The 72,089-nt window shown below is 40.0% G+C and overlaps 3 protein-coding genes and 1 long non-coding RNA gene across 5 annotated transcripts in view; 3 read left to right on the forward strand and 1 right to left on the reverse strand.

The window, feature by feature from the left end:
- LOC123741798 (NLR family CARD domain-containing protein 3-like) overlaps nt 1–1,770 on the reverse strand; it is a 19,419-nt gene extending 17,649 nt beyond the window's left edge. The window contains exon 1 of one of the 2 annotated variants that reach the window (XM_045716005.1): nt 1,666–1,770. The gene's annotated coding sequence lies outside the window, so the exon portion shown is untranslated. The remainder of the gene's footprint in view (nt 1–1,665) is intronic. The other variant, XM_045716006.1, reaches the window with a different exon arrangement.
- A 16,617-nt stretch (nt 1,771–18,387) lies between these two features.
- On the forward strand, nt 18,388–27,889 carry LOC123741810 (uncharacterized). The gene is made up of 4 exons (XR_006769364.1): nt 18,388–18,447; nt 23,224–23,328; nt 24,759–24,899; nt 27,838–27,889. It is a non-coding gene; the product is annotated as an uncharacterized lncRNA (long non-coding RNA).
- Nucleotides 27,890–29,121: 1,232 nt separating this feature from the next.
- Nucleotides 29,122–30,956, forward strand: LOC123741804 (NLR family CARD domain-containing protein 3-like; the record flags this gene model as incomplete). Its single annotated transcript, XM_045716009.1, has 1 exon — nt 29,122–30,956. A coding segment is annotated over one exon (1,734 nt), but the record flags the coding sequence as incomplete, so codon positions are not given.
- A 12,412-nt stretch (nt 30,957–43,368) lies between these two features.
- LOC123741807 (stonustoxin subunit beta-like) lies at nt 43,369–48,091 on the forward strand. Its single transcript, XM_045716012.1, has 3 exons — nt 43,369–43,425; nt 43,654–43,700; nt 47,543–48,091. Exons 2-3 carry the CDS (start codon nt 43,679–43,681, stop codon nt 48,064–48,066), a joined length of 546 nt encoding a protein of 181 aa, XP_045571968.1. The 5' UTR covers nt 43,369–43,425; nt 43,654–43,678; the 3' UTR covers nt 48,067–48,091.
- The last annotated feature ends 23,998 nt before the right edge of the window (nt 48,092–72,089 follow it).

Genomic DNA, 72,089 nt, shown 5'->3' on the forward strand with positions numbered 1-72,089 from the left:
TAATAATAAGTCACTGTTTGTTAAGGTAGTTATACACAGAACAACAACAATAATAATAATAGTAATAATAATAATAATAATAATAATAATTCACTGTTTGTTAAGGTAGTTATAGACAGTACAGCAACAATAAATATAATAATAATAATAATAATAAGTCACTGTTTATTAAGGTAGTTATAGACAGTACAGCAACAATAATAATAATAATAATAATAATAATAATAAGTCACTGTTTGTTAAGGTAGTTATAGACAGAACAACAACAATAACAATAATAATAATAATAATAATAATAATAATAAGTCACTGTTTGTTAAGGTTGTTATAGACAGAACAATAACAATAACAATAATAATAATAATAATAAGTCACTGTTTGTTAAGGTAGTTATAGACAGTACAGCAACAACAACAATAATAATAATAATAATAATAATAATAAGTCACTGTTTGTTAAGGTAGTTATAGACAGTACAGCAACAATAATAATAATAATAATAATAATAATAATAATAAGTCTCTGTTTGTTAAGGTAGTTATAGACAGTACAGCAACAATAATAATAACAATAATAATAATAATAATAACAATAATAATAATAATAATAACAATAATAATAATAATAATAACAATAATAATAATAATAACAATAATAATAATAATGATAATAATAATTCACTGTTTGTTAAGGTAGTTATAGACAGAACAGCAACAATAATAATAATAATAATAATAATAATAATAATAATAATAATAATAAGTCACTGTTTGTTAAGGTAGTTATAGACAGAACAGCAACAATAATAATAACAATAATAATAATAATAATAATAATAATAATAATAATTCACTGTTTGTTAAGGTAGTTATAGACAGTACAGCAACACAAGGCCATGTCTCACACGTATTTGTATTCACTAACAGTAGGCTATTTATTGTCTTTCAATCTGTTGTTTTCTAAACGTATCTGAGAATGTAGACAGAAGGGCTAAAACAGACATGATTGATCCGAGGAGGAAATTGTTGATCCTTTCAGAAAGGTTTTTTGCATCAAGTGAGAGAGGTTATATTATGTAAAGTAGACTAGGTTATAATGCATAATAGCAGTTTGTTAGTGATATGCAGATCAAGGTCTATACCTCGGCTATAGCCTACATATCATAGATGACCAGTCTAAACCTGTTCAGATCAACATAATGTTATAGTCCTACCAGTAGCAGGACAGAGAATGTACTGTATATAACCTACATATCATAGATGACCAGTCTAAACCTGTTCAGATCAACATAATGTTATAGTCCTACCAGTAGCAGGACAGAGAATGTACTGTATATAACCTACATATCATAGATGACCAGTCTAAAACTGGTCAGATCAACATAATGTTATAGTCCTACCAGTAGCAGGACAGAGAATGTACTGTATATAACCTACATATCATAGATGACCAGCCTAAACCTGTTCAGATCAGTTCACAGAGACCATCAGGTTTGTCGGCATGATAAGTGATCATAGCCTTATAATAGTTTGTAGGTAGTCTAGACCAACAGTACGAGAGTCTGCCCGTCTTTCCTACATACCAACACATTTATTCAATGTTACCGAGAAATATGTGCCACAGTTTCAACAGCCATCTTTGTAACTGCGTAGACTACACACTTACTTTCACGTTCATATGAGGAAATCACAAAACTTCTGACAGTCACTGGTGCAGCCACCTGTTTTCTTGCAGATGAAGTAGCTTTCACAGGCAGCTCATTCAACCAGCCTAAACAACAGTAAATACAAGATGTCAAATGGTCAAAAGTGAATCTCAATAGAGCCATATACATTAGAGAGAGGTATATTGCTGCAGATGTTGGATCTTAATTTGAGCCAGTTTGCTACACCTGGAAAATAATCCTGCAGAAACAGGACATTTGAATTATTGTGTGGATTATAATTAATGAACAGTTTTAAAATGGAAAAATTGAATTTATCATCTTCAGAAACCTTTTCTAAAGTTTAATTACACTCAAATACACTACAAGTTTAGTTTTTCTGCAACAGCGTGATCAAATTAAGATCCTACATCTGTACAGAGTTTATGTCTTTATCTGAAAAGGGCAGTTTGAGTTATTAGCAATAACATTGCAACTGTCAGCTGATGTAAACCTCTGTGATTGGATGTTATAGACCCCCATACATATCCCCATGTACAATTATGTGTACAGATGTAGGATCTTATTTTGATCACCCCCCACTGCAGAAGAACATTCCAGCAATGCAGGAAATGTAAAACTTGTAGTGTATTTGAGGTTTAAAAAGGCTTTTGAAGTTTGTAATTTCCACTTAGAAATTTCAGACTTGAGTTTTCCTTACGAAAAATGTAGTAACCCCTACAAAAATTGACCACGTCCAGTCAGCTCCATTTTGTCTGATTAAACGGACACCAACCTGTCTCAATAGTAGTAGACTGTTAGGAGTGTTTTACTGTCATTCACTATACTAACATTACACCAACCTGTCTCAGTAGTAGTAGACTGTTAGGAGAGTTTTACTGTCATTCACTATACTAACATTATACCAACCTGTCTCAGTAGTAGTAGACTGTTAGGAGTGTTTTACTGTCATTCACTATACTAACATTACACTAACCTGTCTCAGTAGTAGTAGACTGTTAGGAGTGTTTTACTGTCATTCACTATACTAACATTACACCAACCTGTCTCAGTAGTAGTAGACTGTTAGGAGTGTTTTACTGTCATTCACTATACTAACATTACACCAACCGGTCTCAGTAGTAGTAGACTGTTAGGAGTGTTTTACTGTCATTCACTATACTAACATTACACCAACCTGTCTCAGTAGTAGTAGACTGTTAGGAGTGTTTTACTGTCATTCACTATACTAACATTACACCAACCTGTCTCAGTAGTAGTAGACTGTTAGGAGTGTTTTACTGTCATTCACTGTACTAACATTACATTTAATTTATCTACACACTTTACAATAATCCCTGGCAGGATTCTCACCTTGAAACTTCATTGTCATTTTTTTCTGTTCTGTTGTGTATATTCTGATGGGTGAGGCCTGAGCTGGAATGTGAAGCTAACTGAAGCTGGCTAGCTTTAGAAAACCAGTATATCAAGCCTGTATCATAGTATACCCCTCAGGCTACGTTCAGGTTTCAGCAAGAGGCAGGTATCAACATGCCGAGTCGTAGGCGACAACCTGGGTTGTATTCATTAGTTTACTCCACAGCCAGTTAAATAAAACATAAACCGCTTACTCTAAACGCTGTACAACGTGACCTAAACGGTTTCTGTTGCCAAACGTTTTGCTACGGTGGGCACTAATGAATACACACAAACTGTTTTGAGGAAGTGTAAGTTGTTGTTAGTCTCTCGAACAATATTTATTAGTCTCTCTTTCACACAACATACCTTCCTGAGTGAAAAGAGTTAACTGTAGATTATAAAGAGAACATGTTTGTTTGTTACTTGTTGTATTTTAAGCCTGTTTTGAGAAGACAAGTCTATAGACCTATGATACAGTACACTCTTAGAATAAAGGGTTCCAAACGGGTCCTCCGGCCGTCCCCATAGGAGAACGCTTTTGGGTTCCAGGTAGAACCCTTCTGGCTTCCATGTAGAACCCTCTGTGGAAAGGGTTCTTCACGGAACCCAGAAGTGTTCTACCTAGTACCAAAAAAAGGGTTCTACAAAGGGTTCTCCTATGGGGACAGCCAAAGAACCCTTTTAGATTGTAGATAGTGTAGGAGCGATCACCCTGGGGCACACAGATGGGCACAGAACGAATTCACCCCACACATCTAATTTATATCCAAAACATTTTAAGGAGAGTAGGACTATTATAACACTGTCCACCAAAAATATAATTAACTATATGAATACACATAACAATATCATCAACTATATGAATACACACAACAATATCATCAACTATATTAATACACATAACAATATCATCAACTATATTAATACACATAACAATATCATCAACTATATTAATACACATGACAATATCATCAACTATATTAATACACATAACAATATCATCAACTATATTAATACACACAACAATATCCTCAACTATATTAATACACACAACAATATCATCAACTATATTAATACACATAACAATATCATCAACTATATTAATACACACAACAATATCCTCAACTATATTAATACACAAAACAATATCATCAACTATATTAATACACACAACAATATCCTCAACTATATTAATACACATAACAATATCATCAACTATATGAATACACATAACAATATCATCAACTATATGAATACACAATAATCATCTTACCTTTTATCTCTCAATAGAAACAGAGTCTGAATGATCATTCGGTCGTTGAAAGTTACTTTCGTTTGCTCTGCTCATTTACATATCAGGTTCTGCCTGTTCTCTCTCCACTCCCTCTCTCTTTACAGCTCTTACAATGTGCAGCTCCTCTCTCTCCTCAGGGGTAGCAGCTCCTCTCTCCCCAGGGGTAGTAGCTCCTCTCTCCCCAGGGGTAGCAGCTCCTCTCTCCCCAGGGGTAGCAGCTCCTCTCTCCCCAGGGGTAGCAGCTCCTCTCTCCCCAGGGGTAGCAGCTCCTCTCTCCCCAGGGGTAGCAGCTCCTCTCTCTCCAGGGGTAGCAGCTCCTCTCTCCCCAGGGGTAGCAGCTCCTCTCTCCCCAGGGGTAGCAGCTCCTCTCTCTCCAGGGGTAGCAGCTCCTCTCTCCCCAGGGGTAGCAGCTCCTCTCTCCCCAGGGATTTGAAGACATTAGGAGCTACTTTTGAACACATACATCTACAGTGTATTGCCAACAGCTTCAAACATTGACTCTGACCTGTCCAAAAAGCCAATCTGATTAAATTACCCCTCAATCCCTTCTTTCTTTTTTCTCTCTCTCTAAAGTCACACTTTTTTGATAGTACTTTTAAAAGTGGCAATATTTCGAGAATAAAGTGGCAATATTTTGATAATATACTCAACATTATATTTTTAGAATGAAGTCTGTTATGAATGTAGGGGATGTGTTTAATAAGTGCATGTCTCCCTGACTACCTGTTGCTGTACCACTGTTGAAATGCCTCAGTTAGATGTCCTGGTGAGACTATAATAAAGTCTGTTATATTTCTAGATGAATGTAGGGGATGTGTTTAATAAGTGCATGTCTTCCTGACTACCTGTTGCTGTACCACTGTTGAAATGCCTCAGTTAGATGTCCTGGTGAAACTACCCTTTAGAATTGGATTTACTAAAGTTTGTATCATTCACAACTAAAGTTGCCAAATAACAGTTTAAAATTATCACTTTTATACTCAACATAGACACTTCATATGAACACTCACTCTGGAATGATACAAATATCCTTTTTATTTCATTCAAGCAAAATACAGTTATATTATTATTACTATAAAATCATATAATATAAAATAATGGCACATGACTTATATGTATAGACCCATCTAGTCTACTAAATGAACAAGCCTACATCCTATAACAAGGAGCATAGCCAGATAACATACAGTATCTAGTCTACTAAATGAACAAGCCTACAGTCTATATCATAGCCAGATAACATACAGTATCTAGTCTACTAAATGAACAAGTTTACATCCTATATCATAGCCAGATAACATACAGTATCTAGTCTACTAAATTAACACGTCTACAGTCTATATCATAGCCAGATAACATACAGTATCTAGTCTACTAAATGAACAAGCCTACAGTCTATATCATAGCCAGATAACATACAGTATCTAGTCTACTAAATGAACAAGCCTACAGTCTATATCATAGCCAGATAACATACAGTATCTAGTCTACTAAATGAACAAGTCTACAGCCTATATCATAGCCAGATAACATACAGTATCTAGTCTGCTAAATGAACAAGTCTACAGCCTATATCATAGCCAGATAACATACAGTATCTAGTCTACTAAATGAACAAGCCTACAGTCTATATCATAGCCAGATAACATACAGTATCTAGTCTACTAAATGAACAAGCCTACATCCTATGGCATGGAGCATAGCCAGATAACATTCAGTAGGCCAACTCATATTCCGTTCTTCTATAATACATGTTTATTTAGATCTGCCTAAAATAAATAATGGATTCATTGTGATGGTGTGTATTAAATTGATTCATCATTTTTTTATGTAGATGTTCCAAAGGTGCTCATCAGTGGTTTGTATGAGGCTGGTAGACAGTGGTTTGTATGAGGCTGGTAGACAGTGGTTTGTATGAGGCTTGTAGACAGTGGTTTGTATGAGGCTTGTAGACAGTGGTTTGTATGAGGCTGGTAGACAGTGGTTTGTATGAGGGTTGTAGACAGTGGTTTGTATGAGGCTTGTAGACAGTGGTTTGTATGAGGCTTGTAGACAGTGGTTTGTATGAGGGTTGTAGACAGTGGTTTGTATGAGGCTTGTAGACAGTGGTTTGTATGAGGCTTGTAGACAGTGGTTTGTATGAGGCTGGTAGACAGTGGTTTGTATGAGGCTTGTAGACAGTGGTTTGTATGAGGCTTGTAGACAGTAGTTTGTATGAGGCTGGTAGATAGTGGTTTGTATGAGGCTGGTAGACAGTGGTTTGTATGAGGCTTGTAGACAGTGGTTTGTATGACGCTTGTAGACAAGGGTTTGTATGAGGCTGGTAGACAGTGGTTTGTATGAGGCTTGTAGACAGGGGTTTGTATGAGGCTTGTAGACAGTGGTTTGTATGAGGCTTGTAGACAGTGGTTTGTATGAGGCTTGTAGACAGTGGTTTGTATGAGGCTGGTAGACAGTGGTTTGTATGAGGGTTGTAGACAGTGGTTTGTATGAGGCTTGTAGACAGTGGTTTGTATGAGGCTTGTAGACAGTGGTTTGTATGAGGGTTGTAGACAGTGGTTTGTATGAGGCTTGTAGACAGTGGTTTGTATGAGGCTTGTAGACAGTGGTTTGTATGAGGCTGGTAGACAGTGGTTTGTATGAGGCTTGTAGACAGTGGTTTGTATGAGGCTTGTAGACAGTAGTTTGTATGAGGCTGGTAGACAGTGGTTTGTATGAGGCTGGTAGACAGTGGTTTGTATGAGGCTTGTAGACAGTGGTTTGTATGACGCTTGTAGACAGGGGTTTGTATGAGGCTGGTAGACAGTGGTTTGTATGAGGCTTGTAGACAGGGGGTTTGTATGAGGCTTGTAGACAGTGGTTTGTATGAGGCTTGTAGACAGTGGTTTGTATGAGGCTTGTAGACAGGGGGTTTGTATGAGGCTTGTAGACAGTGGTTTGTATGAGGCTTGTAGACAGTGGTTTGTATGAGGCTTGTAGACAGTGGTTTGTATGAGGCTTGTAGACAGTGGTTTTTTATGAGGCTGGTAGACAGGGGTTTGTATGAGGCTTGTAGACAGTGGTTTGTATGAGGCTTGTAGACAGTGGTTTGTATGAGGCTTGTAGACAGTGGTTTGTATGAGGCTTGTAGACAGTGGTTTGTATGAGGCTTGTAGACAGGGGTTTGTATGAGGCTTGTAGACAGGGGTTTGTATGAGGCTTGTAGACAGTGGTTTGTATGAGGCTGGTAGACAGTGGTTTGTATGAGGCTTGTAGACAGTGGTTTGTATGAGGCTTGTAGACAGTGGTTTGTATGAGGCTTGTAGACAGTGGTTTGTATGAGGCTTGTAGACAGGGGTTTGTATGATGCTTGTAGACAGTGGTTTGTATGAGGCTTGTAGACAGGGGTTTGTATGAGGCTTGTAGACAGTGGTTTGTATGAGGCTTGTAGACAGTGGTTTATATGAGGCTTGTAGACAGTGGTTTGTATGAGGCTGGTAGACAGTGGTTTGTATGAGGCTTGTAGACAGTGGTTTGTATGAGGCTTGTAGACAGTGGTTTGTATGAGGCTTGTAGACAGTGGTTTGTATGAGGCTTGTAGACAGGGGTTTGTATGAGGCTTGTAGACAGTGGTTTGTATGAGGCTTGTAGACAGTGGTTTATATGAGGCTTGTAGACAGTGGTTTGTATGAGGCTGGTAGACAGTGGTTTGTATGAGGCTTGTAGACAATGGTTTGTATGAGGCTGGTAGACAGTGGTTTGTATGAGGCTTGTAGACAGTGGAGGCCTGTAGTTGCTATACGTGTCAATGTTAATTAACAGTAATTTACCTTCAGGTCAGCAGTCTTTTGCATGACAATAACCGTCAGACAAAAAAAATCAAGCTCTAGGTGTGTGTCTGGGTCTCCTACATCATGACAGCTCTAGGTCTGTGTCCAGGTCTCCTACATCATGACTCCACAGCTCTAGGTCTGTGTCTGGGTCTCCTACATCATGACTCCACAGCTCTAGGTCTGTGTCTGGGTCTCCTACATCATGACAGCTCTAGGACTGTGTCTGGGTCTCCTACATCATGACTCCACAGCTCTAGGTCTGTATCTGGGTCTCCTACATCATGACTCCACAGCTCTAGGTCTGTGTCTGGGTCTCCTACATCATGACTCCACAGCTCTAGGTCTGTGTCTGGGTCTCCTACATCATGACTCCACAGCTCTAGGTCTGTGTCTGGGTCTCCTACATCATGACTCCACAGCTCTAGGTCTGTGTCTGGGTCTCCTACATCATGACTCCACAGCTCTAGGTCTGTGTCTGGGTCTCCTACATCATGACTCCACAGCTCTAGGTCTGTATCTGGGTCTCCTACATCATGACTCCACAGCTCTAGGTCTGTGTCTGGGTCTCCTACATCATGACTCCACAGCTCTAGGTCTGTGTCTGGGTCTCCTACATCATGACTCCACAGCTCTAGGTCTGTGTCTGGGTCTCCTACATCATGACTCCACAGCTCTAGGTCTGTGTCTGGGTCTCCTACATCATGACTCCACAGCTCTAGGTCTGTGTCTGGGTCTCCTACATCATGACTCCACAGCTCTAGGTCTGTATCTGGGTCTCCTACATCATGACTCCACAGCTCTAGGTCTGTGTCTGGGTCTCCTACATCATGACTCCACAGCTCTAGGTCTGAATCTGGTTGTCCTACATCATGACAGCTCTAGGTCTGTGTCTGGGTCTCCTACATCATGACTCCACAGCTCTAGGACTGTATCTGGGTCTCCTACATCATGACTCCACAGCTCTAGGTCTGTGTCTGGGTCTCCTACATCATGACTCCACAGCTCTAGGTCTGTGTCTGGGTCTCCTACATCATGACTCCACAGCTCTAGGTCTGTATCTGGGTCTCCCTACATCATGACTCCACAGCTCTAGGACTGTATCTGGGTCTCCTACATCATGACTCCACAGCTCTAGGTCTGTGTCTGGGTCTCCTACATCATGACTCCACAGCTCTAGGTCTGTGTCTGGGTCTCCTACATCATGACTCCACAGCTCTAGGACTGTATCTGGGTCTCCTACATCATGACAGCTCTAGGTCTGTGTCCAGGTCTCCTACATCATGACTCCACAGCTCTAGGTCTGTGTCCAGGTCTCCTACATCATGACTCCACAGCTCTAGGTCTGTGTCTGGGTCTCCTACATCATGACTCCACAGCTCTAGGACTGTGTCCAGGTCTCCTACATCATGACTCCACAGCTCTAGGTCTGTGTCTGGGTCTCCTACATCATGACTCCACAGCTCTAGGTCTGTGTCTGGGTTTCCTACATCATCCTCTTCCCTCCATGTCCTCCTGGCTGCTGCTGTTCTAAGTGTTCCACTGACCTGCTGTTGTCATCTGTCCCCCTTTGCTCATCTGAGATGTTTAGATTACATCATATTTGAGGACACATACTTTAAGGGCCTATGTGTTTTTCATGTTTTGTTCTCCTACAATCTAACCACAAATCTGGCCATCTTTTCTCCTCCCTTCCTGACTGCCCTCCCCCTTCCCTTCTCAGTTCAAGTTTGTTTATTATATACACATGATATACACTGTGGCAGGGTGCCCCCAGTGATGCGTTGGACAGACCGCATCACCCTCTTGTTGTGTTTCGAGGGATGCATGGCTCTCGACATTCGCCTCTCCCGAGTCCGTATGGGAATGATGGGAGTGCAGTGATGGGACAAGACTGTAACTATCAGTTGGATATCACAAAATTGGGGGTAAAAAATAGGATGAACATAGATGTACACAGAATGTAATTTCACTTTATACTGAGTACCTTCACCTTGACAATGTGACACAAACAATGTACTGAACACCGTACCGGTTTCTCAACTCACAATAACTATGGATAGCAGCCGCCACCGATAAACCACACAGAAGAAGGGTCTGGGGCGACAACAGTAGCTAGTTAGCCGTACACCACACAGAAGAAGGGTCTGGGGCGACAACAGTAGCTAGTTAGCCGTACACCACACAGAAGAAGGGTCTGGGGCGACAACAGTAGCTAGTTAGCCGTACACCACACAGAAGAAGGGGCTGGGGCGACAACGGTAGCTAGTTAGCCGTACACCACACAGAAGAAGGGGCTGGGGCAACAACAGTAGCTAGTTAGCCGTACACCACACAGAGGAAGGGGCTGGGGCAACAACAGTAGCTAGTTAGCCGTACACCACACAGAAGAAGGGGCTGGGGCAACAACAGTAGCTAGCTAGCCGTAAACCACACAGAAGAAGGGACTGGGGCGACAACAGTAGCTAGTTAGCCGTACACCACACAGAAGAAGGGACTGGGGCAACAACAGTAGCTAGTTAGCCGTACACCACACAGAAGAAGGGGCTGGGGCAACAACAGTAGCTAGTTAGCTGTACACCACACAGAAGAAGGGGCTGGGGCAACAACAGTAGCTAGTTAGCCGTACACCGGTAAACAGTGTCCTTTGTGCCCACCTGTCGGGCATTGTTCTCCCACTTTTCTGTTAATGAAAGTGAGAGCAGGTAGGCGGGATCGAAGGACACTGTCTTTTAATTAAATCAAACCCGGTCAGGGGCTGGGAAGGTGGGGGGCCTGCACCCTTACAGCAGGTGGGGGGCCTGTCCCCATACAGCAGGTGAGGGTGCTGCGCCCATTTAGCAGGTGGAAGTCCTATCCCCATACAGCCAACAAAAAACTGAGTGCTGGTTTAAACTCTGGTTTGGGCTTGGAACCAATGGGTCATTGGTATGCAGGAACCAATGGGGTCAAAACGTTAGCTAGCTACAACATGTAAAAATTGACCAGAGGTAATTGACATTAGCTAGCTAAAATTAGCCAGCTAGCTAGCAAAATCTTCCTTGATGTTTTTCTCCCGAAAGAATGCAGAACAGGGAATACCACTTAGCAGGAGTTGTTGTGTAAATTTAGTTGTTTTCCAGTAAGTGTTGTTGTGTAGCTACCAGTCTGTCCTGGAATGGAATGTTGATGTGGGTGGTAGTAGTCATGCAGAAGCTATTGATAATAAGAGGGCGCAAGCATATTTTCACCTTCAGGTTCCTCCAAGAATCATTTATGATAAGAAAGGTGAAAATATGAAACCATTGATTAGGAAAGGTTAAAATATGAACCCATTGATTAGGAAAGGTTAAAATATGAACCCATTGATTAGGAAAGGTTAAAATATGAACTTATTGATTAGGAAAGGTTAAAATATGAACCCACTGATTAGGAAAGGTTAAAATATGAACCCATTGATTAGGAAAGGTTAAAATATGAACCCATTGATTAGGAAAGGTTAAAATATGAACCCATTGATTAGGAAAGGTTAAAATATGAACCCATTGATTAGGAAAGGTTAAAATATGAACCCATTGATTAGGAAAGGTTAAAATATGAACCCATTGATTAGGAAAGGTTAAAATATGAACCCATTGATTAGGAAAGGTTAAAATATGAACCCATTGATTAGGAAAGGTTCCCAGAGGAACTCTAAAGATGAAAAGGTTCTTGTAAGAATATTTTTTATATTTCAACTTTCCTAATTGAACCCCTAATTCTTTACATTTTTGTATTACATTTATTTAACCTTTTTTTTAACTAGGCAAGTCAGTTAAGAACAAGTTCTTATTTACAATGACGGCCTACCCCGCCCCAACCTGGACGACACTGGGACAATTGTGCACTGCCCTATGGGACTCCCAATCACGGCTGGATGTGATACAGCCTGGAATCTTAGTTTGGTCTTCCGAAATAGGCTAGATTTTCTTCATGTCATGTTTCTTTAGACCTGTCTAAAATAAATAATTAAGTTATTGTGAAGGCGTGGGCTATATTTCATGGATTTATTCTACTTTTTAAAAAGTAAAACAAAGGTCTGTATCAGTGGCTTGTAGGCTATGTGTGGAATCCAGTAGATGCTAAATGTGTTGATGTTAATTAAGGGTAAATTACCATGAGATTGTCAGTTATTTGCATGACAATCACCGGCTGACAAAATGTCATGACCGACACAGCCCTAGGTGACATCAATAAGGGATCAGAGCTTTCACCTGGATTCACCTGGTCAGTCTATGTCATGGAATAAACAGGTACTCCTAATGTTTTGTACACACAGTTTATATCATGTGTATATAATAAACAAACTTGATCTGAGTAGGGAAGGGGAGGGCAGTCAGGAAGGGAGGGAAAAGATTGAAGGTGAATAAAACATTAAAAAATACATAGACCCTTAAATTATGTGTCCTCAAATATGATGTAATCTAAACATCTCAGATGAGCAAAGGGGGACAGATGACAACAGCAGGTCAGTGGAACACTTAGAACAGCAGCAGCCAGGAGGACATGGAGGGAAGAGGATGATTTAGGAAACCCAGACACAGACCTAGAGCTGTGGAGTCATGATGTAGGAGACCCAGACACAGACCTAGAGCTGTGGAGTCATGATTTAGGAAACCCAGACACAGACCTAGAGCTGTGGAGTCATGATGTAGGAGACCTGGACACAGTCCTAGAGCTGTGGAGTCATGATGTAGGAGACCCAGACACAGACCTAGAGCTGTGGAGTCATGATGTAGGAGACCCAGACACAGACCTAGAGCTGTGGAGTCATGATGTAGGAGACCCAGACACAGGCCTAGAGCTGTGGAGTCATGATGTAGGAGACCCAGATACAGTCCTAGAGCTGTGGAGTCATGATGTAGGAGACCCAGACACAGACCTAGAGCTGTGGAGTCATGATGTAGGAGACCCAGACACAGACCTAGAGCTGTGGAGTCATGATGTAGGAGACCCGGACACAGACCTAGAGCTGTGGAGTCATGATGTAGGAGACCCAGACACAGACCTAGAGCTGTGGAGTCATGATGTAGGAGACCCAGACACAGGCCTAGAGCTGTGGAGTCATGATGTAGGAGACCCAGACACAGACCTAGAGCTGTGGAGTCATGATGTAGGAGACCTGGACACAGACCTAGAGCTGTGGAGTCATGATGTAGGAGACCCAGATACAGACCTAGAGCTGTGGAGTGATGATGTAGGAGACCCAGACACAGACCTAGAGCTGTCATGATGTAGGAGACCCAGACACAGGCCTGGAGCTGTGGAGTCATGATGTAGGGAGACCCAGACACAGACCTAGAGCTGTGGAGTCATGATGTAGGAGACCCAGACACAGACCTAGAGCTGTGGAGTCATGATGTAGGAGACCTGGACACAGACCTAGAGCTGTGGAGTCATGGTGTAGGAGACCCAGACACAGACCTAGAGCTGTCATGATGTAGGAGACCTGGACACAGACCTAGAGCTGTGGAGTCATGATGTAGGAGACCTGGACACAGACCTAGAGCTGTGGAGTCATGATGTAGGAGACCCAGACACAGACCTAGAGCTGTGGAGTCATGATGTAGGAGACCCAGACACAGACCTAGAGCTGTGGAGTCATGATGTAGGAGACCCAGACACAGACCTAGAGCTGTGGAGTCATGATGTAGGAGACCCGGATACAGACCTAGAGCTGTGGAGTCATGATGTAGGAGACCAAGACACAGACCTAGAGCTGTGGAGTCATGATGTAGGAGACCCAGACACAGACCTAGAGCTGTGGAGTCATGATGTAGGACAACCAGATTCAGACCTAGAGCTGTGGAGTCATGATGTAGGAGACCTGGACACAGACCTAGAGCTGTGGAGTCATGATGTAGGAGACCCAGACACAGACCTAGAGCTGTGGAGTCATGATGTAGGAGACCTGGACACAGACCTAGAGCTGTGGAGTCATGATGTAGGAGACCTGGACACAGACCTAGAGCTGTCATGATGTAGGAGACCCAGACACACACCTAGAGCTTGATTTTTTTTGTCTGACGGTTATTGTCATGCAAAAGACTGCTGACCTGAAGGTAAATTACTGTTAATTAACATTGACACGTATAGCAACTACAGGCCTCCACTGTCTACAAGCCTCATACAAACCACTGTCTACCAGCCTCATACAAACCATTGTCTACAAGCCTCATACAAACCACTGTCTACCAGCCTCATACAAACCACTGTCTACAAGCCTCATATAAACCACTGTCTACAAGCCTCATACAAACCACTGTCTACAAGCCTCATACAAACCCCTGTCTACAAGCCTCATACAAAACCACTGTCTACAAGCCTCATACAAACCACTGTCTACAAGCCTCATACAAACCACTGTCTACAAGCCTCATACAAACCACTGTCTACCAGCCTCATACAAACCACTGTCTACAAGCCTCATATAAACCACTGTCTACAAGCCTCATACAAACCACTGTCTACAAGCCTCATACAAACCCCTGTCTACAAGCCTCATACAAACCACTGTCTACAAGCCTCATACAAACCCCTGTCTACAAGCCTCATACAAACCACTGTCTACAAGCCTCATACAAACCACTGTCTACAAGCCTCATACAAACCACTGTCTACAAGCCTCATACAAACCACTGTCTACCAGCCTCATACAAACCACTGTCTACAAGCCTCATACAAACCCCCTGTCTACAAGCCTCATACAAAACCCCTGTCTACAAGCCTCATACAAACCACTGTCTACAAGCCTCATACAAACCACTGTCTACAAGCCTCATACAAACCACTGTCTACAAGCCTCATACAAACCACTGTCTACAAGCCTCATACAAACCCCCTGTCTACCAGCCTCATAAAAACCACTGTCTACAAGCCTCATACAAACCACTGTCTACAAGCCTCATACAAACCACTGTCTACAAGCCTCATACAAACCACTGTCTACAAGCCTCATACAAACCCCTGTCTACAAGCCTCATACAAACCACTGTCTACAAGCCTCATACAAACCACTGTCTACAAGCCTCATACAATCCCCTGTCTACAAGCCTCATACAAAACACTGTCTACCAGCCTCATACAAACCCCCTGTCTACAAGCCTCATACAAACCACTGTCTACAAGCCTCATACAAACCACTGTCTACCAGCCTCATACAAACCACTGTCTACCAGCCTCATACAAACTACTGTCTACAAGCCTCATACAAACCACTGTCTACAAGCCTCATACAAACCACTGTCTACCAGCCTCATACAAACCACTGTCTACAAGCCTCATACAAACCACTGTCTACAAGCCTCATACAAACCACTGTTTACAACCCTCATACAAACCACTGTCTACAAGCCTCATACAAACCACTGTCTACAAGCCTCATACAAACCACTGTCTACAACCCTCATACAAACCACTGTCTACCAGCCTCATACAAACCACTGTCTACAAGCCTCATACAAACCAGTGTCTACCAGCCTCATACAAACCACTGTCTACCAGCCTCATACAAACCACTGATGAGCACCTTTGGAACATCTACATAAAAAAATGATGAATCAATTTAATACACACCATCACAATGAATCCATTATTTATTTTAGGCAGATCTAAATAAACATGTATTATAGAAGAACGGAATATGAGTTGGCCTACTGAATGTTATCTGGCTATGCTCCATGCCATAGGATGTAGGCTTGTTCATTTAGTAGACTAGATACTGTATGTTATCTGGCTATGATATAGGCTGTAGACTTGTTCATTTAGTAGACTAGATACTGTATGTTATCTGGCTATGATATAGACTGTAGGCTTGTTCATTTAGTAGACTAGATACTGTATGTTATCTGGCTATGATATAGACTGTAGGCTTGTTCATTTAGTAGACTAGATACTGTATGTTATCTGGCTATGATATAGACTGTAGGCTTGTTCATTTAGTAGACTAGATACTGTATGTTATCTGGCTATGATATAGACTGTAGACGTGTTAATTTAGTAGACTAGATACTGTATGTTATCTGGCTATGATATAGGATGTAAACTTGTTCATTTAGTAGACTAGATACTGTATGTTATCTGGCTATGATATAGACTGTAGGCTTGTTCATTTAGTAGACTAGATACTGTATGTTATCTGGCTATGCTCCTTGTTATAGGATGTAGGCTTGTTCATTTAGTAGACTAGATGGGTCTATACATATAAGTCATGTGCCATTATTTTATATTATATGATTTTATAGTAATAATAATATAACTGTATTTTGCTTGAATGAAATAAAAAGGATATTTGTATCATTCCAGAGTGAGTGTTCATATGAAGTGTCTATGTTGAGTATAAAAGTGATAATTTTAAACTGTTATTTGGCAACTTTAGTTGTGAATGATACAAACTTTAGTAAATCCAATTCTAAAGGGTAGTTTCACCAGGACATCTAACTGAGGCATTTCAACAGTGGTACAGCAACAGGTAGTCAGGGAGACATGCACTTATTAAACACATCCCCTACATTCATCTAGAAATAAAACAGACTTTATTATAGTCTCACCAGGACATCTAACTGAGGCATTTCAACAGTGGTACAGCAACAGGTAGTCAGGGAGACATGCACTTATTAAACACATCCCCTACATTCATCTAGAAATAAAACAGACTTTATTATAGTCTCACCAGGACATCTAACTGAGGCATTTCAACAGTGGTACAGCAACAGGTAGTCAGGGAGACATGCACTTATTAAACACATCCCCTACATTCATCTAGAAATATAACAGACTTTATTATAGTTTCACCAGGACATCTAACTGAGGCATTTCAACAGTGGTACAGCAACAGGTAGTCAGGGAGACATGCACTTATTAAACACATCCCCTACATTCATCTAGAAATATAACAGACTTTATTATAGTTTCACCAGGACATCTAACTGAGGCATTTCAACAGTGGTACAGCAACAGGTAGTCAGGGAGACATGCACTTATTAAACACATCCCCTACATTCATCTAGAAATATAACAGACTTTATTATAGTTTCACCAGGACATCTAACTGAGGCATTTCAACAGTGGTACAGTAACAGGTAGTCAGGGAGACATGCACTTATTAAACACATCCCCTACATTATTCTACAAATATAACAGACTTTATTATAGTTTCACCAGGACATCTAACTGAGGCATTTCAACAGTGGTACAGCAACAGGTAGTCAGGGAGACATGCACTTATTAAACACATCCCCTACATTCATCTAGAAATATAACAGACTTTATTATAGTTTCACCAGGACATCTAACTGAGGCATTTCAACAGTGGTTCAGTAACAGGTAGTCAGGGAGACATGCACTTATTAAACACATCCCCTACATTCATCTAGAAATATAACAGACTTTATTATAGTTTCACCAGGACATCTAACTGAGGCATTTCAACAGTGGTACAGCAACAGGTAGTCAGGGGAGACATGCACTTATTAAACACATCCCCTACATTCATCTAGAAATATAACAGACTTTATTATAGTTTCACCAGGACATCTAACTGAGGCATTTCAACAGTGGTACAGCAACAGGTAGTCAGGGAGACATGCACTTATTAAACACATCCCCTACATTCATAACAGACTTCATTCTAAAAATATAATGTTGAGTATATTATCAAAATATTGCCACTTTATTCTCGAAATATTGCCACTTTTAAAAGTACTATCAAAAAAGTGTGACTTTAGAGAGAGAGAAAAAGAAAGAAGGGATTGAGGGGTAATTTAATCAGATTGGCTTTTTGGACAGGTCAGAGTCAATGTTTGAAGCTGTTGGCAATACACTGTAGATGTATGTGTTCAAAAGTAGCTCCTAATGTCTTCAAATCCCTGGGGAGAGAGGAGCTGCTACCCCTGGGGAGAGAGGAGCTGCTACCCCTGGAGAGAGAGGAGCTGCTACCCCTGGGGAGAGAGGAGCTGCTACCCCTGGGGAGAGAGGAGCTGCTACCCCTGGAGAGAGAGGAGCTGCTACCCCTGGGGAGAGAGGAGCTGCTACCCCTGGGGAGAGAGGAGCTGCTACCCCTGGAGAGAGAGGAGCTGCTACCCCTGGGGAGAGAGGAGCTGCTACCCCTGGGGAGAGAGAGGAGCTGCACATTGTAAGAGCTGTAAAGAGAGAGGGAGTGGAGAGAGAACAGGCAGAACCTGATATGTAAATGAGCAGAGCAAACGAAAGTAACTTTCAACGACCGAATGATCATTACAGACTCTGTTTCTATTGAGAGATAAAAGGTAAGACGACGATTGTCATGTGTATTAATATAGTTGATGGTATTGTTGTGTGTATTCATATAGTTGATGATATTGTTATGTGTATTAATATAGTTGATGATATTGTTATGTGTATTAATATAGTTGATGATATTGTTGTGTGTATTCATATAGTTGATGGTATTGTTGTGTGTATTAATATAGTTGATGATATTGTTATGTGTATTCATATAGTTGATGGTATTGTTGTGTGTATTAATATAGTTAATGATATTGTTGTGTGTATTCATATAGTTGATGATATTGTTATGTGTATTAATATAGTTAATGATATTGTTGTGTGTATTCATATAGTTGATGATATTGTTATGTGTATTAATATAGTTGATGGTATTGTTATGTGTATTCATATAGTTAATTATATTTTTGGTGGACAGTGTTATAATAGTCCTACTCTCCTTAAAATGTTTTGGATATAAATTAGATGCGTGGGGTGAATTCGTTCTGTGCCCATCTGTGTGCCCCAGGGTGATCGCTCCTACACTATCTACAATCTAAAAGGGTTCTTTGGCTGTCCCCATAGGAGAACCCTTTTTTTGGTACTAGGTAGAACACTTTTGGGTTCCGTGAAGAACCCTTTCCACAGAGGGTTCTACATGGAAGCCAGAAGGGTTCTACCTGGAACCCAAAAGCGTTCTCCTATGGGGACGGCCGGAGGACCCGTTTGGAACCCTTTATTCTAAGAGTGTACTGTATCATAGGTCTATAGACTTGTCTTCTCAAAACAGGCTTAAAACACAACAAGCAGCAAACAAACATGTTCTCTTTATAATCTACAGTTAACTCCTTTCACTCAGGAAGGTATGTTGTGTGAAAGAGAGACTAATAAATATTGTTCGAGAGACTAACAACAACTTACACTTCCTCAAAACAGTTTGTGTGTATTCATTAGTGCCCACCGTAGCAAAACGTTTCGGCAACAGAAACCGTTTAGGTCACATTGTACAGCGTTTAGAGTAAACGGTTTATGTTTTATTTAACATCTTAAAACTGTTGGCTGTGGAGTAAACTAATGAATACAACCCAGGTTGTTGCCTACGACTCGGCATGTTGATACCTGCCTCTTGCTGAAACCTGAACGTAGCCTGAGGGGTATACTATGATACAGGCTTGATATACTGGTTTTCTAAAGCTAGCCAGCTTCAGTTAGCTTCACATTCCAGCTCAGGCCTCACCCATCACAATATACACAACAGAACAGAAAAAATCACAATGAAGTTTCAAGGTGAGAATCCTGCCTGGGATTATTGTAAAGTGTGTAGATAAATTAAATGTAATGTTAGTATAGTGAATGACAGTAAAACACTCCTAACAGTCTACTACTACTGAGACAGGTTGGTGTAATGTTAGTATAGTGAATGACAGTAAAACACTCCTAACAATCTACTACTACTGAGACAGGTTGGTGTAATGTTAGTATAGTGAATGACAGTAAAACACTCCTAACTGTCTACTACTACTGAGACAGGTTGGTGTAATGTTATTATAGTGAATGACAGTAAAACACTCCTAACAGTCTACTACTACTGAGACAGGTTGGTGTAATGTTAGTATAGTGAATGACAGTAAAACACTCCTAACAATCTACTACTACTGAGACAGGTTGGTGTAATGTTAGTATAGTGAATGACAGTAAAACACTCCTAACTGTCTACTACTACTGAGACAGGTTGGTGTAATGTTATTATAGTGAATGACAGTAAAACACTCCTAACAGTCTACTACTACTGAGACAGGTTGGTGTAATGTTAGTATAGTGAATGACAGTAAAACCCTCCTAACAGTCTACTACTACTGAGACAGGTTGGTGTAATGTTAGTATAGTGAATGACAGTAAAACACTCCTAACAGTCTACTACTACTGAGACAGGTTGGTGTAATGTTAGTATAGTGAATGACAGTAAAACCCTCCTAACAGTCTACTACTACTGAGACAGGTTGGTGTCAGTTTAATCATATAAATGGAGCAGACTGGACGTGGTCAAGTCAAATTCAATATATCAATATTCAGATATTATACTTCTACATTTAACATTTCATATGATAATGTAATTGTATCATAGTTCCACTATAGTGCAGTGATCCTCTACATTTCATATGATTATGTAATTGTATCATATTTCCACTATAGTGTAGTGATCCTCTACATTTCATATGATAATGTAATTGTATCATAGTTCCTCTATAGTGCAGTGATCCTCTACATTTCATATGATAATGTAATTGTATCATAGTTCCTCTATAATGTAGTGATCCTCTACATTTCATGTGATAATGTAATTTTATCATAGTTCCTCTATAGTGTAGTGATCCTCGCTATATGAGCCACTTCACAATTCCAACCAAGTGACCCAATTGGTGCCAATGGCGCGATGCGTAGGTTGTTGACCTTTTACAGGTGCGACCTGGGTTCACTTCCCTGCCCAGCTGTTTGCTACATTGGTGTCAGAAGTGGTATGGTGTCTGTGAGGTCATCAGAATGGACCGGATGTGTGAGGGGTCTGAGTAGTCGAAGCACGGGACTAATTAATACTGATACTGGGTTAACACTATTAATACTGATACTGGGTTAACCCTATTGATACTGATACTGGGTTAACCCTATTGATACTGATACTGGGTTAACACTATTGATACTGATACTGGGTTAACACTATTGATACTGGGTTAACACTATTGATACTGGGTTAACACTATTGATACTGATACTGGGTTAACACTATTGATACTGATACTGGGTTAACACTATTAATACTGATACTGGGTTAACCCTATTGATACTGATACTGGGTTAACCCTATTGATACTGATACTGGGTTAACACTATTAATACTGATACTGGGTTAACACTATTTATACTGATACTGGGTTAACACTATTGATACTGATACTGGGTTAACACTATTGATACTGATACTGGGTTAACACTATTGATACTGGGTTAACACTATTGATACTGATACTGGGTTAACCCTATTTATACTGATACTGGGTTAACCCTATTTATACTGATACTGGGATTACACTATTGATACTGATACTGGGTTAACCCTATTTATACTAATACTGGGTTAACCCTATTTATACTGATACTGGGTTAACACTATTGATACTGATACTGGGTTAACCCTATTTATACTGATACTGGGTTAACCCTATTGATACTGATACTGGGTTAACACTATTTATACTGATACTGGGTTAACACTATTGATACTGATACTGGGTTAACCCTATTGATACTGATACTGGGTTAACCCTATTGATACTGATACTGGGTTAACCCTATTGATACTGATACTGGGTTAACCCTATTGATACTGATACTGGGTTAACCATATTGATACTGATACTGGGTTAACCCTATTGATACTGATACTGGGTTAACCCTATTGATACTGATACTGGGTTAACCCTACTTGGGGCGGCAGGTAGCTGCGCTCCAACGCTCTAGTGGTTAGTTAGAGCGTTGGATTGGTAACCGAAAGGCTGCAAGATCAAATCCCTGAGCTGACAAGGTAAAAATCGGTTGTTTACCCCTGAACAAGGCAGTTAACCCACTGTTCCTAAGCCATCATTGAAAATAAGAATTTGTTCTTAACTGACTTGCCTAGTAAAATAAATAAATAAATACTGGGTTAACCCTATTTGTGCGATGCATAGGGTGTTTTCCTTGTTCACCAGCGACCTGGGTTCACTGCCCTGCACCACTGTTTGCTACAATATTAATATCATAGACTACCTGTTAAACGAAGAGACACCACAATATGAGTGAAAGGATTTTAGGATAATATCAGTGAATGTTGATTTAGAGGTGTCTTCTGGGTTCATCCTTGTAGCTGCCTTTATCAACAGGGTGAAATGTAACAAATGACATCAGAGTTGGGAGGTAACCAGGTCCCTGTTTAAATCACCATGACAACCATTTCATTATTTCTCCAGAGCAGCAAGGGAATCTGGAGACTCAACCTTTGTAGAATCACAATCACCAAGTACATTTGCACGTACATATGTAGGATCTTAATTTGAGCCAGTTTACTACAGCAGGAAAATATTCCTGCAGCAACAGAAAATGTGAATTATTATGTGAATTATAATTAATGGACATTTTTGTAGGGGTTACTACATTTTTCGTAAGGAAAACACAAGTCTGAAATTTCTAAGTGGAAATTACAAACTTCAGAAGCCTTTTTAAACCTCAAATACACTACAAGTTTTACATTTCCTGCATTGCTGGAAAGTTCTTCTGCAGTGGGGGGTGATCAAATTAAGATCCTACATCTGTACACATAATTGTACATGGGGATATGAATGGGGGTCTATAACATCCAATCACAGAGGTTTACATCAGCTGACAGTTGCAATGTTATTGCTAATAATTCAAACTGCCCTTTTCAGATAAAGACATAAACTCTGTACAGATGTAGGATCTTAATTTGATCACCCTGTTGCAGAAAAAACTAAACTTGTAGTGTAATTGAGTGTAATTAAACTTTAGAAAAGGTTTCTGAAGATGATAAATTCCACTTTTCCATTTTAAAACTGTTCATTAATTATAATTAATTATAATCCACACAATAATTCAAATGTCCTGTTTCTGCAGGATTATTTTCCTGGTGTAGCAAACTGGCTCAAATTAAGATCCAACATCTGCAGCAATATACCCCTCTCTAATGTATATGGCTCTATTGAGATTCACTTTTGACCATTTGACATCTTGTATTTACTGTTGTTTAGGCTGGTTGAATGAGTTGCCTGTGAAAGCTACTTCATCTGCAAGAAAACAGGCGGCTGCACCAGTGACTGTCAGAAGTTTTGTGATTTCCTCATATGAACGTGAAAGTAAGTGTGTTGTCTACGCAGTTACAAAAATGGCTGATGAAACTGTGGCACATATTTCTCGGTAACATTGAATAAATGTGTTGGTATGTAGGAAAGACGGGCAGACTCTCGTACTGTTGGTCTAGACTACCTACAAACTATTATAAGGCTATGATCACTTATCATGCCGACAAACCTGATGTTCTCTGTGAACTGATCTGAACAGGTTTAGGCTGGTCATCTATGATATGTAGGTTATATACAGTACATTCTCTGTTCTGCTACTGGTAGGACTATAACATTATGTTGATCTGAACAGGTTTAGACTGGTCATCTATGATATGTAGGTTATATACAGTACATTCTCTGTCCTGCTACTGGTAGGACTATAACATTATGTTGATCTGAACAGGTTTAGGCTGGTCATCTATGATATGTAGGTTATATACAGTACATTCTCTGTCCTGCTACTGGTAGGACTATAACATTATGTTGATCTGAACAGGTTTAGACTGGTCATCTATGATATGTAGGTTATATACAGTACATTCTCTGTCCTGCTACTGGTAGGACTATAACATTATGTTGATCTGAACAGGTTTAGACTGGTCATCTATGATATGTAGGCTATAGCCGAGGTATAGACCTTGATCTGCATATCACTAACAAACTGCTATTATACATTATAACCTAGTCTACTTTACATAATATAACATCTCTCACTTGATGCAAAAAAAAAAACTTCCAGAATGGATCAACAATTTCCTCCTCGGATCAATCATGTCCGTTTTAGCCCTTCTGTCTACATTCTCAGATACGTTTAGAAAAGAACAGATTGAAAGACAATAAATAGTCTACTGTTAGTGAATACAAATACGTGTGAGACATGGCCTTGTGTTGCTGTTCTGTCTATAACTACCTTAACAAACAGAGACTAATTATTATTATTTTTATTATTATTATTATTATTATTATTATTATTATTATTGTTGCTGTACTGTCTATAACTACCTTAACAAACAGTGACTTATTATTATTATTATTATTATTATTATTATTATTGTTATTATTATTATTATTGTTGCTGTACTGTCTATAACTACCTTAACAAACAGTGACTTATTATTATTATTATTGTTATTATTTTTATTATTATTATTGTTATTATTGTTGCTGTTCTGTCTATAACTACCTTAACAAACAGTGACTTATTATTATTATTATTATTGACAGTTACCATGGAGATGAAATGTCACAACTACATGTTCATGTGATGCTTTAAATCACCTGACTGTTTCCATGTGTCTGTTAGTAAATGTTTCATAAGAGATAATTAATAAATGACAACAATTGACATTAAAGAATGACTGTGTTAACCACAACCAACATCCTGGATCTCTGTTTAGTTGTCACTGTGTTAACCACAACCAACATGTTGGATCTCTGTTTAGGGGTCAGTGCTCTAAAATGAGTCTCTCTGGGGAGAGAGAGGAGGGACCTGCCTCTAAAATGAGACTCTCTGGGGAGAGAGTGGAGGGGGGCCCTGCCTCTAAAATGAGACTCTCTAGGGAACATGACACCAAAGCCAAGAGGTGAGATGACAATTTTTGAAATAATTATTAAGAGTTTATTTCCAAAATCATTTCCAAAATCACATTCGTTTTTTCATCAGAAATGGTTGCTTATGGGTACCTTCAATATTACTGTTCTCAGATTTTCAATGAATAGATTTTTGATGGGTATATCTTTTTTAAATTATTATTACTATTATTTCTGCATGTCCTCTTTTTCAAGATGTGGCCGATTTAAACAACAGAATACTCTTTAAAATTAGATTTTTTATTTTTTTACGACATCTTGTTTTTAAATGGCTGCTGGAAATTAGATCGAAAGCATCGAAATCTTCATTCAAAGGCATCAAATTGAGTGAATGCTGCGCAGGTTCACTGAGTTGCAAACCAAATGGATTACTGCAACTCGCTGTTGGCTGGGCTCCCTGCCTGTGCCATTAAACCCCTACAACTCATCCAGAACGCCGCAGCCCGTCTGGTGTTCAACCTTCCCAAGTTCTCTCACGTCACCCCGCTCCTCCGCTCTCTCCACTGGCTTCCAGTCGAAGCTCGCATCCGCTACAAGACCATGGTGCTTGCCTACGGAGCTGTGAGGGGAACGGCACCTCCGTACCTTCAGGCTCTGATCAGGCCCTACACCCAAACAAGGGCACTGCGTTCATCCACCTCTGGCCTGCTGGCCCCCCTACCTCTGAGGAAGCACAGTTCCCGCTCAGCCCAGTCAAAACTGTTCGCTGCTCTGGCACCCCAATGGTGGAACAAGCTCCATCACGACGCCAGGACAGCGGAGTCAATCACCACCTTCCGGAGACACCTGAAACCCCACCTCTTTAAGGAATACCTAGGATAGGATAAAGTAATCCTTCTAACCCCCCCCTTAAAAGATTTGTGGTTGTTCCACTGGATATCATAAGGTGAATGCACCAATTTGTAAGTCGCTCTGGATAAGAGCGTCTGCTAAATGACTTAAATGTAAATGTAAAATGTCTAGCTCATTGATTTGTAGATCTGACACAGTTGCTACCTCAGATTATGAGCCTAGCAGGTGTCGTGAATGAGGTATGTAGTACCCACAGAAGGCCACAGGGAGGAGCAAGAGAGATATAAACCCATACAGTTTATCTCTTTAAATACCCTGAACCTAACAATCAATCTAATGTATTTATGAAGCCCTTTTTACATCAGCAGATGTCACAACGTGATGTGCAGAAACTCTTAACACTACGTATTACCTGTTTTAGCCTGAACCCTAATTCCAGGGTAGGGTAGCGTAGAACAGTTCTAGAAACTATTTTAGTACTAAATAGCATTTTGATTATTTTGTTAACCAAAATCTATCTAAGCATTTTGCTTTTATTGTTTTGTTATTTTATTAGATTTACTATTTGTAAGGCAGAACACTTGATTAACAAGACACACTAGTTTAATTTTCAAAATGTGTTTTAAACTTGGTGACCTGGTGACCTCTATGTGAAAGTCCAGCAATTGGCGTGGGATAGATGGGGAAGGTTTGAGACTGATCTAAGGAATTAATGGGACAAAGAAAAATACACTTTATTTCTCAGCTACCTCACCATGTCTGTATGTGAATGAATAGCTTTTAATTGCTAAATATTTCCAATAGATGGAAGCATAAGACCACAAAGCATCAGTTATAGGCTACAAGCAGCAATATGATTGACATAAAATAGCATGCAACCACAGACTATATGTCCCATGATTCTCTAAAATGGTCACTCATTACTTTAGTTAGCTATATATCTCGTGTTAGGGCTGTGTTACTTTTGGGAGAGCAACAAAAATAGTGACCAAAAAGGTATTGAACCCCAGGTAAATTATCACTAGTCAGAACCTCAACCTTAGTATAACATTACATGCATGATAAAAAAATCTTAATATCTGATATTGTGAGTAAACAACCTCAGAATAGAAAAGACAAGAGTGCGTCTTCCAGCCCTCCAATAAATTACATCATTCAACCCTCCCGGTTAGTAAATTTACCACAACATGCCCCTTGGCTTTTCAAATAAAAACAGGTAATAATAAACATGAATCATCATTATATTACTAAACAGTAATCTTTTAAATGCTTTTGCAGTCTTCCTCTTGCGTTAGCAGTGTGGAAAGGACAGACAGAAGCCCACACAGGAGTTTTCCTATGAGGGGGAGTGGTGGTGCATCCAGGGAGAAAACTAAACTGATCTTCTGAATTGTCATTGTGGTCTTATGCTGCCATCTATTGGAATTATGTAGCAACTGCAGTACTACTGAATAATGTGTAATTCCTTACTAATGAAGTAATTACTCAGAATTCCAAAATATACAATCTTCTAGTTTATTTTATCACTTACAACCATAACCACTTATACCATAACAAACAATTAAACTGACATAAACCAAAAACACCATACATTTAGTTAATTTAGTTAATTACCAAATTGAGCCGGTCGGTCACATTTGAGAGTGTGTCAGGTTCGTCGTAAGGATGGGATCAAACTGCAGCGGGAATGTGAATCATCTTCTTGAATGTATTAAAGAAATGAACACTGACCAAAAGCACGACGAAAAACAGTCCTGTAAGGTACATAGAAACGGAAAAACTACCCACAAACCCATGGAAAAACACCCCCAACTAAATAGGACCCTCAATTAGAGGCAACGAGGAACAGCTGCCTCCAATTGAAGGTCAACCCAATGAACTACACATAGAAATATAAGAACTAGAACAAACAGAAATATATTAACATAGAACATAACCCCCCAAAAAAACGAAACACACAAAACAAACACACCACTGCCACGTCCTGAGCAACTGCAATAACAAAATGACCCCTTTTCTGGTCAGGACGTGACAGAGTGAGGCAGATATATTTTTGTCTGAAATGAAACCATCAAGTGATAGATTTTAAACAAATACCTGTTTGTGAGATATGTAATATTTGTCTCTGTTGTGTTGAAGCCCAATCAAGCAGGAGAGACCAGCCTCCCCTGTATCCAGCTGTGTGTCCATGAAGAGTGACCAGTCTATGGATCCTCCTATAGTGTTTAGAGAGGGAGACTTTTCTACTGAACAAAGGTAAGAAGAACTCATGGGTCATGGTCAGTGAGTTAAACAACACTGTCTCTAGTCATTTCTCCTCTCCCATTTTCACATTTCTTTTGGTTGTTTTCATAATCCATAGGCTAATCCTTTAGTCCATTTTCATAGTCCTAAAACAGTGTGTGTGTGTGTGTGTGTGTGTGTGTGTGTGTGTGTGTGTGTGTGTGTGTGTGTGTGTGTGTGTGTGTGTGTGTGTGTGTGTGTGTGTGTGTGTGTGTGTGTGTGTGTGTGTGTGTGTGTACTCCCTGGTTGATTAGATGTAATCTCATGTTTTGTCCACAGAAACCAACAGGAGAGATCAGAGTCAGAGATTCTCAGTGGTCAGTCTTCCCAGAGTCATCAAACAGACCTGGACTCCATATTCAGTGTATGTGGTCCTGTTATGAACATTTGTTTTTGTTTTCCTCAAGTAAAGTTGATCTGTCAATTATTCATTATTGTGTTATAGAGAAAGCATTTATTCTCTTGCTTAACTTATTTACTTGATTTATTTTAGTTGCTTGAAGAGAAAATGATGACATTTGTGAAGAACGAGCTGAAGATGTTCAAGAGGATTCTTAGTCCAGAACTCCCAGAAGGCTTTGAGAGTCAGAAGCAGGAAGAGGAAGTGGTGGATGCTGAAGATGAGAAGCAGGAGAGCAGTGCCAGAGAGGGGGCTCTGAAGATCACACTGCACGTCCTGAGGAAAATGAACCAGAAGGAGCTTGCTGACACACTGGAGAAATGTAAGATCTGTCTGCCTCATGTTGAATGCTGTTTTATAACATTTAAAAGCTGTAGCTAAAGTACAGCTAAAATAGCTGTGTAACTCAATGATATTGTAGCAGCCTTAACACAACACCTAGTGGCCTCATCAAGTAGCAGAAGGGATGTGTTGTGGTGATTAATTTAGAGAGACAGAGAGAGACAACATGAATAATACCATCAATAATACCAATAATAATATAATCAGTCACACCAGTCTGTAATGCATTATGAAAACATTTACACATTTATACATTCAGTTATGAGAATAAATGATTATAATTTAAAATGTTATAACAGTCCTACAATACTGTAGTTATTAAAACAGACGTAATATTAATATCCTCTGTGTTATTTCTAGATTCAGATGAGCTTGCTGTGATTTGCCAACGTGAACTCAAATCTAATCTAAAGAAGAAGTTTCAATGTGTATTTGAGGGGATCGCTAAACAAGGAAACCCAACACTTCTCAATAAGATCTACACAGAGCTCTACATCACAGAGGGAGGAACAGGAGAGGTCAATAATGAACATGAGCTGAGACAGATTGAGACAACAACCAGGAAACAAGCAAGACCAGAGACTGCAATCAAATGTAACGACATCTTCAAACCCTTAACTGGACAAGACAAACTTATCAGAACTGTGCTGACAAAGGGAGTCGCTGGCATTGGAAAAACAGTCTCTGTGCAGAAGTTCATTCTGGACTGGGCTGAAGGAAAAGCAAATCAGGATGTCCAATTTGTATTTTCATTCCCTTTCCGGGAGCTGAATTTGATGAAAGGGGAAAATACTTTCATTGAACTTCTCAATAACTTCTCAATGGAAACCAAACAATCAACAATCTCCAACTTCGACAAGTACAAAGTTCTGTTCATCTTTGATGGTCTGGATGAGTGCCGACTGCCCCTAGACTTCCAGAAGAACAAGATCTGTTGGGACGTCACAGAGTCAACCTCAGTGGATGTTCTGCTGACAAATCTCATCAAGGGAAATCTGCTTCCCTCTGCTCTCCTCTGGATAACTACCCGACCTGCAGCAGCCAATAAGATCCCTTCAGGGTGTGTTGACCAGGTGACAGAGGTACGAGGGTTCAAAGACCCACAGAAGGAGGAGTACTTCAGGAAGAGATTCAGTGATGAGGACCTGGCCAGCAGAATCATCTCACACATAAAGAGATCAAGGAGCCTCCACATCATGTGCCACATTCCAGTCTTCTGTTGGATTTCTGCAACAGTCCTCGAACACATGCTGAAACATAAGAGAGAAGAGATGCCCAAGACTCTGACTGAGATGTACACACACCTTGTGGTGTTTCATACCAAACAGAAGAATGAAAAGTATCTTGGGATAGAAGAGACAGGTCCACACTGGAATAAAGAGAGCATTCTGTCACTGGGAAAACTGGCTTTTCAACAGCTTGTGAATGGCAATCTGATTTTCTATGAAGAAGACCTGAAGGAGGTTGGCATTGATGTCAATGAAGCCTCTGTGTACTCAGGATTGTGCACACAGCTCTTTAAAGAGGAATGTGTTCTGTACCAAGACAAGGTGTACTGCTTCGTGCATCTGAGCATTCAGGAGTTTCTGGCTGCTGTATATGTGTTCCTCTCATTCATCAACAACAATGAGAATCTCATGGACAAACTGAAAACAAAAGATGAGCCTGAAGTTACTTTCTACAAGAGTGCTGTGGATAAAGCCTTACAAAGTGAGACAGGAAACCTGGACCTGTTCCTCCGCTTCCTTCTGGGACTTTCACTGGAGTCCAATCAGAAGCACTTACGAGGTCTACTGACAAAGACAAGATGCAGCTCACAGAGCCATGAAGAGACAGTAAAGTACATCAAGGAGAAGATCAGGGAGAATCCCTCTCCAGAGAGGAGCATCAATCTGTTCCACTGTCTGAATGAACTGAATGACCATTCTCTAGTGGAGGAGATCCAAAGCTTCCTGAGCTCAGGAAGTCTCTCAAAACCCAACCTGTCACCTGCACAGTGGTCAGCTCTGGTCTTTGTGTTGCTGACTTCAGAAAAGGAGCTGGATGTGTTTGACCTGAAGAAATTCTCCAGATCAGAGGAAGGTCTTCTGAGGCTGCTGCCAGTGGTCAAAGCCTCCAGAGCTGCTCTGTGAGTAAATAGAATGACATTTAAGAACTTATCATCAGGAAGAAATGAATATCATTGTCCTTCTACACTACTGGTGTTAAATAAACAGTGTGTTTGTGAAGTCATGATGATCTTGTTGCAGGCTGTCAGGCTGTGGAGTCACAGAGAAAGGCTGTGCTTCTCTGGTCTCAGCTCTGAGGTCAAACCCTTCACACCTGAGAGAGCTGGATCTGAGTAACAATGACCTGAAGGATTCAGGAGTGAAGCTGGTCTCTGCTGGACTGGGGAATCCCCACTGTAAACTGGAGACTCTGAGGTCAGTATTCCTGTAGTTGGTCAACAAGTGATAACTGTTCACCAGATCCACATGTGTTTACCAGACACACATAGTCCACACCATATGTGTTTGGACAGTGAAGCTTACATTTTACATTTGGTGCTATGCTCCAGCATTTTGGATTTGAGATAGAATGTTTCATATTAGGTGACAGTACAGAATGTCACCTTTTATTTGAGGTTAATGGTGAGAGGTTAGCATGTTTTGTTGTGGTCTCAGTTATTGGTAATGGTGAGAGGTTAGCATGTTTTGTTGTAGCCTCTGTTATTGGTAATGGTGAGAAGTTAGCATGTTTTGTTGTAGCCTCTGTTATTGGTAATGGTGAGAGGTTAGCATGTTTTGTTGTATCCTCTGTTATTGGTAACGGTGAGAGGTAAACATGTTTTGTTGTAGCCTCTGTTATTGGTAATGGTGAGAGGTTAGCGTGTTTTGTTGTAGCCTCTGTTATTGGTAATGGTGAGAGGTTAGCATGTTTTGTTGTAGCCTCTGTTATTGGTAATGGTGAGAGGTTAGCATGTTTTGTTGTAGCCTCTGTTATTGGTAATGGTGAGAGGTTAGCATGTTTTGTTGTAGCCTCTGTTATTGGTAATGGTGAGAGGTTAGCATGTTTTGTTGTAGCCTCTGTTATTGGTAATGGTGAGAGGTTAGCATGTTTTGTTTTAGCCTCTGTTATTGGTAATGGTGAGAGTTTAGCATGTTTTGTTGTAGCCTCTATTATTGGTAATGGTGAGAGGTTAGCATGTTTTGTAGCCTCTGTTATTGGTAATGGTGAGAGGTTAGCATGTTTTGTAGCCTCTGTTATTGGTAATGGTGAGAGGTTAGCATGTTTTTTTTTAGCCTCTGTTATTGGTAATGTGGAGAGGTTAGTATGTTTTGTTGTATCCTCTGTTATTGGTAATGGTGAGAGATTAGCATGTTTTGTAGCCTCTGTTATTGGTAATGGTGAGTGCTTAGCATGTTTTGTTGTAGCCTCTGTTATTGGTAATGGTGAGAGGTTAGCATGTTTTGTTGTATCCTCTGTTATTGGTGATGGTGATAGGTTAGCATGTTTTGCTGTAGTCTCTGTTATTGGTAATGGTGAGAGGTTAGCATGTTTTGCTGTAGCCTCTGTTATTGGTAATGGTGAGAGGTTAGCATGTTTTGTTGTAGCCTCTGTTATTGGTAATGGTGAGAGGTTAGCATGTTTTGTTGTAGCCCCTGTTATTGGTAATGGTTAGAGGTTAGCATGTTTTGTTGTAGCCTCTGTTATTGGTAATGGTGAGAGGTTAGCATGTTTTGTTGTAGCCTCTGTTATTGGTAATGGTGAGAGGTTAGCATGTTTTGTTGTATCCTCTGTTATTAGTAATGGTGAGAGTTTAGCATGTTTTGTTGTAGCCTCTATTATTGGTAATGGTGAGAGGTTAGCATGCTTTGTTGTAGGCTCTGTTATTGGTAAAGGTGAGAGGTTAGCATGTTTTGTTGTAGCCTCTGTTATTGGTAATGGTGAGAGGTTAGCATGTTTTGTTGTAGCCTCTGTTATTGTTAATGGTGAGAGTTTAGCATGTTTTGTTGTAGCCTCTGTTATTGCCAATGGTGAGAGGTTAGCATGTTTTGTTGTAGCCTCTGTTATTGGTAATGGTGAGAGGTTAGCATGCTTTGTTGTAGCCTCTGTTATTGGTAATGGTGAGAGGTTAGCATGTTTTGTTGTAGCCTCTGTTATTGGTAATGGTGAGAGGTTAGCATGTTTTGTTGTAGCCTCTTTTATTGGTAATGGTGAGAGGTTAGCATGTTTTGTTGTATCCCCTGTTATTGGTAATGGTGAGAGTTTAGCATGTTTTGTTGTAACCTCTATTATTGGTAATGATGAGAGGTTAGCATGTTTTGTAACCTCTTATTGTTAATGGTGAGAGGTTAGCATGTTTTGTAGCCTCTGTTATTGGTAATGGTGAGAGGTTAGCATGTTTTGTTGTAGCCTCTGTTATTGGTAATGGTGAGAGGTTAGCATGTTTTGTTGTAGCCTCTTTTATTGGTAATGGTGAGAGGTTAGCATGTTTTGTTGTATCCCCTGTTATTGGTAATGGTGAGAGTTTAGCATGTTTTGTTGTAGCCTCTGTTATTGGTAATGGTGAGAGGTTAGCATGCTTTGTTGTAGCCTCTGTTATTGGTAATGGTGAGAGGTTAGCATGTTTTGTTGTAGCCTCTGTTATTGGTAATGGTGAGAGGTTAGCATGTTTTGTTGTAGCCTCTTTTATTGGTAATGGTGAGAGGTTAGCATGTTTTGTTGTATCCCCTGTTATTGGTAATGGTGAGAGTTTAGCATGTTTTGTTGTAGCCTCTATTATTGGTAATGATGAGAGGTTAGCATGTTTTGTAACCTCTTATTGTTAATGGTGAGAGGTTAGCATGTTTTGTAGCCTCTGTTATTGGTAATGGTGAGAGGTTAGCATGTTTTTTTGTAGCCTCTGTTGTTGGTAATGTGGAGAGGTTATTATGTTTTGTTGTATCCTCTGTTATTGGTAATGGTGAGAGGTTAGCATGTTTTGTTGTATCCTCTGTTATTGGTAATGGTGAGAGGTTAGCATGTTTTGTAGCCTCTGTTATTGGTAATGGTGAGTGCTTAGCATGTTTTGTTGTAGCCTTTGTTATTGGTAATGGTGAGAGGTTAGCATGTTTTGTTGTAGCCTCTGTTATTGGTAATTGTGAGAGGTTAGCATGTTTTGTTGTAGCCTCTGTTATTGGTAATGGTGAGAGGTTAGCATGTTTTGTTGTATCCTCGGTTATTGGTAATGGTGAGAGCTTAGCATGTTTTGTTGTAGCCTCTGTTATTGGTAATGGTGAGAGGTTAGCATTTTTGTTGTAGACTCTGTTATTGGTAATTGTGAGAGGTTAGCATGTTTTGTTGTAGCCTCTGTTATTGGTAATGGTGAGAGGTTAGCATGTTTTGTTGTAGCCTCTGTTATTGGTAATGGTGAGAGGTTAGCATGTTTTGCTGTAGCCTCTGTTTTTTGGTAATGGTGAGAGATTAGCATGTTTTGTTGTAGCCTCTGTTATTGGTAATGGTGAGAGGTTAGCATGCTTTGTTGTAGCCTCTGTTATTGGTAATGGTGAGAGGTTAGCATGTTTTGTTGTAGCCTCTGTTATTGGTAATGGTGAGAGGTTAGCATGTTTTGTTGTAGCCTCTTTTATTGGTAATGGTGAGAGGTTAGCATTTTTTGTTGTATCCCCTGTTATTGGTAATGGTGAGAGTTTAGCATGTTTTGTTGTAGCCTCTATTATTGGTAATGATGAGAGGTTAGCATGTTTTGTAACCTCTTATTGTTAATGGTGAGAGGTTAGCATGTTTTGTAGCCTCTGTTATTGGTAATGGTGAGAGGTTAGCATGTTTTGTTGTAGCCTCTGTTATTGGTAATGGTGAGAGGTTAGCATGTTTTGTTGTAGCCTCTGTTATTATTAATGGTGAGAGTTTAGCATGTTTTGTTGTAGCCTCTGTTATTGCCAATGGTGAGAGGTTAGCATGTTTTGTTGTAGCCTCTGTTATTGGTAATGGTGAGAGGTTAGCATGCTTTGTTGTAGCCTCTGTTATTGGTAATGGTGAGAGGTTAGCATGTTTTGTTGTAGCCTCTGTTATTGGTAATGGTGAGAGGTTAGCATGTTTTGTTGTAGCCTCTTTTATTGGTAATGGTGAGAGGTTAGCATGTTTTGTTGTATCCCCTGTTATTGGTAATGGTGAGAGTTTAGCATGTTTTGTTGTAGCCTCTATTATTGGTAATGATGAGAGGTTAGCATGTTTTGTAACCTCTTATTGTTAATGGTGAGAGGTTAGCATGTTTTGTAGCCTCTGTTATTGGTAATGGTGAGAGGTTAGCATGTTTTTTGTAGCCTCTGTTGTTGGTAATGTGGAGAGGTTAGTATGTTTTGTTGTATCCTCTGTTATTGGTAATGGTGAGAGGTTAGCATGTTTTGTTGTATCCTCTGTTATTGGTAATGGTGAGAGGTTAGCATGTTTTGTAGCCTCTGTTATTGGTAATGGTGAGTGCTTAGCATGTTTTGTTGTAGCCTCTGTTATTGGTAATGGTGAGAGGTTAGCATGTTTTGTTGTAGCCTCTGTTATTGGTAATTGTGAGAGGTTAGCATGTTTTGTTGTAGCCTCTGTTATTGGTAATGGTGAGAGGTTAGCATGTTTTGTTGTATCCTCTGTTATTGGTAATGGTGAGAGCTTAGCATGTTTTGTTGTAGCCTCTGTTATTGGTAATGGTGAGAGGTTAGCATTTTTTGTTGTAGACTCTGTTATTGGTAATTGTGAGAGGTTAGCATGTTTTGTTGTAGCCTCTGTTATTGGTAATGGTGAGAGGTTAGCATGTTTTGTTGTAGCCTCTGTTATTGGTAATGGTGAGAGGTTAGCATGTTTTGTTGTAGCCTCTGTAATTGGTAATGGTGAGAGGTTAGCATGTTTTGTTGTAGCCTCTGTTATTGGTAATGGTGAGATGTTAGCATGTTTTATTGTAGCCTCTGTTATTGGTAATGGTGAGAGGTTAGCATGTTTTGTTGTAGCCTATGTTATTGGTAATGGTGAGAGGTTATCATGTTTTGTTGTAGCCTCTGTTATTGGTAATGGTGAGAGGTTAGCATGTTTGTTGTAGCCTCTGTTATTGGTAATGGTGAGAGGTTAGCGCATCTTGTTGTAGCCTCTGTTATTGGTAATGGTGAGAGGTTAGCATGTTTTGTTGTAGCCTCTGTAATTGGTAATGGTGAGAGGTTAGCATGTTTTGTTGTAGCCTCTGTTATTGGTAATGGTGAGATGTTAGCATGTTTTGTTGTAGCCTCTGTTATTGGTAATGGTGAGAGGTTAGCATGTTTTGTTGTAGCCTCTGTTATTGGTAATGGTGAGAGGTTATCATGTTTTGTTGTAGCGTCTATTATTGGTAATGGTGAGAGGTTAGCATGTTTGTTGTAGCCTCTGTTATTGGTAATGGTGAGAGGTTAGCGCATCTTGTTGTAGCCTCTGTTATTGGTAATGGTGAGAGGTTAGCATGTTTTGTTGTAGCCTCTGTAATTGGTAATGGTGAGAGGTTAGCATGTTTTGTTGTAGCCTCTGTTATTGGTAATGTGAGATGTTAGCATGTTTTGTTGTAGCCTCTGTTATTGGTAATGGTGAGAGGTTAGCATGTTTTGTTGTAGCCTCTGTTATTGGTAATGGTGAGAGGTTATCATGTTTTGTTGTAGCGTCTGTTATTGGTAATGGTGAGAGGTTAGCATGTTTTGTTGTATCCTCTGTTATTGGTAACGGTGAGAGGTAAACATGTTTTGTTGTAGCCTCTGTTATTGGTAATGGTGAGAGGTTAGCATGTTTGTTGTAGCCTCTGTTATTGGTAATGGTGAGAGGTTAGCGCATCTTGTTGTAGCCTCTGTTATTGGTAATGGTGAGAGGTTAGCATGTTTTGTTGTAGCCTCTGTAATTGGTAATGGTGAGAGGTTAGCATGTTTTGTTGTATCCTCTGTTATTGGTAACGGTGAGAGGTAAACATGTTTTGTTGTAGCCTCTGTTATTGGTAATGGTGAGAGGTTAGCGTGTTTTGTTGTAGCCTCTGTTATTGCTAATGGTGAGAGGTTAGCATGTTTTGTTGTAGCCTCTGTTATTGGTAATGGTGAGAGGTTAGCATGTTTTGTTGTAGCCTCTGTTATTGGTAATGGTGAGAGGTTAGCATGTTTTGTTGTAGCCTCTGTTATTGGTAATGGTGAGAGGTTAGCATGTTTTGTTGTAGCCTCTGTTATTGGTAATGGTGAGAGGTTAGCATGTTTTGTTTTAGCCTCTGTTATTGGTAATGGTGAGAGTTTAGCATGTTTTGTTGTAGCCTCTATTATTGGTAATGGTGAGAGGTTAGCATGTTTTGTAGCCTCTGTTATTGGTAATGGTGAGAGGTTAGCATGTTTTGTAGCCTCTGTTATTGGTAATGGTGAGAGGTTAGCATGTTTTTTTGTAGCCTCTGTTATTGTTAATGTGGAGAGGTTAGTATGTTTTGTTGTATCCTCTGTTATTGGTAATGGTGAGAGGTTAGCATGTTTTGTTGTATCCTCTGTTATTGGTAATGGTGAGAGGTTAGCATGTTTTGTAGCCTCTGTTATTGGTAATGGTGAGTGCTTAGCATGTTTTGTTGTAGCCTCTGTTATTGGTAATGGTGAGAGGTTAGCATGTTTTGTTGTATCCTCTGTTATTGGTGATGGTGATAGGTTAGCATGTTTTGCGGTAGTCTCTGTTATTGGTAATGGTGAGAGGTTAGCATGTTTTGCTGTAGCCTCTGTTATTGGTAATGGTGAGAGGTTAGCATGTTTTGTTGTAGCCTCTGTTATTGGTAATGGTGAGAGGTTAACATGTTTTGTTGTAGCCCCTGTTATTGGTAATGGTTAGAGGTTAGCATGTTTTGTTGTAGCCTCTGTTATTGGTAATGGTGAGAGGTTAGCATGTTTTGTTGTAGCCTCTGTTATTGTTAATTGTGAGAGGTTAGCATTTTTTGTTGTATCCTCTGTTATTGGTAATGGTGAGAGGTTAGCATGTTTTGTTGTAGCCTCTGTTATTGGTAATGGTGAGAGGTTAGCATGTTTTGTTGTATCCTCTGTTATTGGTAATGGTGAGAGTTTAGCATGTTTTGTTGTAGCCTCTATTATTGGTAATGGTGAGAGGTTAGCATGCTTTGTTGTAGGCTCTGTTATTGGTAAAGGTGAGAGGTTAGCATGTTTTGTTGTAGCCTCTGTTATTGGTAATGGTGAGAGGTTAGCATGTTTTGTTGTAGCCTCTGTTATTGTTAATGGTGAGAGGTTAGCATGTTTTGTTGTAGCCTCTGTTATTGCCAATGGTGAGAGGTTAGCATGTTTTGTTGTAGCCTCTGTTATTGGTAATGGTGAGAGGTTAGCATGCTTTGTTGTAGCCTCTGTTATTGGTAATGGTGAGAGGTTAGCATGTTTTGTTGTAGCCTCTGTTATTGGTAATGGTGAGAGGTTAGCATGTTTTGTTGTAGCCTCTTTTATTGGTAATGGTGAGAGGTTAGCATGTTTTGTTGTATCCCCTGTTATTGGTAATGGTGAGAGTTTAGCATGTTTTGTTGTAGCCTCTATTATTGGTAATGATGAGAGGTTAGCATGTTTTGTAACCTCTTATTGTTAATGGTGAGAGGTTAGCATGTTTTGTAGCCTCTGTTATTGGTAATGGTGAGAGGTTAGCATGTTTTTTGTAGCCTCTGTTGTTGGTAATGTGGAGAGGTTAGTATGTTTTGTTGTATCCTCTGTTATTGGTAATGGTGAGAGGTTAGCATGTTTTGTTGTATCCTCTGTTATTGGTAATGGTGAGAGGTTAGCATGTTTTGTAGCCTCTGTTATTGGTAATGGTGAGTGCTTAGCATGTTTTGTTGTAGCCTCTGTTATTGGTAATGGTGAGAGGTTAGCATGTTTTGTTGTAGCCTCTGTTATTGGTAATTGTGAGAGGTTAGCATGTTTTGTTGTAGCCTCTGTTATTGGTAATGGTGAGAGGTTAGCATGTTTTGTTGTATCCTCTGTTATTGGTAGCGGTGAGAGGTTAGCATGTTTTGTTGTAGCCTCTGTTATTGGTAATGGTGAGAGGTTAGCATTTTTTGTTGTAGACTCTGTTATTGGTAATTGTGAGAGGTTAGCATGTTTTGTTGTAGCCTCTGTTATTGGTAATGGTGAGAGGTTAGCATGTTTTGTTGTAGCCTCTGTTATTGGTAATGGTGAGAGGTTAGCATGTTTTGTTGTAGCCTCTGTTTTTTGGTAATGGTGAGAGGTTAGCATGTTTTGTTGAAGCATCTGTTATGGGTAATGGTGAGAGGTTAGCATGTTTTGTTGTAGCCTCTGTTATTGGTAATGGTGAGAGGTTAGCATGTTTTGTTGTAGCCTCTGTTATTGGTAATGGTGAAATGTTAGCATGTTTTGTTGTAGCCTCTGTTATTGGTAATGGTGAGAGGTTAGCATGTTTGTTGTAGCCTCTGTTATTGGTAATGGTGAGAGGTTAGCGCATCTTGTTGTAGCCTCTGTTATTGGTAATGGTGAGAGGTTAGCATGTTTTGTTGTAGCCTCTGTAATTGGTAATGGTGAGAGGTTAGCATGTTTTGTTGTAGCCTCTGTTATTGGTAATGGTGAGATGTTAGCATGTTTTGTTGTAGCCTCTGTTATTGGTAATGGTGAGAGGTTAGCATGTTTTGTTGTAGCCTATGTTATTGGTAATGGTGAGAGGTTATCATGTTTTGTTGTAGCCTCTGTTATTGGTAATGGTGAGAGGTTAGTATGTTTTGTTGTAGCCTCTGTTATTGGTAATGGTGAGAGGTTAACATTTTTTGTTGTATCCTCTGTTATTGGTAATGGTGAGAGGTTAGCATGTTTTGTTGTAGCCTCTGTTATTGGTAATGGTGAGAGGTTAGCATGTTTTGTTGTAGCCTCTGTTATTGGTAATGGTGAAATGTTAGCATGTTTTGTTGTAGCCTCTGTTATTGGTAATGGTGAGAGCTTAGCATGTTTGTTGTAGCCTCTGTAATTGGTAATGGTGAGAGGTTAGCATGTTTTGTTGTAGCCTCTGTTATTGGTAATGGTGAGATGTTAGCATGTTTTGTTGCAGCCTCTGTTATTGGTAATGGTGAGAGGTTAGCATGTTTTGTTGTAGCCTCTGTTATTGGTAATGGTGAGAGGTTATCATGTTTTGTTGTAGCGTCTGTTATTGGTAATGGTGAGAGTTTAGTATGTTTTGTTGTAGCCTCTGTTATTGGTAATGGTGAGAGATTTACATGTTTTGTTGTATCCTCTGTTATTGGTAATGGTGAGAGGTTAGCATGTTTTGTTGTAGCCTCTGTTATTGGTAATGGTGAGAGGTTAGCATGTTTTGTTGTATCCCTGTTATGGGCAATTGTGAGAGGTTAGCATGTTTTGTTGTAACCTCTGTAACTTTCTCACTCATTATTATTGATGATTCGTTTACGACCAAACACTAATCTTTGACTACTAACCTGATCCCGGTATTGGGATTTATTGTCAAGAGACCATGGCAGGAAATTCAAATCTGCAAGAATCTAAGAATTTCAATTTCTCAAACAATCAACTATTTTTCACCATTTGAAAGATAAACATCTCCTAAATCCAACCACATTGTCCGATTTCAAAGAGGCTTTACGGCAAAATCATAAAGTTAGATTATGTTAGGACAGTACATTGAAAATAGCTGTGTGTAATCTTTTGTCAATTCAAAGACAGGCGTCACCAAAAGCAGATAACCAGCTAAAATTATGCACTAACCTTTGATGATCTTCATCAGATGACACTACTAGGACATTATGTTATACAATACATGCATTTTTTGTTCCATCAAGTTCATATTTATATCCAAAAACAGCATTTTACAGTAGCGGTGAAATTCAGATTTTTTTTCTCCCTCAAATGCTTCCGGTGAATCAGCGTTACAATTTACAAAATTACTATTCGAAAACATTGGTCAATTATAATATTGTCATTCAAAGAATTATAGATGAACATCTCGTAAATGCTACCGCATTGCCAGATTTCAAAATAACTTTACTGGGAAATCATACTTTGCAATAAACGGGGTGCTGTGCTAAGAACAATAGGCTAGGATATACAGGATAGAACCATCTAATATCAATAATACTATTGTCAATAATCCCTTACCTTTGATTATCTTCATCAGAAGGCACTTCCAGGACTCCCAGGTCCACAACAAATGTGGTTTCTTTCGACAAAGTTCATAATTTATGTCCAAATAACTCCAAGTTGTTCCATGTTGTTAGGCGTTCAGTAGGCTCCTCAAAATGTAGGGGGGGGGGGGAAAAGTCACGACGAAAAGTAAAAAAAAAATCTATTTACGTTCGTTCAAACATGTCAAACGTTGTTTAGCATCAATCTTTAGGGCCATTTTTAACGTGAAACATCAGTAATATTTCAACCCGACCTCTCCTGTGTCTTGAAAAACGTTTTTGAAAAATGTCTCGCCTCACATGCACGCACAGGTGTGGGCAATAATGAAGTGACGACCTCCCAGGGACGTCAACTTCCCTTCCTTGTCATCCGGTCTCTGTTCATCATAGACGCTTCAATCAACTTTATAAAGATCGTTGACATCTAGTGGAAGCCGTAGGAAGTGCGAAATGAATCCTTTGTCACTGTGTGATCTATTAGCAATGACTCGAAAATAGTACAGCCACAAAATTCTCATTTCCTGGTTGTATTTTTCTCAGGTTTTTGCCTGCCATATGAGTTTTGTTATACTTACAGACACCATTCAAACTGTTTTAGAGAATTCAGAGTGTTTTCTATCCAAATCTGTTAATAATATGCATATCCTAGCTTCTGAGTTGGTGTAGGAGGCAGTTAAAAAATGGGCACATATTTTTTCAAAATTCTCAATACTGCCCCCTAGCCCGTAGAGGTTAATACACTATAAGTATATTGGTCAGAATACTTATGACTTCTTCAAATGGGGAGACAGGAAACATAAAGTGTTTTCATTTTTTAAACGTGAAACAGACATGTATTAAAATACCCTCAAATAAAAGGTGACATTTTATACAGTCACCTCATATGAAACATTTGATCTCAAATCCAAAATGTTGGAGTATAGAGCCACATTTAAAATGTCAGCTTCACTTTCAAAATAGATATGGTGTGGACTGTATACTCAATACAATCTAAATCTGATACCTCACTGTCTGTCTTTTGACTGATACTGCTTTTAAACTGGTCTGGTCAGTCTACTCAAATATTTGTACTATACATGTTTCTATCTGCAGGCAATACTTTGATCATTTGTCATTTTTAATGATGATATATTAATTTACGAATAGATATGGAAGGTTTCATATGTTTAAAAAATATACTGCCACTATTTTCACCACCAAAGAATAGCAGTGTGATTTTAATATGATTTGACTCTTTGCAGGCTGTCAGGCTGTCTAGTCACAGAGGAAAGCTGTGCTTCTCTGGTCTCAGCTCTGGAGTCAAACCCCTCACACCTGAGAGAGCTGGACCTGAGTAACAATGACCTGAAGGATTCAGGAGTGAAGCTGCTCTCTGCTGTACTGTGGAATCCCCACTGTAAACTGGAGACTCTGAGGTCAGTATTCCTGTAGTTGGTCAACAAGTGATAACTGTTCACCAGATCCACGTGTTTACCAGACACACATAGTCCACAGCACATGTGTTTGGACAGTGAAGCTTACAGTTTAAAATGTGGTGCTATGCTCCATCATTTTGGATTTGAGATCGAATGTTTCATATTAGGTGACAGTACAGAATGTCACCTTTTATTTAAAGGTATTCATACATATACAGTCGTGGCCAAAGGTTTTGAGAATGACACAAATATTATTTTTCACAAGTCTGCTGCTTCAGTGTCTTTAGATATTTTTGGTCAGATATTACTATGGAATACTGAAGTATAATTACAAGCATTTCATGAGTGTCAAAGGCTTTTATTGACAATTACATGAAGTTGAAACATAACCCAAAACACAACCAAAACAAACTGCAAATCATACCAATGAGTAAACCAACCAAATCCTCAACTTGTGACTACTTTAATACACTATAAGTGAATTGGTCAGAATACTTATGACTTCTTCAAATAGGGGGACTAGATACATAAAGTGCTTTTATTTTTCAAAATGGTGAAACAGATATGTATGAAAATACCCTCAAATAAAAGGTGACATTATATACTGTCACCTCATATGAAACATTTGATCTGAAATCGAAAATGTTGGAGTTTAGAGCCACATTTAAAATGTTATCTTCACTGTCAAAATAGATATGGTGTGGACTGTATACTCAATACAATCTAAATCTGAGTCTTTTGACTGATGCTGCTTTTTAAACTGGTCTGGTCAGTCTACTCAAATATTTGTACTATACATTTTTCTCTCAACAAGCAATACTTTGATCATTTGTCATTTCTAGTAATGATACATTATTTTATGAATAGATATGGCAGGTTTCAGGACACTGATATATCTGAATATGTAGAAAAAATATATACTGCCACTATTTTCACCACCAAAGAATGTCAGTGTGATTTTATTATGATTTGACTCTTTGCAGGCTGTCAGGCTGTCTAGTCACAGAGGAAGGCTGTGCTTCTCTGGTCTCAGCTCTGCGGTCAAACCCCTCACACCTGAGAGAGCTGGACCTGAGCTACAATCACCCAGGAGACTCAGGAGTCAGACTGCTCTCTGCTGGACTGGAGGATCCACACTGCAGACTGGAGAAACTCAAGTATGTAGAGGGTTTATGTCAATGTTCATATCAGACATGTTTGACTTATCAGGCTAGTTATGACAAACATTCTTAACACCACTTGGACAAAGTTCTATGCTGACTCTGTGTGTGTGTGTGTGTGTGTGTGTGTGTGTGTGTGTGTGTGTGTGTGTGTGTGTGTGTGTGTGTGTGTGTGTGTGTGTGGTATCACTCATTGACTGTCTGTTCTTCTGCTTACCGCTACAGTGTGGAAAATGGTGGAGAGAACACAATGAAACCTGGGCTTAGAAAATGTGAGTGTTGACTGCTGTGAGGAATATGACAAAGAATAAGTCCTAATTCAAGTGTGTGTGTCCTGTGTGTGTGTGTGTATCCTGTGTGTGTGTGTGTGTGTGTATATCCAGTGTGTGTGTGTGTGTGTGTTTGTGTGTCCAGTGTGTGTCCAGTGTGTGTGTGTGTGTCCATCCTGAAATGGACAATTATGAATGGGAACATATTGGCACCGTACGAAACATATACACGATGTCCAATACCACTCAAATGGACGGCATTTATTTCAAAGCTTATGGCAAATCTCATATGGAAAATGCCAAGTGTCACACAGCAAAAATCCATAAGATGGCAAGCGCGCTCCACAGTAAATTGTCATATTGCAAATGCACATCAAGTCAAGACCCAAGGGTCAAATTTTGAAAATGTGAAAAAAAACCACAAAAAATGTATCACCCTCTAAAAAAGTGCTCTCTAGACCGTTTTTCAAAATTCTTTCGATTTTTTTGTCAATTATATATGTATAAGAACTGTATGAACATACCTTTGTCATATTATATTCTCATATTTTATTTACTTGTCCATAAGGCATATGTTTTGCCAATTTGCAATATGATTTCATAGGAAGTCAAACGTCGAAGTCAAAAGTCAGTGAACCATTCCCAAATGCCATAAGAAATGTCCAAATGCAATATGAAAGTATTGAAAGTGCCAAATCAGGATGTTATGTCCATTTGCCATGTGCGATCATAGGAAGTTGGTTTCCAAACCCAAAAGTCAGTGAACCATGTCCAAATGGCATTTATACTGCCCGAATGACATATAGCCCTATGTTAAGCCATGAATCAACCTAGATGGTCTATGTGTCATGTATGATGAGGGAGAAGTGGGACTCTGTTGTTTTTAACATTTTGAAAAACGTCCAAAATGACCAGGGGCGCCCCCTATTGGATGGGCATGGGTGGGGGTGCTCCCTACCCAACCGTAGACCCCTTGCTCCCCCTAAAGGCATTAAAAAACGTTTTTTAAAATGTGCTCCTGGTAACCCATTCCAATCACCAGGTGCACGGCTGTCCATTTGCAATATGTTTTAATTTGACATGCTCAAAAATACTGCAGAAATGCAAAATTGACTGGCCCGATGAACTCGGGATGGCCGGGCAGTGCTAGTGGGTCCTCTCCATCGCTCGTTGTGTTGATTTCATCATGTCCATTTGGTGATGTTTTTTCACTGTTGAATCTTATTGCAAATGGACACAAGTCAGCCAGCAAGTCACCGTCCATCAGTCAATTAGATATCATTCTGACACCAAACTGATACATACTGACACCACACCAACTTTTTCCAATTAGTTTAGCAGCCAACTATCACATATTTCAGAGCAGTTCCATAATTCACAGCATCTTCTGTTTAACCTCTCTGGGCTAGGTGGGACGAATTCGTCCCACCTACGTAACAGCCAGTTGAATCCTGTGGCGCGATTTTCAAAACCTTTGAAATGCTATTACTTCAATTTCTCAAACATATGACTATTTTACAGCTATTTAAAGACAAGACTCTCGTTAATCTAACCACACTGTCCGATTTCAAAAAGGCTTTACAACGAAAGCAAAACATTAGATTATGTCAGCAGACTACCCAGCCAGAAATAATCAGACACCCATTTTTCAAGCTAGCATATAATGTCACAAAAACCCAGAAGACAGCTAAATGCAGCACTAACCTTTGATGATCTTCATCAGATGACACACCTAGGACATTATGTTATACAATACATGCATGTTTTGTTCAATCAAGTTCATATTCATATCAAAAAACAGCTTTTTACATTAGCATGTGACGTTCAGATCTAGCATACCCCCGCAAACTTCCGGGGAATTTACTAACAATTTACTAAATTACTCACGATAAACGTTCACAAAAAGCATAACAATTATTTTAAGAATTATAGATACAGAACTCCTCTATGCACTCGATATGTCCGATTTTAAAATAGCTTTTCGGATGAAGCACATTTTGCAATATTCTAAGTACATAGCCCAGCCATCACGGGCTAGCTATTTAGACACCCGGCAAGTTTAGCCTTCACCAAAATCACATTTACTATAAGAAAAATGGTCTTACCTTTCCTGTTCTTCGTCAGAATGCACTCCCAGGACTTCTACTTCAATAACAAATGTTGGTTTGGTCCCAAATAATCCATCGTTATATCCGAATAGCGTCGTTTTGTTCGTCCGTTCCAGAAACTATCCGAAATGGTAAATAACGGTCGTGCGCATAGCGCATTTCGTGACAAAAAAATTATAAATATTCCTTTACCGTACTTTCGAAGCATGTCAACCGCTGTTTAAAATCAATTTTTTATGCAATTTATCTCGTAGAAAAGCGATAATATTCCGACCGGGAATCTGCGTGTCTGTAAAATGAGGGAAAAACAGAAAGATGGGGGCGGACTGTGCATGCGCCTAAAGCCCTTTGTCCCCTGATAGACCACTTAGCAAAAGTGCTCCTGTGTTTCAGCCAGGGCTTTGAATTACGTCATTCAGGTTTTTCCCGGGCTCTGAGACCCCATTGGAGCTGTGGGAAGTGTCACGTAACAGCTAAGATCCTGACTTTTCAATAAACAGAAACAAGAAGAACGACTCCTTGTCAGACAGGCCACTTCCTGCATGAAACCTTCTCAGATTTTTTGCCTGCCAAATGAGTTATGTTATACTCACAGACACCATTCAAACAGTTTTAGAAACTTTAGGGTGTTTTCTATCCATATGTAATAAGTATATGCATATTCTAGTTACTGGGTAGGAGTGGTAACCAGATTAAATCGGGTACGTTTTTTATCCGGCGGTGAAAATACTGCCCCCTAGCACTAACAAGTTAAACCATAATAAAAACATAAAACACATAGTTACGTTCTAGCTGTGGGTCCAGTTCGGACATTATGTGTAGGCCTAGCTGAGGCGACACCGAATCCTAAGTTTCGGCTCGATAGGTCATTTGAAGCCCGAGCAGCGACCTTAATTGGTGCTGAAAATCCACATTTTCCGGGAGTTGCTACGGGGTCCTTGAATGAAACGTTAGGGTCCATCTCTATGGGCCGAGGCGGTTTCAATGCACCTAGTCTTGCGACTCTGGGACTTTTTTAAATGTCGTCATTTTTGTGATGTTATTGCAAATGTACGAGTCTGTTTCTCGGTCTGAGAACCTCCTAGAGCCACGTAACTCACCGTGCACTATCGACTTGAGCTCTAGAACAGGTTTCTAAAGTTTCAGAGCTCTAGGTCTGACGGTTCTTTGATAGTTCAAATGAAGTTAACTATTGCAGGCAGTGTATGTCTCTAAGCCCCACACTGTGTTACTATGGCCTAGATGTGTATGTGTGTTAGTTTGTTTTGCAAATCTGATGGGATAAATGACTGATTTAGAGGTTCATGAGGGTTGCCTAATCACACATATGAAGTTTTGGAAAGATGTGACTTTTTTAACCCTTCGAAACAGCCCCTATGCCCCCAATTTAAGGCACTTCCGGTTGGCACAGGAAGCTAAAAGTAAACACATATCCTCATTGGGGTAGGCTTTTACAGAATCCTGAGTTGAATACAGTGATTTTCACAAACTGCAGGTTTGGTGCATCAAAACACCTTTAGGGTGAATTTAACCACTTCCGGTTGCTCCAGGAAGCTTAGAATCAACACAGGTAGACCTCATAGTATAACATATGATCATTCAACAAGTCTCAAGTTACCTTAACTTCTCCTTTTGATACCTAGAAACATCTACATTAAATGAATTAGTGAAAAGTTAGTTAACATTCTAATGTGAATGATGATGATTTCTAATATTGTGTCTGGTTTCATCCATCAGATGTCTGTGATCTCACACTCGACCCAAACACAGTAGACAGACGCCTCTCTCTGTCTGAGGAGAACAGAAAGGTGACATGGAGGAGAGAGGAGCAGCCGTATCCTGATCACCCAGAGAGATTTGTGGGATGTAGACAGGTGCTGTGTAGAGAGGGTCTGACTGGGCGCTGTTACTGGGAGGCAGAGTGGAGTGGGAGGGAGGCTGTTATAGGAGTGACTTATAAAGGAATCAGCAGGAGAGGAGAGGTTAATGACTGTTGTCTTGGATGTAATGACAAGTCCTGGAGTCTGACCTGCTCTGACAACAGTTACTATGCCTGTCACGATAATAATTCCACTACCATAGACGTCCGCTCCTCCAGCTCCCACAGAGTAGGAGTGTATCTGGACTGGCCAGCCGGCACTCTGTCCTTCTATAGAGCCTCCTCTGACACACTGACCCACCTGATCACATTCACCTCCACATTCACTGAGCCCCTCTATCCAGGGTTCTGGGTTTATAATGACTCCTCAGTGTCCCTGTAAATAATAACCTGACACACACACACACACACACACACACACACACACACACACACACACACACACACACACACACACACACACACACACACACACACACATATACACACACTGGACACACACACACACACACACACACTGACACACACTGACACACACACACACACTCACACTGGACACCCACATACACATACACTGGACACACACACACACACAGTGGACACGCGCACGCACACACACACACACACACACACACACACACACACACAGATACACCCATTGAATAAACATACACACACTGGACACATTCACATACACACACACACACACACACACACTGGACACACACACACACACACACACACACACACACACACACACTGGATACACATACACACAATGGACACATACAATGGATTCACACACTGGACACACACTGGACAAACACGCTGGACACAAATACACACTGGACACACACACACACCAGACACACACACACTAGATACACACACTGGACACACACACACACACACACACTGGACACACACACACTGGACACACAAACACACACACACACACACTGGATACACACACACACACACACACAGGATACACACACACACACACACACACACACACACACACACACACACACACACACACACACACACACACACACACTGGAAACAAACACACACTGAACACACACACACACACACATACACACACTGGACACATACACAATGGACACACACACACATGCTGGACACACATATGCAAACACACACACAGACACACAAACACACACACACACTGGACACACACACACAGACACAAGACAGACACAAGTGTTCTTCTCTTCTCAGGAAGGCCAAGTCTGAATATTTTATGTCTGTTACCACTGATAACCTGAATGACCCTAGAAAGTTTTGGAAGGCTATTAAGTCTATGTCTGGTAACAGTAATGTTAATGAATTACCATCATGTGTATTGAAGGACTCTGTTGCTATATATGACAAAACTGAAATGCTGAATTGTTTCAATGAGCACTTTGTATCATCTGGTAGGCTGTTTGATTCAGTGTCCTCTGTCTCTGTACAACCTTGTGTTGATGAACCAGTGAGAGCTGGTCAAACTTTTAGCTTTTTGCCATTCTCAGTGCAGGTGGTACATAAGGCCCTGAAATCCTTAGATCAGAGAAAGCCTGCAGGTCCTGATCTTTTGGATCCCTGCTTTTTAAATCTGGCAGCTGATTTCATAGCTGAACCACTTACATATCTGTTTAATCTAACCCTGGAATGTAATGAAATTCCAAAGATCTGGAAATCAGCATTTGTCCTGCCACTTTTAAAAGGGGGAGATCCAACTCTTTTAAATAATTATAGGCCAATCTCAAAGCTGTCACCCCTGGTGAAAATACTTGAAACCCTTGTGAGTGACCAGCTAAAAGAGTTTTTATATACTAACTCTATTTTATCAATGTACCAATTGGGTTTCAGGAAGAAGCATAGCACAATTACAGCAGCCATGATGGTTTTAAATGATATCACTGAAGCTCTTGACAAAAAACAGCATTGTGTCTCACTTTTTATTGATCTCTCTAAGGCTTTTGATACAGTTGATCATGCTATACTAAGGCAGAGATTGTTGAGTGTAGGTCTTTCAGAGCATGCAGTTGCATGGTTTGTTAACTATCTGTCTGATAGAACTCAGTGCACTCAATTTGATGGGCTTAGGTCTGTTAAATTGTCTGTCTTGAATGGTGTGCCCCAAGGCTCTGTACTTGGTCCTCTCTTATTCACTATTTATATAAATAATTTAGACAAAAATGTCCAAAATGCACAACTTCATTTTTTATGCTGATGATCCTGTTATTTACTGTTGTGCTTCATCTCTTACAAAAGCTTTCCAGAACTTGCAAACTGCTTTTAATACTGTTCAACATACCTTGTCTCGATTGAAGCTTATCCTGAATACTGACAAAACTAAACTAATGGTGTTTTCTAAAGCAAGAAATAGACCTCTTAACCTTTCACCTATTACTACCTGTCAGGGCAATGAGATTGAGGTTGTAACCTCATATAAATATCTTGGAATTTTGATTGATGATGGCCTCTCTTTTAAAATGCATATTCAACAACTTACAAAAAAATTGAAGCTGAAATTAGGATTTTATTTTAGGAATAAGGCTTGTTTTTCTTTTGAAGCCAGAAGGAGGCTAGTATCAGCTACATTTATGCCTTTACTAGACTATGGGGATATTTTATATATGAATGCTTCCGCTCAGTGTTTGAGATCAATTGACACCCTTTACCATGGCACTTTGAGATTTATTTTAAACTGCAAAACCCTTACGCACCACTGCACTTTGTATACCAGGGTTGGCTGGCCTTCTCTAGTCACTCGTAGGCTCAGTCACTGGTATACTTTTATTTACAAAGACATTTTGGGTTTACTACCTTTTTATTTGGGCATTTTTATTGTTCAGAAATGTGGTGGGTACTCTCTTCGTTCGCGGGACTTTATCCTGCTAACTGTTCCAAATGTCCGAACTGAATTTGGTAAAAGGGCTTTTATGTACTCTGCACCATCGTCTTGGAACGTCTTACAAAATACTTTTAAACTGGAAGAACTGGTCCTGATTGGTGTTTTTTAAATCACTGATGAATGATCTGGAGACTGATTCCCTGACATGTCAATGTTTTTAATTTGCTGTTTTTGATTTTGTTATACTCTTGTGAATTCTATGGTTTTTTACTAGATTACTTGTAGTTTTCATGTTTGTCTGTAATTTTTTGTAATGACTTGGCGCTGCCTATCTTGGCCAGGACGCTCTTGAATTTTAAATCTCAATGAGCCCTTCCTGGTTAAATAAAGGTTAAATAAATAAATAAATAAAACTGCATCTGGCATCAATGTCCTCCATGAAGATGAGATTGATGTTCTGGCCTCTCATCTCCTCCTTCATCTCTCAGCAGGTTCACTGCATCTGGCATCAATGTCCTCCATGAAGATGAGATTGATGTTCTGGCCTCTCATCCCCTTCATCTCTCAGCAGGTTCACTGCATCTGGCATCAATGTCCTCCATGAAGATGAGGTTGATGTTCTGTTCTCTCATCCCCTCCTTCATCTCTCAGCAGGTTCACTGCATCTGGCATCAATGTCCTCCATGAAGATGAGATTGATGTTCTGGCCTCTCATCCCCTCCATCTCTCAGCAGGTTCACTGCATCTGGCATCAATGTCCTCCATGAAGATGAGGTTGATGTTCTGGCCTCTCATCTCCTCCTTCATCTCTCAGCAGGTTCACTGCATCTGGCATCAATGTCCTCCATGAAGATGAGATTGATGTTCTGGCCTCCCATCCCCTTCATCTCTCAGCAGGTTCACTGCATCTGGCATCAATGTCCTCCATGAAGATGAGGTTGATGTTCTGTTCTCTCATCCCCTCCTTCATCTCTCAGCAGGTTCACTGCATCTGGCATCAATGTCCTCCATGAAGATGAGATTGATGTTCTGGCCTCTCATCCCCTCCATCTCTCAGCAGGTTCACTGCATCTGGCATCAATGTCCTCCATGAAGATGAGGTTGATGTTCTGTTCTCTCATCTCCTCCTTCATCTCTCAGCAGGTTCACTGCATCTGGCATCAATGTCCTCCATGAAGATGAGATTGATGTTCTGGCCTCTCATCCCCTCCATCTCTCAGCAGGTTCACTGCATCTGGCATCAATGTCCTCCATGAAGATGAGGTTGATGTTCTGGCCTCTCATCTCCTCCTTCATCTCTCAGCAGGTTCACTGCATCTGGCATCAATGTCCTCCATGAAGATGAGGTTGATGTTCTGGCCTCTCAGCCCCTCCTTCATCTCTCAGCAGGTTCACTGCATTTGACAAACTACAGAAGAAGTACATCATTATCTGCACTAAATACAATTTACTAAATTACCTAAATTAATCAAGACTGAAATAAAATACTGAAAAAGAAACTGAAAAAAACTCCCTATTACTGCATCCCACCTTTCACCCTTTTTCATGTTCAGGAAGTGAAGCGGGTGGTCATGCTGGCAGGAAACCCCAACACGCCTGTCTCCTACAATTTCCTTGTTTTGGGTTTGGACCTGATGGCATTGCCTGCTTGAAATCCATGGCAACCCTAAAATATCTATAATAATATAAAGTACAATACAAGCATTATGTACTGAAATGCTTCCTTGCAGGTTAACCTCTTGACAATGCAACAACAATAGAACAAGTCAGTAGCTAAGTTAATAAAAAGAGTACTACAATAGTAATAAACCCTTCATTCATCAGTATCCTGAACATAGCTGGGTGTTTCTGGGATAGAGGGTTGATATTAAAGTCAGTACTACAATAGTAATAAACCCTTCATTCATCAGTACCCTGAACATAGCTGGGTGTTTCTGGGATAGAGGGTTGATATTAAAGTCAGTACTACAATAGTAATAAACCCTTCATTCATCAGTATCCTGAACATAGCTGGCTGTTTCTGGGGTAGAGGGTTGATATAAAATATTGGTCAGCCGCAGGGAACCGCCCACGTCTCTGAGACACAATCATTTACTATTGGTCAGCTGCAGGGAACCACCCAGGTCTCTGAGACACAATCACTTCCTATTGGTCAGCCGCAGGGAACCGCCCACGTCTCAGGAGATATGTATTTTAGGCAGTAAGTAAAACTGCCTAGGCCTTAGTGAATCTGGCCCAAAAAGACAGACCATCTGTTTATCTGTAATGTACTTATCCTCATACAGTTTATCTCCTGGATTAATCTTTGTGTTTTCTGGTTGTGTTGAGTGGGACAATGGAACATAGTGTTTAACATGATCCTATTGTCTATTGGCTTCAAGAAGATATTCACTTTATCCATTACAACAATCTGAGCCCCTTATCTGCTGGTTTAATCACTATATTTCTAGAGCTTGATTTTTAACCATTTGTAAGGTTAAGCTGATAAAAAGGTCTGGTTCTGAATTGTGAAAAGGAAGTCACATCCCTACGTATCAGAGTCTGTATAGTTTCTGACTCCAACTGAGGTTCCCAATGTGAGGGGTTTGGAAATAGTATCTGAGGAAAATCTGTTTCATTTTCACAATGATCTGATAACTTCAATCTTCTATGATAGACGTGTAGATCCCCTCCGGAGCTCCTCCCAGTCCACCTGTTTAGGAGTTGGTATGAAAGTCAGTCCACCTGTTTAGGAGTTGGTATGAAAGTCAGTCCACCTGTTTAGGAGTTGGTATGAAAGTCAGTCCACCTGTTTAGGAGTTGGTATGAAAGTCAGTCCACCTGTTTAGGAGTTGGTATGAAAGTCAGTCCACCTGTTTAGGAGTTGGTATGAAAGTCAGTCCACCTGTTTAGGAGTTGGTATGAAAGTCAGTCCACCTGTTTAGGAGTTGGTATGAAAGTCAGTCCACCTGTTTAGGAGTTGGTATGAAAGCCAGTCCACCTGTTTAGGAGTTGGTATGAAAGTCACTCCACCTGTTTAGAAGTTGGTATGAAAGTCAGTCCACCTGTTTAGGAGTTGGTATGAAAGTCAGTCCTCTTTCTAGAACCTCACTCTCGGCTTGGTTGAGCCCAATGGGACATTGCTGGTCAAGACCTGAAATGGGTTGTGAAGTAGTATGGACATATTGATGGAACAAGGTCACTAAACTGGTGGATAGACAGGGTAGATCCAAGAGCCTCTGCTGTCATCTAGAGGGGGTTTCTCTGTACTGCTTGACACATGGAGACTCAATGGAGGCCCAGTGCAAGTGTCCAAAGTAAGGTCCAGACAATTGTTTGTCAGGCTGGGATCTATAAAGCAGTATGTTCTTCAATTAGATGCCAACTAATATTCATACAGGGACAATAGGTGGACAGGAGGAAGAATGGTGGTCCTGATTCATACAGGGACAATAGGTGGACAGGAGGAAGAATGGTGGTCCTGATTCATACAGGGACAATAGGTGGACAGGAGGAAGAATGGTGGTCCTGATTCATACAGGGACAATAGGTGGACAGGAGGAAGAATGGTGGTCCTGATTCATACAGGGACAATAGGTGGACAGGAGGAAGAATGGTGGTCCTGATTCATACAGGGACAATAGGTGGACAGGAGGAAGAATGGTGGTCCTGGTTCATACAGGGACAATAGGTGGACTGGAGGAAGAATGGTGGTCCTGATTCATACAGGGACAATAGGTGGGGCAGGAGGACGAATGGTGGTCCTGATTCATACAGGGACAATAGGTGGACAGGAGGAAGAATGGTGGTCCTGATTCATACAGGGACAATAGGTGGACAGGAGGAAGAATGGTGGTCCTGATTCATACAGGGACAATAGGTGGACGGGTGGAAGAATGGTGTTCCTGATTCATACAGGGACAATAGGTGGACAGGAGGAAGAATGGTGTTCCTGATTCATACAGGGACAATAGGTGGACAGGAGGAAGAATGGTGTTCCTGATTCATACAGGGACAATAGGTGGACAGGAGGAAGAATGGTGTTCCTGATTCATACAGGGACAATAGGTGGACAGGAGGAAGAATGGTGTTCCTGATTCATACAGGGACAATAGGTGGACAGGAGGAAGAATGGTGGTCCTGATTCATACAGGGACAATAGGTGGACAGGAGGAAGAATGGTGTTCCTGATTTCCACAATTCCTATTTTTTTCTTTAGAGCTTCAGATTGAGATTGTTGTTATTCTCCAATATGTTTTTTCTTCAGTGTTGCACTCTGGGTTCTCCAAGGGGAATACTCCCCCTGTTCTCCTCTTGACAGTTGTAGCTCCATGCTTTTGCTGTGAATTGTCCACTGTTGGTATCAATTTATTTGGTCCCAAAAATACAAGTTTTAGCTGAATCCCCAGTTAGAATCCATGTGGGTCATTTAAACGTTTCTAAAACGATTAAAAGTACATTTAAAAAAATGTGTTCCTGACATTTCACCACAATAGGCAATGGATAAAAAGTAGCCAAACAAAGCATAATGATGAATCAAAAGCGATGAGCAGCAGCAGCATCATCAAACCCGCGAGGCTGCCGGCAAGCCCAACAGTGATGATGCTGCCGAGCTCCAGTTAGCTCCGTGTCCAGAGTCTACCCACCCTTCCACAAGCCCAACAGCGATGATGCTGCCGAGCTCCAGTTAGCTCCGTGTCCAGAGTCTACCCAGCCTTCCACAAGCCCAACACCGATGATGCTGCCGAGCTCCAGTTAGCTCCGTGTCCAGAGTCTACCCACCCTTCCACAAGCGCTGTCAGCATAATGTCTCCACAGCCCCCTCCACCCCCGACTGTTCCTGAATATCTAGGAACAGAGGAACCAGCCCAGATTAGACTAGAATCCTACCGTAGACACAGGTTTTCTGTCCACAAACCTTCATTTAATAACAACTGGTTCATATGAAGAGAGTGTCTGGAATACTTGGTTACTGAAGATGTGGCATTGCTGGAAGTTCTGTGTGGGGTCCATCTATTGTTCAACCCCATTAAAATGACCATAAAGTCTATATACAACCTTTAAGTTAACACCTCACAGATCTGTTCATGGCAAAGCAGTTCAATGAATGATACTAATTGATTCTTAAAGAATATAACTTATAAATCATCTCAAGGAGTCACCTGTGACAGTATTCATAAAGAGTAGGAGAGCTGATCTAGGATCAGTTTAGCCTTTTAGATCATAATGAATCAGATTACACGGAGAGGAGGGACCTGATCCCAGATCATAATGAATCAGATTACATGGAGAGGGGGGACCTGATCCTAGATCATAATGAATCAGATTACATGGAGAGGAGGGACCTGATCCTATATCATAATGAATCAGATTACATGGAGAGGAGGACCTGATCCTAGATCATAATGAATCAGATTACATGGAGAGGAGGGACCTGATCCTATATCATAATGAATCAGATTACATGGAGAGGAGGACCTGATCCTAGATCATAATGAATCAGATTACATGGAGAGGAGGGACCTGATCCTATATCATAATGAATCAGATTACATGGAGAGGAGGACCTGATCCTAGATCATAATGAATCAGATTACATGGAGAGGAGGGACGTGATCCTATATCATAATGAATCAGATTACATGGAGAGGAGGACCTGATCCTAGATCATAATGAATCAGATTACATGGAGAGGGGGACCTGATCCTAGATCATAATGAATCAGATTACATGGAGAGGGGGGGACCTGATCCTAGATCATAATGAATCAGATTACATGGAGAGGAGGGACCTGATCCTAGATCATAATGAATCAGATTACATGGAGAGGGGGACCTGATCCTAGATCATAATGAATCAGATTACATGGAGAGGAGGGACCTCATCCTAGATCATAATGAATCAGATTACATGGAGAGGGGGGGACCTGATCCTAGATCATAATGAATCAGATTACATGGAGAGGAGGGACCTGATCCTAGATCATAATGAATCAGATTACATGGAGAGGGGGGGACCTGATCCTAGATCATAATGAATCAGATTACATGGAGAGGAGGACCTGATCCTAGATCATAATGAATCAGATTACATGGAGAGGGGGGACCTGATCCTAGATCATAATGAATCAGATTACATGGAGAGGGGGGACCTGATCCTAGATCATAATGAATCAGATTACATGGAGAGGAGGACCTGATCCTAGATCATAATGAATCAGATTACATGGAGAGGAGGACCTGATCCTAGATCACAATGAATCAGATTACATGGAGAGGAGGGACCTGATCCTAGATCACAATGAATCAGATTACATAGACAGGGGACCTGATCCTGATTCAGCACTCCTCCTTTGAGACACTGCCTTTATGAATAAGGAATGCTGTTGTAAAGTGTAGTTACAGCAGGTGTTTACTGCCATCTAGTGGAAGATTCCAATAAAACACTTTATTATCAGGGTGGGGAGACGGCTGAGTGCAGTATCCATGGTGAGATGACAAAAGAGGAAAACACACTATATGGAGAGAAGTACAAATAAAGTATTTCTGAACAATAAAGGACAGAGTAAGATAATGAATACCTGGAATTACATATTATTACTAGTAAGTAGATCTCTTCTGTCATCATTATTTAACCATACACCAGTGACGTGCGAATTGACGTGTTTCCTCATATGAAAATGAAAGTAACTGTGGTTACAAAATGTAGCGCACATTTCTCTGCAACATCAGAAGCAGGATAAATGTGTTGATTTGAAGGACAGACGGACAGACTCTGGTAAGTCTTGGCTACATATAACTATTATAAAGTTAGGTCGTAGTCAGACATTCAATAGACAGAGTAACCTTGAGATATGATTCTTTATCATGCTGACCAACCTGGGCCCGGTTTCTGCGATAGAATTTAGACTTAACGCTGGAAACGCATAAGAAGTGGTAAACGATAATTAACAAAATACAGTGTTGAGTAAACGCTATTTTACAAATAAAAAGGTGTGTAAGTGCGTTTACGTGTGTTTACCCTCCACCACATCCCCGTTGAGGTGGTGTGCAGCGTAGAGTGCATAGTCATTCAGTCTCTATGGGCCAGATGGTGAGGGCCACAGCATAGTCCTTTAGTCTCTATGGGCCAGATGGTGGGGGCCACAGCATAGTCCTTTAGTCTCTATGGGCCAGATGAACAGATGGTGAGGGCCACAGCATAGTCCTTCAGTCTCTATGGGCCAGATGGTGGGGGCCACAGCATAGTCCTTTAGTCTCTATGGGGAAAGAAACTGTTCAGATGGGGTCTATAACATCCAATCACATACTCCTCAAGATGAGGCTCATGATTTATAAGTTATATACCTTTTAATCTTTACATATATTGTCTTTATTTAAACCAAGGTAGTTTGAGTTAGTAGCGATGAAGTAGCAACTGTCAGCTGCTGTAAACCTGTGACAGTCTTCATAAGAGAGCTGATCTCAGATCAGTTTAGCTTATTATATCATATTGATACTGCTGTAAACCTGTGACAGTCTTCATAAGAGAGCTGATCTCAGATCAGTTTAGCTGTTTATATCATATTGATACTCCTGTAAAGTCAGGTTACAGCAGGTGTTTACTGCCATCTAGTGGAATATGTTTTATTTTTATTTCACTTTTATTTAACTAGGTAAGTCAGAACAAATTCTTATTAACAATGACGGCCTACCCCGGCCAAACCTTGACGACGCTGGGCCAATTGTGCGCTGGAACTCCCAGTCATGCAGCCTGGACTCTAACCAGGTACTGCAGTGACGCAAGAGGCGGGACTCCGCACCACTCGGGAGGCGGCTGAGCTGAAACAGAAAGTAAATATGTTATTTTGTTCAGGATCCATTTTGAGACGACAGAGCAGAAAACACTATATGGAGACTATTGAAAAATAAAGTAAGTATTTCTGAACAACAATACATTCTAAAGGACAGAGTATGTGAATGAATACCTGGAATGAGATATTACTAGTTAGTAGAACTGCTACTTGAGCTGAGTTGCTGACAGACAGCAGTTTTCAAAGTGGAAACTAATCAGTAGGTCTACATGTTATCAGTAAAACGTCTGGTAAAGATGGTGGAGGAGCTTTTACATTATATGGTTTTATGTTTATCTCAGGGTTTCTCAATCCTTTTGTTCTGACCAGCACTTACACACCTGATTCAACTAATCATCAAATATTTAAGACAGTTTAATATTTGAAGCCAACAAATGAACATTCTCAAATTAAAACCTTTTGGGTTTGTAGGCCTGTAAACAATTATTAAAGTCCTACAGTAACTCACATTTTGGAGGAAAAAACACAGCTAAACTTGGTTACGAGTAAATTATATGTTTAGCTAAAATAATGTAAGAGAGATGTCTTGAAGAAACGCGTCTGGGTTTAGAACTCTGCGTCTCAGTGCCCTGCGACAGTGGGAAGTTCGTTTTGCATGGCCCGGTGCTACAGGTGAGTGGAGTTTTATTTTAAGGAACAATGGAATGGTCTAAAATGCGTAAACTCTGCGCACCCGGGGAGCCGGGCAATGCAAAACGAATTCACCCAGTGGCCGTTACTTTATTTCCTTATATGAAATTGAAAGTAACTTTGTAGCCCACACAGTTACAAAATGTCTGTTGAAACTGTGGCTCATATGTCTCTAGAACGTTAGAACAGTGGTGGAAAAAGTTCTCAATTCTCATACTTGAGTAAAAGTAAAGACACCTTAATAGAAAATGACTCAAGTAAAAGTGAAAGTCACCCAGTAAAATACTTCTTCAGTAAAAGTCTAAAAGTTTTTGGTTTTACATTTAATTAAGTGTCAAAAGTAAAAGTAAAGTAGCAATAATTTCCTTTTATTAAGCAAACCAGACAGCACAATTTTCTTGTTATTTTAATTTACAGATAGCCAGGTTCACACTCCAACACTCAGACATCATTTAAAAATGAAGCATGTGTTTAGTGAGTCTGCCAGATTAGAGGCAGTAGGGACGACCAGGGTTGTTCTCTTGACAAGTCTGCAAATAGGACAATTTTCTGTCCTGCTAAGCATTCAAAATGTGACGAGTGCTTTTGGGTGTCAGGGAAAATGTATGGAGTAAAAAGTACATCATTTTCTTTATGAATGTAGTGAAGTAAAGGTAAAAGTTGTTAAAAATATAGATAGTAAAGTAAAGGACAGACACCCCAAAAAACTACTTAAGTAGTACTTTAAAGTATTTTTTACTGAAGTACTTTACACCACTGCATTAGAAGACAGATAAATGTGATGATTTGAAGGAAAGACGAGCAGATTCTGGTAGGTAGGCTACAAACTATTATAAAGTTAGGTCGTCAGTCGTCGTCAGACATTCAACAGTCACAGTAGGTTTGAGCTACAGTATGATCACTAATCATGCCGACAAACCTGATGGTCTCGGTTGGAAATGTTGTGAAAAAGTATCTGGCCTCGGCTATAAATATCTGGCATTACTCATCTCATATGTATATACTGTATTCTATACTGTTCTACTGTATCTTAGTCTATGTATTACTCATCTCATATGTATATACTGTATTCTATCCTATTCTACTGTATCTGTCTATGTATTACTCATCTCATATGTATATACTGTATTCTATCCTATTCTACTGTATCTGTCATGTATTACTCATCTCATATGTATATACTGTATTCTATCCTATTCTACTGTATCTTAGTCTATGTATTACTCATCTCTTATGTATATACTGTATTCTATACTATTCTACTGTATCTGTCTATGTATTACTCATCTAATATGTATATACTGTATTCTATCCTATTCTACTGTATCTTAGTCTATGTATTACTCATCTCATATGTATATACTGTATTCTATCCTATTCTACTGTATCTGTCTATGTATTACTCATCTCATATGTATATACTGTATTCTATTCTACTGTATCTGTCTATGCAGCGTTGACATTGCTCATCCATATATTTATATATTCTTATTCTTATTCCATTACTTAGATTTGTGTGTATTAGGTATTTGCTGTGAAATTGTTTAGAATGTGTTACTGCCACTGTTGGAGCCTACAATTTGCAAACATTTCCTTTCACCATAACAACAACTGCTAAACACATGTGACTTCATTTCTTATTAAATTGTTTTTGTCCCCACTCATTCATCTCTTTTCGTTGCTTATTTATATTCAGTGGCCTGGCTGCATCCAGACTGTCAAAGGCCCATCCTGGTAGATCTGAACCTAATGCAGCTTGATGTATATACTGTATTTATCCTATTCTACTGTATCTGTTCATGTAATATCATCTCAAAAGGGTACACTGTATTCTATCCTATTCTACTGTATCTGTCTATGTATTACTCATCTCATAAAGGCGTAATATACGTATTCTATCCTATTCTACTGTATCTTAGTCTATATGTATTACTCCATCTCATATGTATATACAAGTATTCTATACTATTCATACTGTATCTGTCTATGTATTACTCATCTAATATGTAATATACTGTATTCTATCCTATTCTACGTATCTTAGTCTATGTATTACTCATCTCATATGTATATATATTCATCCTATTCTACTGTATCTGTACTATGTATTACTCATCTCATACGTATATATTATTCCTATTCTACTGTATACTGTCTATGCAAGCGTTGACATTGCTCAACCATATATTTTATATATTCTTATTCTTATTCCATTACTTAGATTTGTGTGTATTAGGTATTTGCTGTGAAATTGTTAGATATTACTGCACTGTTGGAGCTACGAACACAAGCATTTCACTACACCCGCAACAACAACTGCTAAACACATGTGACTTCATTTCTTATTAAATTGTTTTTTCCCCACTCATTCATCTCTTTACGTTGCTTATTTATATTCAGTGGCCTGGCTGCATCCAGACTGTCAAAGGCCCATCCTGGTAGATCTGAACCTAATGCAGCTTGGAGTGATCAGATGACAGAAGTCACATTTAGGTGCCAGGTCTTCAGCAGGCTTGAAACGTGATACTGATTTTCATACTAAGAGGGACCAGGAGTCTGTTGATTGGCCAGTCATTGGGTTCATTTGTTGAAATCAAATCAAGCTTTATTTATACAGCACATTTCAGACATGGAACACAATGGCTTCATAGGAAAAAACAAAATAAACAATTATTTACCACAACAAACATAAGTGGATAAAAAACAGAAGGTTAACAACTGAAAGATGGAAATGCCATCGATTAAAATACTAAGAATTGGATGCAATATCCAACCCAAAATACCAGCTTGTTTTACTACATTGTTTGTTGTTGCGTTTCCCCACCAAGAAAAATCTCAAATGTTTCTCAAACAGAAGGGGTTCTGAAAGACACTATGGGGGTGTCCACTGAAAGTTGACTAGTAACAACAACTGGGACCTAAAAGACACCCACCATGAGACCCACTAAATCTGCCCAAGAAGAGGAAAACAAAAGAAAAACCCACACCAAACTTAAAGACAGGAAGCAAACCAAAAAGGTGGAGCAACTAAAGGTGTTGACTCTCCACATGTATCAAGACAACTGGAGCACTGGGCCAGACACTCTTAAATAGAACCTGGACCAGCTCAGGTGAAACACCTTCCTACCAACGAGATGGACAAGCCAGCACAGGTGTAACACATACTGACTAACGAGGTGACACCAATCAGTGCGTTCTACGTGCTAACGAGCTAGACGTGCTAACGAGCTAGACGAGCTGACGAGCTAGACGTGCTGACGAGCTAGACGTGCTGACGAGCTAGACGTGCTAACGAGCTAGACGTGCTAACGAGCTAGACGTGCTAACGAGCTAGACGTGCTAACGAGCTAGACGTGCTAACGAGCTAGACGTGCTAACGAGCTAGACGTGCTAAAGTCCAACCTCAAAACATAAATGGAAAAACCAAAGCCTGTAACACCTTAAGACAACAAATATATCCTATATTTTTGTTGGAAAAGTTTGAGCACCACCAACAGAAAACAACTTCCATTTCACATTATAATCAACTACAATGCTTCACCTTCACCAATATAAACATGGTGTCTACTGGATGTCAACAATTAAAAACAAGAAAAAAAACCTTATTTCTAAATAATAATATACAATAGTATTATTTGTTTCTCCTTTTCTTTCTATAGAATCCTAAATCCCACTAGCTTCTAGAACTCTCGTCTTCCTAAAACTCACTAGCTTCTAGAACTCTCGTCTTCCTAAAACTCACTAGCTTCTAGAACTCTCGTCTTCCTAAATCCCACTAGCTTCTAGAACTCTCGTCTTCCTAAAACTCACTAGCTTCTAGAACTCTCGTCTTCCTAAAACTCACTAGCTTCTAGAACTCTCGTCTTCCTAAAACTCACTAGCTTCTAGAACTCTCCTCTTCCTAAAACTCACTAGCTTCTAGAACTCTCGTCCCCTTGGAACGAGCCCAAACAAAACTCATCTCCAATACGGAAAAACGTGCAGTCAAAATAAATTCTGATCCATGGCAATGCACTGCCTAAATGCAAAACACAAATCTTATATCCATTTGGGGGGAAATCAGGTTGAATCTGCTCTTGAAACTAACACAACAAAACAAAAAACACATGGAAATGGAGATATATTTTACCTCACTGGTTAGAGGACAACCTGCAGAAGACAGTCAGCTACATTTTGGAGTGATGCATTTAAATTTAGGGGTCGCTAAACAAAGGAACACAACACTTATTTGTCATAACTCATCGATATCATGTTGAAATCATTTGTGCGAGAGGAGGGAGATGAGGTTGCACGTCCTGTTAAAACTAACAGCTCAAAAACCACACAGAATCTGGGAATAATGTGTACATCCCTGGTTAGAGGACAATTTGTAGAAAACAGCCAGATACATTTTGATTGAAGTGCGTCACCAACGTGGTAAGTGTAACACAACTCTTTTTGTGTTAGTCACTTTTTGTTAAATCACATAAATAGTAACTCTTCCATTTCAGAGCCTGGATTTTTCCCCCTGAGGCTAATATCCATATCATGTTGAAATCAATAGAACAGGGGACAAACGTTTAGGGTTCTACATTGTGACATCATTAAAATACTCCTTCTACAATGTTAAAACATTCTACATTGTGACATTAATTCATTGATATCATGAAACAACTCCTTCATGTATTTTCTGATGTTTGATCAGATGTCTTTTATCGGAGTATCTCTTGTCACATTGACCACAGCTATAAGGTTTTTCTCCTGTGTGTGTTCTCTGGTGTGATGTCAGCTGGCCAGATTGAACAAAACTCTTGCCACATCGAGTACAGCTATAGGGTTTCTCTCCTGTGTGTCTTCTTTGGTGTATGTCAGATGGTTAGATTTTTAAAAAAACTTCCCACATCGAGTACAGCTATAGGATTTCTCTCCTGTGTGTGTTCTCTGGTGAAGAGTCAGATTGCGCAAGCAAGTAAAACTCTTCCCACATTCATCACAGCTAGAAAGTTTCTCTCCTGTGTGTATTCTCTGGTGTGATATCAGGCTGCTTCGATGAGTAAAACTCTTCCCACATTGATCACAGCTAAAAGGTTTCTCTCCTGTGCGTGTTCTCTGGTGGAATTTCAGGCTGGTTGAACGAGTAAAACTCTTCCCACATTCATCACAGCTAGAAAGTTTCTCTCCTGTGTGTATTCTCTGGTGTGATATCAGGCTGCTTCGATGAGTAAAACTCTTCCCACATTGATCACAGCTAAAAGGTTTCTCTCCTGTGTGTATTCTCTGGTGTGTTATCAGGTTGCCTAGCTGAGTAAAACTCTTCCCACATTCATCACAGCTATATGGTTTCTCTCCTGTGTGTGTTCTCTGGTGTGTTATCAGGTTGCCTAGCTGAGTAAAACTCTTCCCACATTCATCACAGCTATATGGTTTCTCTCCTGTGTGTGTTCTTTGGTGTACAATAAGATGGCTAGATGTATCAAAACTCTTCCCACATTGAGTACAGCAATAAGCTTTCTCTACTGTGTGGCTTCTCCGATGAATTTTAATGCCTGATGAGGTGAATCTCTTCCCACAGTCAGAGAGGTTAATTATCTTCCCTGTGGGTCTCTGCTGGTGTTTCTTGAGGAGTTCTGATCTGGAGAGACTCTTCTCTGCCTCATCAGCATCATGAGGTTGTTGAGGCTCCCCAGAGGATCCACGATAGTCCCGTCTCTCTCCTGTGTGAATGACAAAGTCATACAGATGGTTAAAGGCCCACAACAGCAGAAATCCACTGTAAAAGGTCATGCCAACAGCGTAGCCATGATGTTGTACAACAATTGACATCTGTAATGAATGTAATGATTACTTGACATTTGTCTTAAAATGAGCAACAATAGTCATATTTTGTCTTGTTTTCACATTAGTAGTAACATCTAAGATTGGAGGCCCTTTTCTATGTTTGCTGGTGAGAAAAGATTTTTGCTCAGGGGAGTAACCTCCATTACCAGGTTGCTAATGAGTTCATTTCACACTACTTTGGATTATAATTGTCAGGCTCGCTTGAATCTCCTGCTTAATATGTTTGTGTCGTCGTCGCAAATCAACCGCTTTGTACTTAAAAAACACTTCAACCAGTAAAATGCTCTTTGGCTTTTCCATCAGCCTGACAATGAGGGTTTGTACACTGTTTGCCAAATTGGCCCATAACTTCACCTAACAACAAATATAGACCTACTGTTGGACCCATAACTTCACCTAACAATAACATATACCTACTGTAGGACCCATAACTTCGCCTAACAATAACATAGACCTACTGTAGGACCCATAACTTCACCTAACAATAACATAGACCTACTGTAGGACCCATAACTTCACCTAACAATAACATAGACCTACTGTAGGACCCATAACTTCACCTAACAATAACATAGACCTACTGTAGGACCCATAACTTCACCTAACAACAACATAGACCTACTGTAGGACCCATAACTTCACATAACAATAACATAGACCTACTGTAGGACCCATAACTACACCTAACAACAAATATAGGAAAATAGCTCTGTGTGTTGAACAATAGCCTATCCATCAAGGAACAGTTCTCTACACATTATGAGCTAAGTATCTCCGTTTCCAAACGGACTAACGAGACCCTACTGTAAATCAAGCAGACAATAACACATTATAAACATCAATTTGTTAGGGATGTTGGATCCAACGTGGAGCACGGCATAACTGTCTTTACCAGAGTAATGAATGAAGAAGCACTTTGGTTGTTGTTGCATGTCGTGATGTTTGTAATTTGACTGTCATTCAGAAAAGTATTTCCTGGATCTTCTGATAGTTGATCATGTGACTGTAACTAAACAGCTACAGTATTAAGTATTATGTGTAATTATTGAAGAACTGCGTTAATGACAGTATCCATTTGAGTGTTGTCAATAAAGCTAAGATAAAAAAATAAAAAAATGTATTTCACCTTTATTTAACCAGGTAGGCTAGTTGAGAACAAGTTCTCATTTACAACTGTGACCTGGCCAAGATAAAGCAAAGCAGTGCGACACAAACAACAGTTACACGTGGGATAAACAAACGAACAGTCAATAACACAATAGAAAAATCTATATACAGTGTGTGCAAATGGAGTACGGAGGCAAGGCAATAAATAGACCATAGTAGTGAAGTAATTACAATTTAACACTGGAGTGATAGATGTTCAAGTAGAAATACTGGTGTGCAAAAGAGCAAAAAAACGTAAATAAAAACATGGGGATGAGGTAGGCAGTTGGATGGGCTATTTACAGATGGGCTATTTACAGATGGGCTGTGTACAGCTGCAGCGATCGGTAAACTGCTCAGATAGCTGATGCTTAAAGTTAGTGAGGGAGATATAAGTCTCCAACTCCAGCGATTTTTGCAATTCGTTCCAGTCATTGGCAGCAGAGAACTGGAAGGAAATGCGGCCAAAGTAGGTGTTGGCTTTGGGGATGACCAGTGAGATATACCTCCTGGAGCGCGTGCTATGGGTGGGTGTTGCTATGGTGACCAGTGAGCTGAGTTAAGGCGGAGCTTTACATAGCAAAGACTTATAGATGACCTGGAGCCAGTGGGTTTGGCGACGAATATGTAGCGAGGGCCAGCCGACGAGAGCATACAGGGTGCAGTGGTGGGTGGTATATGGGACTTTGGTGACAAAACGGATGGCACTGTGATAAGACTGCATCCAGTTTGATGAGTAGAGTGTTGGAGGCTATTTTGAAAATGACATCGCCGAAGTCAAGGATCGGTAGGATAGCCAGTTTTACGAGGGTATGTTTGGCAGCGTGAGTGAAGGAGGCTTTGTTGCGAAATAGGAAGCCGATGCTAGATTTAATTTTGGATTGGAAATGCTTAATATTAGTCTGGAAGGAGAGTTTACAGTCTAGCCAGACACCTAGGTATTTGTAGTTGTCCACATATTCTAAGTCAGAACCGTCCAGAGTAGTGATGCTGGACGGGCGAGCAGGTGCGGTATCCCAGGTCCATAACAAATGTAGTTTTGTTCGAAAAAAGCTCATAATTTATGCCCAAAAAGCTCCGTGTTGTTAGCGCGTCGTGTAGGCTACTCAAAAACATGAACGTCGCCCGCCGGACATGTCTTCACCAAAAAAAGGGAGAAAAAAATTATGTACGTTCGTTCAAACATGTCAAACGTTGTATAGCATAAAATGTTAGGGCCTTTTTCAATCAGAACTTCAATAATATTCAAGGCGGACGATTGCATTCTCTTTTAAAACGTATTGGAACGAGGGTACCCAACATGCACTCTCGCGCCAGAGTAGTATCGGCCATCCGCTTATGACCAACGTTCCAAGTCTCTTGTTCGGTCAGTTTTCATAGTAGAAGACTCAAACCACTTTGTAAAGACTGGTGACATCTAGTGGAAGCCATAGGAAGTGCTCAATGATTAATAAGCCCCTGTATGTTTCAATGGCATAGGCTTAAAAGTAATTCAACACATCAGGTATCCACTTCCTGTCAGAATTTGTCTCAGGGTTTTGACTGCCATATGAGTTCTGTTATACTTACAGACACCATTCAAACAGTTTTAGAAAATTCAGAGTGTTTTCTATCCAAACCTGAACAATAATATGCATATCCTAGCTTCTGAGTTGGTGTAGGAGGCAGTTAAAAAATGGGCACATATTTTTTTTAAATTCTCAATACTGTCCCCTATCCCCAACATTAAAGGCACAGTCAACTTAGTGTATGTAAACTTCTGACCCACTGGAATTGTGATACAGTGAATTATAAGTGAAATAATCTGTAAACAATTGTTGGAAAAAACTACTTGTGTCATGCACAAAGTAGATGTCCTAACCGACTTGTCAAAACTATAGTTTGTTATCAAACAATTTGTGGAGTGGTTGAAAAACAAGTTTTGATGACTCCAACCTAAGTGTATGTAAACTTCTGACTTCAACTGTAGCTGACATACTGGTACATACTGCTGTAAAGATATGCTATGTGGTTCATAAGGACAGCGTAGCTAGCTAACATACTGGTACATACTGCTGTAAAGATATGCTATGTGTTTCATAAGGACAGCGTAGCTTGCTAACATACTGGTACATACTGCTGTAAAGATATGCTGTGTGGTTCATAAGGACAGCGTAGCTAGCTAACATACTGGTACATACTGCTGTAAAGATATGCTATGCGGTTTGTAAGGATAACGTAGCCAACATATCGTTACATTGCTCAACATTCTCTTAACATTTGTCATAATTAGTTAAAGCAGTTCATTTGTATCCACTCTCTCGTCGGACTTCGGCTGCATATTTTCCACAATTTTTTTCAAATCTGGTAAAATAGTTGAAGCCCCGCCCATTTCCTGAAGAATTGCATTATGGGCCCTAAAAGCACAGAAATAGTGTCCTCTGCATATATACTTCGTATTTTGGCGACTGTAGTACCACACCCGGGAACTTTTTGGCATACTAACTATATCCATACTATGACAAATAAGCATAATATATAGTATGGTTAGTATGAGTATTCGAACACAGCTCAAGTCTCTGGGCAGCCATTTTGTTTCTGTTTTAAAACTAGGTTGCCCCTTTAAAAAAGCCACACAATCAATCAACCAATCTGCAGTCCAAACAATAACAAAGCTGTACTTCCACCACTGTTTTGGTAATAAGATGATTATGGGGTTGGAGAAATGTAACTACTCTCAAATTCATAGACAGACCGATGGATGCAAGGACTGACCATCCATGATATCAACATTATAGTTTTAACCATGTTGAGGCTATACAGTGTTGGTTTACATTGTTTCTAAACATTGGAGTAAAAAAGCTTATTTGGGGTTCTGATGGGGTACAACAGTTGAACTAAGCTCATGAGGCATGTGTTATATTCTTCAAGAACCAATGGCTATAATTAAATAATTTTAAAGAAAAAAAAATGGATGTAGCAATTACAGATTTCCCCTTTAACACCTCAGTTTAACACGTGTAGAGTTTGTGCCTCTGTTTTTTAAAACAGTACTTACTAGTGTTAATCAGGGCCCGTTCATCGTTAGAACCATTGGATGCCTTAACATGCCTTTGGGAAACCGGGACCAGATATCCAGTTTCTTCCTCTTCTTCCTTCTTCGATGTGACAGTCATCTCCTCCTCCTCTTTCACTCCAAAACTGCATCCTCCTCCTCCTTCACTCTGAACGTGTCTTCCTCTTCTTTTACTGTAACATCCTCCTCCTCTTTCACTCTGAACACGTCTTCCTCTTCTTTCACTGTAATGTCTTTCTCTTCTTCTTTCACGGTAACAGCCTCACCCTCTACTTGTTTTTTGTATTGAAACAGCCTCCTCTTCCTCCTCCTCTTTGACGAGAGCTTCTTTCTCCGTCCAGCAGACATCTTCTTTAACAGGAGGAGAGTAGCTTTGTGAGCGCATGGTCGGAGATGTTAGCTAGCTAGGCTAATGCTAACTTAACCAGCCCGCTAGCTGACTAATAACAACAACACCGTAAATATGAAATTAAATCGGATAACTAACTAGACGACAAAAGTGGCTTTAAAACACAGTTGCTAATATACACTAAAGCGCCCAAAGAGCTTTATTGGTTCGGCTATTTTGTCTAGCAAGCTACAGAGGTCGCTGAATAACTGTTGCTACTGTTGAAAGAAGCGTTCCGTCCACTAGATTATACGTCACACCAACAGCATTACCTTAAATTCCCACACCGCCATCTGCTGACTGGAGTGGGTAACGCAGTTGAGTAAAATGTTTATTTTATTGTCAGACAAAAAGTTAAAGTGTAGGAAGCATGAGTTTTTACTCACCAGCGTAACAACACAGTGTGGTTAAAGACTTACTAAGCTAGTTGTAGTCACGATATGGTTACCTATAAGTACAAACAGCTATGTTTTTGCATTATTACAAATGTATGAACTTATTTCGGGAAATCTTCTAAACTACCCACAATGCACTATTTCCCAACGTCATATGTATTATCAACTCTATGCTACCGAGTTTGTATGCCAGTGTAACGGTGTAATGAAGTTACATTAAAAAAATGTATTTAACCATTATTTAACCAGGCAAGCCAGCTAAGAACAAATTATTATTTACAATGACCGACCTACCCCTGCCAAACCCTAACCCAGACGATGCTGGGCCACTGTGCGCTGCCCTATGGGACTCCCCTATCCCGGCCTGTTATGATACAGCCTAGTTTTGAACCAGGGTCTGTGGTGACGCCTCTAGCACTGAGATGCAGGACCTTAGACTGCTGCTCGTGTCTTTACATTACAGTCAGTGATAAAGGTATGGGATTCTGGGTAATACAAAGCAGATTTATGGAGAATTTAGAAATTGAGTGGTCCTGGGATAGAAATGTATGAAGTTGACATTAGATCATAAACCATCCACCTTTTACATCATAAATTAGCAATTTATGTTTTAGTAACTTCTGTTGTTGGTTTGGCCCCTCTTTATATGTTATTTGCCGAATCTCAGTTTTCCATGTGGGTTTTATGCTAAAGTTCCCTCTTTCAAGTTGGTAGCAAACTGGAAAATGCATCTTCTATAGGAGTGCTATTTATATCCTGAACATTCATCCACACTGCATCTTCTTTAGGAGTGCTATTTATATCCTGATCATTCATCCACACTGCATCTTCTTTAGGAGTGCTATTTATATCCTGATCATTCATCCACACTGCATCATCTTTAGGAGTGCTATTTATATCCTGTCGACTACTGATCATTCATCCACACTGCATCTTCTTTAGGAGTGCTATTTATATCCTGATCATTCATCCACACTGCATCTTCTTTAGGAGTGCTATTTATAACCTGCCATTACTGATCATTCATCCACACTGCATCTTCTTTAGGAGTGCTATTTATATCCTGATCATTCATCCACACTGCATCTTCTTTAGGAGTGCTATTTATATCCTGATCATTCATCCACACTGCATCTTCTTTAGGAGTGCTATTTATATCCTGTCACTACTGATCATTCATCCACACTGCATCTTCTTTAGGAGTGCTATTTATATCCTGTTGACTACTGATCATTCATCCACACTGCATCTTCTATAGGAGTGCTATTTATATCCTGATCATTCATCCACACTGCATCTTCTATAGGAGTGCTATTTATATCCTGATCATTCATCCACACTGCATCTTCTATAGGAGTGCTATTTATATCCTGATCATTCATCCACACTGCATCTTCTATAGGAGTGCTATTTATATCCTGTCACTACTGATCATTCATCCACACTGCATCTTCTTTATGAGTGCTATTTATATCCTGATCATTCATCCACACTGCATCTCCTTTAGGGCTGCTATTTATATCCTGTCACTACTGATCATTCATCCACACTGCATCTTCTTTATGAGTGCTATTTATATCCTGATCATTCATCCCCACTGCATCTTCTTTAGGAGTGCTATTTATATCCTGATCATTCATCCACACTGCATCTTCTTTAGGAGTGCTATTTATATCCTGATCATTCATCCACACTGCATCTTCTATAGGAGTGCTATTTATATCCTGATCATTCATCCACACTGCATCTTCTTTAGGAGTGCTATTTATATCCTGATCATTCATCCACACTGCATCTTCTATAGGAGTGCTATTTATATCCTGATCATTCATCCACACTGCATCTTCTATAGGAGTGCTATTTATATCCTGATCATTCATCCACACTGCATCTTCTATAGGAGTGCTATTTATATCCTGTCACTACTGATCATTCATCCACACTGCATCTTCTTTATGAGTGCTATTTATATCCTGATCATTCATCCACACTGCATCTCCTTTAGGGCTGCTATTTATATCCTGTCACTACTGATCATTCATCCACACTGCATCTTCTTTATGAGTGCTATTTATATCCTGATCATTCATCCCCACTGCATCTTCTTTAGGAGTGCTATTTATATCCTGATCATTCATCCACACTGCATCTTCTTTAGGAGTGCTATTTATATCCTGATCATTCATCCACACTGCATCTTCTATAGGAGTGCTATTTATATCCTGATCATTCATCCACACTGCATCTTCTTTAGGAGTGCTATTTATATCCTGATCA

Source organism: Salmo salar, chromosome ssa03, assembly GCF_905237065.1.
Source record: "Salmo salar chromosome ssa03, Ssal_v3.1, whole genome shotgun sequence".
Taxonomy (NCBI): domain Eukaryota; kingdom Metazoa; phylum Chordata; class Actinopteri; order Salmoniformes; family Salmonidae; genus Salmo; species Salmo salar.

Coding starts and splice junctions, on each gene's coding strand:
- LOC123741807 (XM_045716012.1), top strand. CDS start 43,679: ATGAAACCTGGGCTTAGAAAAT. Junction 43,701..47,542: donor GAAACCTGGGCTTAGAAAAT/GTGAGTGTTGAC, acceptor TTCATCCATCAG/ATGTCTGTGATCTCACACTC.